The 72,089-nt window shown below is 39.8% G+C and overlaps 1 protein-coding gene across 1 annotated transcript; it reads left to right on the top strand.

Moving 5' to 3' along the window:
• Positions 1-42,659: 42,659 nt before the first annotated feature.
• On the top strand, positions 42,660-56,020 carry GPR26 (G protein-coupled receptor 26; the record flags this gene model as incomplete). The annotated part of the gene is made up of 3 exons (XM_082764270.1): positions 42,660-43,357; positions 48,923-49,036; positions 55,789-56,020. The coding sequence occupies exons 1-3, from the start codon at positions 42,690-42,692 to the stop codon at positions 56,018-56,020; spliced, it is 1,014 nt and encodes a 337-aa protein (XP_082620396.1). The 5' UTR covers positions 42,660-42,689.
• Positions 56,021-72,089: the final 16,069 nt, after the last annotated feature.

Genomic DNA, 72,089 nt, shown 5'->3' with positions numbered 1-72,089 from the left:
CCTTTGGGATCTCGCAGAGACCACCCTTACTCCCCTCTTGAGAGAGGCTTGTTCGTTCTTCCAGCGTTTGCCCCGGCCACCCCCCGTCTCCTTCCTTGCATCAGCACTGCCGGCCGGGTGCCGGTGCCCCGCTGCCGCCGCGCGGGGGGGCCGCCGAGCCGCCGCCGGGCCGGGGCCGCTCGCTGCCGGCTGCAGCCTCCTGCCGCGACCCCATCGGGACCTCCGGCCGCGCTCTTCCCCGCCTGGGAAGCGACTCCGGGGGCGTCTTCCAGATGCTTTGGGAAGGGCTCCGGTCCCCGAGGTGCTGGCAGAAAGGGAGGAGGGGGGCTGCAGCCCTCAAGCTCTGCAATTTCATCACTGCAGGCGGTGCTGGTGCTCTCTCTCCGTGCTGCAGGACGGTTTGCTTTCTGTCCTGACACTGCTCAAAATCCCCCACTCAGGAGACCTTGCTGCATGCTACTATATTATTAACTTCCAGACACATCAAAACCTTGGTCTGCCCGTGGTTATCCCAAAGGTATAAACACGATTCAGGGAAAACTTTCTTTTGCCTCTGAAAGGTGTTTTTTTTTTTTTTTTTTTTTTTTTTTTTTTTTTTTCCCCTGCTGCACCAGCGCCTTTGAAAGCCCAAAGGCTGCTTCCCGCTGGTGTTACAGGCTGCAGATTTTATGAGTTATATGCACTGCTGAGGCCAAGAGGCCATGTAGGAGATTAAAGGTAAAAAATGGTTGTCTACAGCCCAGCTGCTGGCTACCAGGGCGTATGGGGGGGTGAAAGGGGCAGGCACTGAGGTGCTACTACCAGGGTTAGGTGCATAGATCTGGGAAAGATTCATTATTTAATACATCCTGTTAAAGAAGATGTGAGGGTGTCGAGTGAGTGTCAACAATATCATCCCCCTAGGGGTCAGGGGCAGCACAACCCCACACCACCCACACCTTGCTTACAACATGCCCTGGCTTCAAACCAAGCAACTGTGAGGAAAACTATGAGCAATGTCAGCCACCCTGAAAAATGTGAAGGAAAATGTCCACAAAGGGATACAACAGCACCAGTCCTGCTGTGGAGTTTGCACCCTGGATATGGAGCTGGAAATGTTTTTCTCTAGGGGCTGGTAGGGACATCCTTAAAATCCTAGAACCTCTTACCCTTCCTCATTGAGGATGTGAAGGGTGCATCAGCACAGCCATGGCAGGGAAGGTCAGTGATGAAGTTTGTGGCAACATGAGCAAATTAGGATCAAGCTTCATCAGTGCTTGGCTGATGAGTCAATACAAAATGTTCTTCCTCAGTTCTTAAATACTGTGTCTCGGTCAAGCCCCTGTGTTAAGCTGCTATGATTCCTGGCTGAGCTTCAAACAGAGCTTTCCAAAAAATTCTCCAATTCCAGGTTTCACACAGGTCACACATACTCACTGTATAATGTGTTTGCAGAAGTTCCTGAATTGTGAATACTTTACAAAATGTATTTTAAATAAAATAGAACTTTAAAATTATCTCAGTTATATCTGTTTTCAATATCTTTTATATTTCACTTCACTGTGACTTTATAAAAAATCCTGACAACTGCTTTCATTTTGGAGATGATTTACAGCAATACACCCTGCAGCACCTGCTGTGTTCCTGGGGTTACAGTCTCTTACAATTTTTTGACTGGCTCTTTTTTGCTTCTGTGTGATTATTTCTTCTGTACAAGAGGATAACTGAGTGAGATATAACCATATGAATGTTCCTCTGATTACTTGTGATGGCTGAAATACACTAAGGAGGATTTCTCAGCATTAGGAAACTCTCCAACAACATGCACCAGAAATGAAGACCAGAGAATTTAGATTTCTAAGAAATGAGTGGCCAAGGTCATTAATACCATCTATAGATTCAAGCAGCTGGGAAATAGCAGGGATGTAAAACTAAAACCACCCAGATACCACATTTAGTGCAGACTTGGGAACCTGCCTAGAGACTTTTCTTGGAAATTCAGTATCAGAGGCAGCTGGTGGTGGCATATGCAAGGGCTGTAGGACGAGGAGTAGACACACACACTCTGGTTGTACAGTCTCAGCTGGCAACTGCACCATGAACCCACAGAACATAAACAAAACTAACACAATAGATCAACTTATGCCTCTCAGATACAGTGCAACTTCATAATAGTGTATTCCTTGAACTTTACCTCATTACTTTCCAGAGTTGTTTATGAACACCATTTTTTAATTTCTTCATCATCCAAACTTGCTGATTCGCTTTATTTATTTATTTATTTTTTTTCCCAGCAAATATTCAGAACCTCCTCCTGTATACTCATGAAAGTCAAGTCATACCTTACTTGTTTGTTTTCTCTTTCATTATCCTTATGAGAAACACTTGGGCTGAGAATTTCCAAATGAAAAAAAAAAAAAAATAAAATCCATCCTGGTAAAACAAATGCAAACCAGGGCTTTCTTAGAATAGTAACATGTTCCTCTTTCTTTTCCTTCCATCCTTATCTCATTCTCTTTCTCTCTTTTATTTCTCCCCTCTCCCCATTCTTTTTCTTCTTTTTTCCCCAGCAAGAGCTGACCAAAGCAAATGAGCACCCTTTTCTATTACCCGCACAAGCTTTCAGTCAAATCACTCGTAGCATATGGTGCAATGTAACATGAGTAGAAGCAGCAGAATCTTTCCCTTAAGCGATTATTTGTACCAAATAGCTTCCTGATTAAAAAGTTTACCATGGCTTTGTATTTTTATAGTTTTCTTAATTAGTTCAGCTGTTAAACTTAACAATGTGCTGTCAAGATCAGTTGGAAGATTTAAGCCTTGATTTAGACACACCTTGGCCTCTGGCTATACAAATATCTCTCAAGTAGCAGCAAATAAAACAGCAGTGGCTTCAGTGAGTTTCCGGAGGGCTGAAAAAGAGAACACCCAGAACAGAATTGTCAGAATTTCAGAAATGTCTGAAACATCAATTAAAGTCTCCCTTTGGGGGCAGCCTGTGAGAAATGATTGTTACAAACAACTGGCTTTTGAGCTCCAGCAATGGTATACTCGGCATGAGCTGAGAAGAGAAACTGCTACAAAACAAAAGTAACAGGCAAGAGTTCTGATGTCTTGTTTCTGCACAAATGCTGAGAGCTTGTTTCCAAACTGGACTGCCCCTTCCCTTCTCCTGCACAATGTTTGCCATGGGCACATGAAAACCATTAAACAAGCTAGATGCCATCATGTATAAACCTCCTGTGCTTTTCCCCACTTAACAATAGGTAGCTGTTAGACTGGCTTTACAGCTCCACAAGTGATGTGCTGAGAAGAAAGCTTTGCCAGCCACTGTAGCTTATAGGTTTTATTGCTGGTGGCAAGATTTATTTGCTCAGATATATCCTTGATTTTATGTTTGCCAAAAGGCAAGTAATCAGAGCGATGAGTGCTGGCATTTCTGTTGTTCAAAGGAATGTCAATTAATACAGATAGTCATAGGCTGATCATTATCACTGTTATTAATTATTATTCTGTATCCTTTCTAAATCTCCTTGGACATTTGCAAGCATGCTCTACTCTTGTGGCTGTTAACCAGCATCGGGATAGATGCTGGGGATGGCGCAAGGGCCTTTTGACATGTGATTATGATCAATTCTCATGCTTATATTGGCCAATTTCAAGGGCTGGAAAGCTCTCCAAGGAGTTAAGCTGCCTGGATGTCCTGTGTGTGCTTATAGGTCACATTTCTCTGCAGAGTGGATACCAAGCAGCATGTGTGCTATGTAAAATATGACTTGCCTTGCTCTCTACAGCAGAATCACTGGGCAGGTAGGAATTAACTCCTGCAGTAGAAAACCTGTTATTGCAAACATCTGTGGGTGAAGAACTTCACACCAGTGGAGACCTGAGCTCAACAATAAAACTAATATTAAATCCTGCAGAGAGAATATCTTTGTGTTTATTCTGCTTCAAGGCCATTAAACAGTGCCACTCCTTTTCTCCCCAGTTGTCCTTATGATTTTCAAATGCTTTTGGGTAGGCCAATAGGTATATTATTTGTACTCTTTAGATGAAAGATGCTGTAAAGTGTATACAACTATTTTGTCAAATCAGATTGACCATTAAACTGTGCTTCTTCTGAAGCCTATTAAGTTACCTCAATTTAGAGTGCACAGTAAATCACGAAAAACAGAAATTACACAGTGGTTATGCATCCTGTGAAAAATGTGAGTGGGAAATCATGCCTTTGATTATAAAAGATGAAATGTAAACTGCATACAGTCCGGTGCAGCCTGGCTCATTTATATTGCCTCGCATCCTGGTATGTTGCTTATGAAGTGGCAACATACGGAGCTGAGTGCTGACAGAGATGACAAACTGCATTTCCAGAAGCAGCACGGGCTGCCTTTATGGGCATTAATCAACAAACTGAAAGGCCTGAAATGAAGGGGAAATAAATTAGAAAAAACAACAAAGAGGACTTGGGAGATTAAAAGCAAGGAGGCTCCTCTGGATGTGGCTCAAAGCCTGAAGAAAGGCAGACCAACACCTCTGCATGGCATCAGGAGGAAGTCTGTGTGCTGTAGGCATCTCTTTCTTGTGTGCTCTTGTGCTCTTCAAGCATCTGAAGTCCTTAGTTAAATCTGTGAGAGACAGCAAAGGAAAAAATAAGATATATATGTAGAACATAATTTGTTTTGCTCAAAACTACCCCTAAGCAGGTGATAGTAAAAAATTTAGCTTAATATTTTCAGTTGCAGAATGGCAGGCTTTAATAAGCAAGTCAGAAAAGTCAGACAGAGGAACTCGGGAACTTTAATGAGCCTTTAAATCAAAAGTGCACCAGCTACCTGCAGCTGAATTCCTCTTCAAAAAAAGTTGCATAGCATGCCATATGAAGCTCCAGGCCTAACCAGAAGAATAATTATGTTAGAAATCAGTGCGGAGAAGAAGCATAGTTTATAAGGAATAGAAAAACAAAAGAGTAATCAGAAAAGGTCCTGTATGTGAGATGTCATTCAGTAAGGGAACAAAATAAGAATTTAAAAAGTCAATTTTATTTTGGAAAGGCTTTGGAGAGGATTTTAATACAAAATAGCAAAGGCTTGTTTAGACAGGTAACTATCAAAAGAAAAGAGGCCAGATTATCATGTGGAAAGGATATTTTAGAGGTAGGAGTTAATCCATATAAAGCCCAAACTTAATGGAAGTTCTGCTTCGTTTTTTATTTATTTATTTATTTATTTATTTATTTATTTATTTATTTATTTATTTATTTCCAGAGTTCTTAAGGCAACAAGATCTGGATGGAACTGCTTCATAGATATACATTTTATAAAACAATTTACATCAGAGGAAGCCAGAGAAACTGACCCCATGAAATGACATCTGACACCAATCATTTCTAAGAAATGTATCAAATTACAGGCAGACAAGGCAGATGGGAAAATAGCAAGTAATGAAGAACAAGGAAAGGGGAAGAATTAGTGAGCTTAGTAGAGAAGAACAATTTTACTCTGACAATTTGACTCCTTACACAGTCTGAAATCTCAAATATTCACAATTTTTATTGATGTCCAGGTATGAAGCAAATGTGGAGTCCAACAGCACTCTCTCGTGTACAGCAGAAGTCCTCTCCTGGAATGGAGCACACATTACAAATCCAGCTTAGAGCACAAGTACAAGAAAAGCTTGGTGGAGGTGATAAGGTCCTTTGAGTGAGCTTGCTGGTAGTGTGGCTGAGCAAAATACAAATGCTGCATGAGACTTAATAAAAATGACAAAACTAGCACTGCTTCCTGCCAGTACAAACAAAACAGTTTTAAGCTGTTCTTTCTCACACTTGTTGTAACTGTAGGGGAAGATGGAAGTCAACAGAGTCATGGAGTGAGATATTACTCATCGTGGCCATTGTAAATGATTTCCCCAGAGGCTGTAATTTCTTTAAGAAACTTGTTCATTCTAAGTCATTTTGCACACTAATCATGCCCATAATTTATTCTGCAGATATCTGCACTTCTGTGGTTTGCATTTGGTCCTAACTAACAGTCCTCTGGGGTGGCATGTCTCACTGCATGTCCCTCTAGGGACCTGCTGCCTGCCCACGCCTCAGCACTTCATAAGGCTGTGCTTGGGGATATCATCTTCTCCAAGAGGGAAATCTGACAGAGGCAAGATGCTGGAGTCTGGATTTTGGATTTAGCATTGAAGGATCAGCTATCCCAAACAAGTCTCTCCAGGATGAATACTTACGTACCTTTTTCATATTTTCCAGGAAGCCAGTGGAGAACTGATGATTCGTGAAGGAACTGGTTGAGTAGAAGAGAGGCTTTTGGGAACCCATCCTTTTATTTGAGATGAGGCCAACATTGAGTCATTTCAACTTAAGTTCCTGAAATGCAGACAGTGAACATGCAGCTGTCTGTGCTTCCCAGCACCGTGCTGCAGTTGCGCTTGTTGCCTGCTGGGCATGACTGCATTTCAAATGGTGGAGCAATCTTTCCCTCAAATCCACAATGTGACCCAATGCTACAGCAGGGTGTCCAGTGTGCTCTGGGGCCCTATGGCACAGGAACACTTTCTGAGTTTCAGCAGAAAAATAGATGCTGGGAAGCCAGGGACTTTGCACTCTCATACCAGCCCCAGAAACCTTCTCGGTCACACAAGGAGATGCTCCAAGAGCAGAGGGTTTTCAGCTTGCAGTTGTACATTTAGGCACTAAATTCCACCTAAACAATTCTTTAGGTAACTTAATTCTTTATTGATTTTTGTCCTCTGCTTCCCTCTGCCTTACTTCACTGCAAAACATTGTTGTCCTGAGTCTGGAAGGCTTTTGGAAAGGAGTGCCAGTTGTCTTTGTTTTGCAGAGATGATATAGCAAAGCCATGAGATGGTTTCACAACTTTTTGGTACAAACTAATCCAGCAAAATGGGGTCAGAGCCACTGATGGGCTTCATTTGTGCAGTATGAGTATAAAATGTTATCAAATCAGGACATGACAAATGTTGTGGAGGATTACTTTGCAAACAGTGGCTTGTGAACAATGCAAAAATGCCCTTCTGTTGCTCTGTTAATTATTTTCTGTTGGAATATTTGACGGTTGAGGAATTTTGCTTAAGAATCTCCCACCCAAGCAGGAAACATAAAAAAGGGAAACAGGTAAGAGTGAGCATTCAGGACAGACCTGTGTCAGGAGACAGGCTTGTTTAAAAGAATTAAAATCACAGTTTGCTCAATGTAACCAGACAGTGAGTATGCAGTCCTTGGCTATTTATAACTCACAAATAAGGCAAGCAGACAGCTAATATAGCCAGGGGCCAGCAGTAACAGAGCAATGGAGTTTTATTAGCAAGCCTAGGTGGACATGTCATTTGATATATCCATGTGTGAAAGTATTTGTATCATCTATATGTTGAAAAAGGTCATGGAAGCTTTAAATACGAAATTAAATAAAATTAAACCTACCGAAGATAGCAGTATCCCTCAGGCACCTGGAGTCTGTCAGTGGCTTAAACAATAGTTGTAGAGGTAAGTGGACTAATCTTTGGGGACTTCAGTCTATGTGAAAAAAAAAAAAAAAAAAAAAAGAAGAAGAAGAAAAGAAAACTAACAATGCCATCTTTGCAATAGTTAGTAAAAGAAACATTGTTTAGAAACATAAGGCAATTATCAAGCAATGGAGAATAATAGCTACCTAATTATAAACTTCTGCATGTAGACTCTTTGGCATATGAATTGAAAACAATTCGGTTCAATTAAAATAATTAAATTGGATCATGATAACTCAGTTCCATTGACCTGTTGATGCCATCAGCTGGCTAATTAGCCAGTGTGAATCATATAAGCTCCAGCAGATGTGTTAGCTGGTTTAATATACCTGCATAGATATCTTGGAGAGATAGCTTTGTGTTGTAAAAAGGAAATAAAATAATAAGCCATACATTGTAACATTTTTGGTATTTCAATTTACTCCTTTCTTGGAGTGTTTGGTTTCTTGTTTGGAAATATTTGCCATGATGTGCCATGGTCTGCTTGTTTGCTGAAGCCCCAGAGAGCCTGTGACGATCCCTGGGGGAAAGCTGCCCTATGCAGGGGAGCTGTGTGTCCCACAAGGGACCCATCAGCATTAGCACACTCATCTTGAATTTTCTAAATGGAAAATATACATTCTTTTTCTATTTTGGCATGTTAGCTTTCATTTTTTATATCTTTTTTTTTTTTTTTTTTTTTTTTTTTTGATAAAAAATAGTTTCTGAAGGAAGACCATGGTTTTTTGTATCTTTTTTATATATCTTCATTAAAAATTTATTTGAAAATAGGATTTAACCAGTGCCATTTATTTATTTATTTATTTATTTATTTATTTATTTATTTAAAGAAAGGAAATCAGTGTCTTCCCTTAAATGCTTACAGCCTAAGGTTTTCCAGAAATACAAAACAAGGGGAAAAAGAGAGAGATGTAGTAACTTAGCGTTTTCTTTAAAGGCTCAGCAGCAACCACAATCATGACTCATGTAATTCTGCCTGTGCTATGATTGTGAGCCGGTGGTCAATTGGACTGTCTGGGATGGACCTTGTGGGCATCCTTAAAGGATCATTTCAGACATTTCTCATTGTTTACTCTTCCACAGAAAAGACATTTATTAATCACTCTTTTAAATACAGGACAAATTATGACCCCTCCGTAAGTTTTTCCTGATTTTTAAGATCTCAAGTACTGTTTACTACAATTTGCTTTATTTTCTTTGTAGGCATCAGTGAAAAGACAGTTTCCTCAACAACCAAGTGAATATTAACCAATCTGTTACATTATTTTAAAATAACTGGAATGACTTAAATGTTCTGTATGTAAATTTGTATTCAAGTTGCAATGAGTTCTTGATGGGGTTAATTCAATTAATAGCATTTTATTTCCTCACTAGTAATGTTCAAATGTCCTCCACCTCTACATGGGGAAAGGGGAAGACAAGAATTATGGAAAAGTGATGCTGTCAAGCATATCACCATAATGGGCTATTTTGCTGTGTGAATTTTGTGTTTGAATGTGCTGAAATTGGGTAGACGTAGTACAGGAGAGTCATGAATCGTCTCATCCTGGACTCCCTCACACCATCCCCTAACTGCACCTAACACGTGTCCTTAGGAGAAGTCCCAATTTACAGTTGGTAACGTTTGAAGTTTGAACTAAAACATCTTTAGTAAAGATAATAAAATACAGTGTGGGGGGAATATCGCTGCAGCCTGTTACATTGTTCAACAAAAATCCAAGAAGGTGAAGAAGCTGAGAAGGAGAGAAGAAGGACATTGATTGGTATGGAGAAGTTAAACAGTTACAAGTCATTGCAACATGATGGATCATAGAAAAGCCACAAAAGAAAGTGTTCTGTGTCTCAATATAAATTCACTTTTCTTGTATTTTCAAAGGCAAGTCAATGATTTGCTTCTCATTACTGTATTTATATTTCTGTATCAATGTCTGCTCACCACTGCTCTTTTACAGACCCTGATCTCAAAAGCTTACAGTTTTGTTATATATTAAGAGTCTGGATTTGTAGTTTCCATGACAAAAGTCAGTTTTGCAAGGAAATTACTACCTTTCAGAAAGAATCTTAAGTTAAAAAAAAAAAAAAAAAGTCAACAAAACTTCACCTTGCTTAGTGTTTTCTTTTTCCCATTCATTTTTAATCTTTTCATCTATGCCCCTTTTTGATTTTTATCTTGCTGTTGGGAAGGACTTTAGCAGGGCTGAGCTCTGATAAAATCAGAAGTGAGTGTTTGTGTGAGCATTTGAACATATCTTCCACTTCAAATACAGGACAACAAGAATCCAACCTGATATACCTACAGACAATGCTAAAAGAAGCAACAGAAAACATCAGTATGGAAGGCAAAGATTTTATGTTGCTTTCATTTCCCCTTGTTCTGGAAAGGAACAATCCTTAACACAGACTACTGCCAAGAGTCATCCAGCTTGTGGCACCAGATATTTTCTTATTGATCTCTTCTCATATTCTTCTACAGCAACATGAAATGAAACTACTTTCATGTCATGAATATTTGGCAAAATGTCATGATTATAAGATTGGCAAAACATTAATTTCAGCCATAGGTGCATAACCTTTCCCTGTGCCTTTCTTACAGAAGAACCTAAAAGAGTACAAAGCCCAGCGAAGAATATGGCAATTCTTATTTCTATTGCAGCTTTTGATCTGAAATTTGCTGGGGATCGTCCCAGGCTTTTTCACATTTCCAATTCCTCCTAGGAAATATGTTTTCTAAAAGTCCATTTAATTAACAAAATAGCTTGTTATTTAACCGATGCAGCTTAACAACTTAATTGGGAGAACTTCCTGTCTTTTGATGAAAAAAAAAAAAAAAAGCAGCTTTATCATCTTGAAACAAAGCATTTCAGCCTGCATAGATTTTGCAATACTTCCAAATATATGAGGATGCTAGTCTTGAAATGTAGACAACAATACAGAAAGTGTATATTAAATATTTTGGATAAAAGAATATACTGAATATCATGCAACAAGTAGTACTTTGAAGGAGTACTACTTAGAGTCATTCTTGCTTGTCAATTTTCTCCTTAAAAGCAGGAGTAAAACCAGGACACATTCTTAAAGTCACAACAATTTTCTGAATTGTTGCATTTTCAGTTTCTTTAGAGTAATGAAATTCCTTCAAATTTATTCAGTCTTTCTTTTTTGGAACAACTGATGCAGTCCTACTGGAAAATATTCATTCCCTTGGCTAAGGACAGTGTTGATACCTTCTTTAATTTACATTTCTATTTTGTCAATGGCCAACCATAATGTTTCCAACATATAAGGAGCGGTTGCTATACACTGTTTCATAAACAGACATGAAAATAAACCCATTCATTCAGAGGAAAAATAAGAGGTGGGGCTGGAAGAAAGTTTCCAGCACTCTCAGCCAAATATTCTTCTTCTTAGACCAAAAAAAGTGCCATCCTTCCCATCCCCTCCCCTTTCTACTCCCCACATAAGCAATCTCCTTTTGCATCGCCCACCAGTACTTGTCAAAATAAATTGTATATTGTGCATTCAGGAGAAGAGAATAACCAAGCAATAACAAACAGCTCAGGCTAATTTTAACTCTGTTAAACAGAATTAATTAATCTACCTCAGAAAAATACAAGTCATCAGCTTATTTTATTTTTTTCCCAAAGCTTTTTATAACTTTGCAAGGAAAAAAAATCCAGAAAAGCAATCCACTGCAGCAGATGCAACTGCCTAAAACACAAAGAAAACAATGTATTTCTATGTGTCTTTGACATTTTTCTTGGGTGAAAAAGATAGATATTTAAGCTTCACATCACAAATATCAAAGCTATGCAGGATCTACATACTTCTGTGCTAGACTCATCATGTGTTTCACTCTGTGAGATGAAGCAGAAGAACCAGGACAGTCTTTTTGGCCCATCTTTTATGTATCCTGGATAATTTTTTCAAGAGCGATAGTTTGTCTGCTTTCAAGGCTAAAAATTCCCCTGCACGTACTGTCAAGAGATTTTTTTGCTGCTTTGCACCACTGATTTGAGAGATATGAGAAATCCAGGTACTTGTATAGCAGAACTCTCTGATGTAAGAAAGATTAAAAAACAGGCTGAAGAAAGGCACCTAATCCTCTTTTTTATATTGGGCACCTTTTGACTGGCTACAGACTTACTGGAAACTTATGTACAGATTGTGCTGTACAGCATAGGAAAGCAGAAAAATCGTAACGTTATGGAAGTTTGAAGGGACCAACAAGGATCATCTAGTCCAACTCCTGAGTCCACACAGGCCTACCCAAAAATCAAACTCAATGCCTGAGAGCATTGTCCAAACACTCCTTGAACTCCGGAAGCTTGGTGCTCTGCCCACTGCCCTGGGCAGCCTGTCCCAGTGCCCGACCACCTCTGGGTGCAGACCCTTTCCCTAACCCCCAGCCTGACCCTCCCCTGTCCCAGCTCCATGCCATTCCCTCAGGTCCTGTCACTGTCCCCAGAGAGCAGAGCTCAGCGCCTGCCCCTCCGCTCCCCTCGTGAGGGAGCTGCAGGCTGCCATGAGGCCTCCCCATGGCTTGCTCTGCTCTGGGCTGAACAAACCAAGGGACCTGGTATGTCTCCCCCTCCAGACCTCTCCGCATTGCAAACTGAGCACCAGACTTCTCAGCAGCCTGGATCTACCTGTGGGTTTCCACCACAGAGAACATTTATCAGCTCACAGGCTGCAGCATCCCGGGGTATGACCCAGGTAGCTTCTTGAGAAAGGAAAGAGAGTATTAATTTTGTACAATATCTAACAGCTCCAGAAGAGTATGTTTTAAAGTCTGCACTGCAGGCTATGCCACGTCACTGGACTGATGGCCTGTGTGCACCTCGAGTCCTCTGGAGATGAAGAAAAAGGGCTAGAAATGTGGCAAGTTGTGCTTGTTACTGTTCCAGGCTCAAAATTAGGAGGATTGTGAGGACACTGCTTGTTCCCCAGAAGTTTGCATGCCGTATGGCCAAGCTGGGCTCTCTTCCAGAAGGGCCGAAAGAGGGGACTGCAGCCAAAAGAAAGCTGGAGGACATCAGCTCCTCTGAATAGTAAACTGCACAAAAGCGTGACATGGACCATGTTACATAGTGTGGAGCATCACTTACCACACAGTGCCCATTCCTGCTGTGGGGACAGGCATGGGACAGAAGATGAGTCCTCTGGGGACAACTAACAATAATTTCTTACTACAATGCACAATTACACACAGAGACCATGTTATTAATTTTTTTTTTTTTTTTAATTTTTCTCCTCTCTTCCACCCTTGCTTCCAATGAGCCATCAGAAACAAACTCTGGGGAGATAATAATGAAAATACATAGTCATACAAGTGTTTATTTTCTAAAAACACTCTTGTAAACAAAAAGACCACAGACACTCACAGACACTCACAGAGACCATACAGGAGGAATTCCAAAGGCAGCCTAGGAGAACACAATGGCTTTATTCAGGTAAGTCAGTCCAGATATTTTCACGATCAGTGCCTATCATGGGCATCTAGGGTGGACTGTCTGCTGCCAAGCTCTGTTTTTGATGTTGATCTTTGTAGAGCATTACACGAGAGCTTAGTGTACCTTTGGTGAGCCCCCAAGGTATGGGGTTTGGGTGTGGAGCTGCAGCCTGAAAAGAGCCTGGGGTGCAACATTTTTCAGCTTGGCACAGAGATATTTTCATGTTAATTGTTCTTCTAATATCCACATGAAAAGACACAAGACCTCAGAACTGAACAAGGAGCGCATTAGTATGTATACCTATAGAGAAATAACATAAAATATGCTAGTACTAGCTCTCAAGCACACTGAAGGCCATTGTGTCAAAAACGTCCTCATGAAATTGAAGCAAGGCTGGCAAGAAGCAACAGTAATAGCTCTTGGTGGAGTTCCCAAGTACAGAACCAAGGGTTTGGTGTCTATTTCTAGCACTGCTTTGGCTAAGGGCTGTTGGTTATTTTTGGCCAGGGTTTCCTCAAAAATCTTTGTCTATGCCCCTAAATGGATTGAAAACTCTTCTGAGCCAGGAATGTCTCAAAATTGGCAGTACCTAATATGATGAGGATTTGATTTCAGTTATTCCTACTCTAGAACCAGTACCTCCTGAGTTGGTGTCTTATGTCCCACAGATTCCTCAGAATCCAAGACAATTCCCCATTTGTCCTGGGGATATTTCTAAGATATTTCTTAGTTAGGAAAGGGTTATTGGGCTGAAGCTATGAGTAATAATAACTCCAGTAGTACTGCTTCTGTTTTCACAGTTATGTTGATGAAAAAGTTTAGTTCTAATGAGAAACAAAACAGCTCAACTTCCCCCACCATGTCTGCCAGCACATACACCCCAGGGATACGTGATTTGTTGCAGGCAGAAGGAGAAAATCTGGAGGAGCTTCTGAGAAAGTGTTTGTAACACCTCCTTGAAGAGCCCGCGGGAACACCTTCTGAGACACTGCACACCACCGCTGGCAGTGGGCATCTCCTGGACTCACACATACGTGTGATGGCCTGGGGGGGCCTCCAGCTTCCCAGGGACCAACTGAGTATTTAGCACTTTCCAGGGACATGGACTGTCATTTTACTCAAGAAATACGCAAGAAATAAAGACACTTGATAAAAATAAAAATAAAAAACTTGATAATTTACAACAGAATTGAAAATATATATATGATAAAAGCCCATTCCAAATCCAAACCAATCTACAAAACTGAAGACCAACCACAGACAAAACTAATAACTGGAAGCAATTTTTAAGGAACTGAAAACATCATGAGAATAAGGGAAGAAAATATATTTCAGATAGAACAATATAATGCTATTGGCAACACAATGGCATACAAGCCTCTGGAGGTGTCATGCTGTCTTCTTTGATTAAAAGCTTACTCAGAAATTGAGTATTAATTTAGAAAGACTGTTTATACTTCCATCTCTCTAGATTATTATTAATTGGAATATGCAAAATTAGGTCTCCAGAGCTCCTGCAAAATATTGTAAGTACAAAGCCTTTCTGCAGAAGGAAATAGAAAAGATTTCAGAGGTTTTGGGAGATGTAATTAAATTCTATTACTTCCAAGTGCCTTCTTTTACAGGAAGAGCTTTACCACAGAAGTGGACATAGTTATATTTGTTTTCCTCTGACAAATATTTCCTGAGGGAAGAATAGCAAGATGCTCCAACTAACCTTAAGGAATAAACCATCTCACTGCTGTTACCAACATGAAAATTTGTCTTGGATCTTTAAGCTATATGACTTTAACATCCACCGTGAGATAAGCATCTTCTGAGGAGGTGTCACCACATCTGAAGGGAGCTGAAAAAAATTTCATCTAGCACAATTTACTTCTTTCAGCTGTCTGTAGATGTAAATTATGCTTTTAAACAAATGCAGGTAGGACAGGAACATGCTTATTATTATCTTTCCTTGAATTATGGCACAGGAACCATGATGTACTTTATTCTAGTCTAGTTAGCTTTGGTGATGTAGGAATGGATATTAAGTTTGAAGTTGAGTTTTACATTAATCTGTCTTTTTATGTCTTGAAATCAACATCCACCATTGCTTCTCTACCTTCTTAAACTTTAATCCAAAACAATCCTCCATGTATATTTTGTTACTTTAAAGCAATGCATATCTGGGGTTCAAGGACAGAAAGAAATAAAGACAAGTATTATATGGTTTATACCACTGAGCTTACTCTTTATAAAGTCATTTAGCCTGCCCAGGGCATCACAATCTGGCCTGTAAGTTGTTAAAGGAGGAAGAGTAGGAGTCATTAGACAAATTAGTGGAGTTAATAAGTGCATCACCTCTGCCAAACAGCAGGTGAGCACAGTTGGCATCTGCTAGATTTATGACTGCCTAAATTACGCAATTACCCCTTTTTTGGCTGCAAAAGTGACAGAACAAGCCCAGGAAAGAGGAAAACAATGAAACAGGGAACTTCAGAGATGCAGTTACTAACCCAGTTTTCCTAGAGTTTACATCTGAGAGAGACTCGCCCCAGGCAGACAAGAACTTCTGCTGATCATGGCAATTCCTTAATTGCCATTAAAATGAGTTTTTGCATAGCAAGACTTGATGAAAAATAATTTTTTTTTTTTTTTCCTGCTTGGATAAACAACAGTAATATTTTAACACCAACTTTTTAAAAAGTTTGTGTATTTCTTAAATGAATGGCCTCTCAGTTGAACTCACAGAGACAATTGGGTATCATCTTGTAATTTTACTTTCAGGAAGAAACTTTTAATCCTTTTTCTCCAGAAGGGAGAAGCTGTCTCTGTACAAGAGATTGTAGGGATCCCCTTTAACCCTGATGTCTACCATCCATACTGCCAGCAAAGAGAGAAGATGGATGGGATGCAGTCCCCTCTCCTCGTCCTCGTCCTCATCCTCCTCCTCCTCCCTAAGCACTACTTCAAGTCTTAACAAAAGCTTCTTCAATGTTAAGATTGTTAAACTGTCTGCCTAACAACCCAAGAATCATGCCACTGAAACTGGGGTGTTTTAAAAAGAAATTTGGGTCAGCTTGTGGTATGTGCACAATTAAATTATGCCTTAATTTTCACAGCAATCTCTTAATAGAAGCTTAAACTGTCGTCTCTCTTTGTCAAGCTCTACAAGTCAACCAGAGTGATGATATTTTCCCATTGTCAGGTACTATTCAGTGTGGATAAGGGTTAAAAGACTTAGACCCTAAACGTGCAGCTGATCTTGAACAGAAAAGCAATAGATGGAAGCATGATGTATGCTCAACTTCTAGCTAAAGTCATTACACTGAAAGTAAAGTAGCTCAGGGAGTGCCCATTGCCCAAATCCAATTTTCATACCAATGTGTTGCTGAGAGTACAAATTACTGAAAATTTGCCAATCCAAAGCTAATATTCAGAAAAGCCTTTCCAGTGAAAGTGAAAGCAGCCCTTCAGTTAGCAGCACTGTTCTTCCAATAAAGCATATGTGAAATAAAACTCACATATTTTCAATAAATAAAACAAAAACACAAAGGAAAGATGGTTGTAAGAATACTGGTGAGAGGAATTGTGTTGTAAAGCTAGCATACTGAAAGAGACCCTTTTGAGTGCTTACTCCCCAGCTGAGTGAGAGGTAAAATAAATCCCCAAGCATAGTCATGAAATTATGGGTTTCTTGGTGGGAAGAGAGTCAACTGGTTGAGTTTTAGCAGGAGAAAAGGGAAGGGTGGCAGTCTCCTGTGTTTTATGCATACCATGTGGAACCATAAGCCTTAGCAAATTCCAAAGTTTGTCTCTTAAGTTTCCTTTATCCCACCTAGCAGGTTCACTTCCCAGTGTATATGAGATGTTCCCCTGCCCCCTTTTCTTCTGGATTCACCTCCCTTTTTCCCATCTATTTCCATATGAGATGATTTGACTGCTCAGTTGTCAGGTACCTCATGCACGATCTGCATGGAAAGGCTGTGCTGCCAATGTCTCTGTAACTTGTCCTGCCTCTCCAAGTGGGAGTCTGCCTTGGAGGATAGCTTATCTGCTCTGGGGAGCAATGTGGTGAGCAGACTGGACACACCAGGAGGTGGCTGCTGGGCTGGAAAGCAGCCTAGAAAGGCTGCTGAAGATGCAGCACTCAGGCTGACTCTCTTGAATGCTTCTCATCCCTGTGGGCATCAGGAATGTTTTAGGGAATGACCCCAAAACCAATCTGAGAATGTCTTTCAGAGATGTTTTCTGTCAATCATGGAAAAGACAAGTGGGGAGAGACAAGGAGGGGCAGATTCTGGCTCTTGAGCTAGATTCTGGCAAGAGGAAAGAATTAGCTGAGAGAGGCAAGCTGGAAGTAATTTACTGTGAATCACCATGTATTGACAGATTCCATAGTCCCGGTGGCAAGAAAATAATAAAACAAATATAATCCATTTTAAAAAGGCAGATGGTTATAAACTCAGAGTAGATAAGCTATCCTCCAAGATCCTTCTAAAGGGGAAAAAAATGAATTAAAGAATCTGGTGGTACCTTAAACAGATGATATTAAGGGCATAAGTGCAAACTATCGCATTGCAGAGGGAAGATAGAAAAGAGCAATAAACGGCCAGGTTAGATGAATAATGAGCTCTTCATTCACTTTTAACATAAGAATGAAGCATAAGGAAGTGGAAGCTACATCACATTATTAGATACAATTGGTATAGTGTAAGTATATAAGATAACAATCAGCAAAGTGAGGACATAAGATACAGGATATAAAATGAAAAATGACAATAGGAATATGAAAAAAATAATAATCCACAAGTACATCACCAATATGAAAGACATCTCCAAAGGGATTTGTCTGCAGTTCCACTGCAAGATGGTATCAATAAATCATGCTGTGAAAATAGTGTTTAGTGCCTTTTTGCATTAATCCTCAAAAATGAGGTCAACTGTAATCAAGTGGCTAGCACAATTGATTCCAGTAACAAAATGGCAAGATCTCAGTGAATGGAAAAGAACAGGTTAGAGGGAATTTCGGTAAACTACATGTTTTCCAATTATCAGGTCTTATGACTTACTTGTTAGAGACTTAAAGAACAAACCAAAATTTCCTGAGGGGAAGATTGATGATGTTCTGGGGGTAGATTGGTGAGTGAAGATGTGGGACCTCTCTGGTCAGAGATTTAATTCTTGGGGTGGTGGGAAGGCAAGTATTTTAAAGGCAAAGCCATTAACATTCTGATTAAACCTAGTGGGGGTATATGCAAAAAAAAAATTGCTTTGATGTAATTTAAACCTATAAAAGTAAGTGAATGTTTTTGATTTTACATATTACATCTTTGGTCAATTCAGGTGGAAATTCGGAAAAGAGGAGTGGGTTCCACACAGGTGCTGCAGTACCAATGCAGCCTGACATTGCACAACATGCCATTTGACTGCGTTGTTGCTCTGTATGATACCTGTTATGGAGGAGTGTTTGTTTGGAATACTGCATTTGGAAGTCAAGGAGATAGATGTGAAAGGAGATTTTATTTCTACCCATACAGATAGATGTCTGGGAGTGAATTTGGTGCCTTATGAAATAGGAAAAATACATTTCTGCCTCAAGAAATATGCATGCTAAAAAAGTAATACTTTAAAAAGTATTTAAAAATATGTTATTTTGATTATGTTAATATTCTGGCTGACACATTTGATCCAAGCAGCTACTTCTGCTTTCTAACTTCTCTTTAGTCTAGTGGCTGATAATCTGACTATTGGTAATTTGCAGCTGATGGAGGAAGACTGAAACATATTGTTTCAGAGGAAGATTGATTTAAATCACGATTTAAAGGGCACCTAGGGATTTATAATTCCCCAGTGGTCTCAGTTTAAATGCTTTTGTTTTCCAAGCAAATTGTTGTCGAATGTCAAGCCTTGCGTGCTGACACTGGCTTTGGGGTGGGGGGACTGGATGCTTTTCTTCCTGTGTTAGCAAGAAAAATAAAATCTCTGCAGGCCACTACTGTCCCTCTGTGCACATGTGCTGCCACCAGATTTACACAGATGTGATTGTCTGCAATTTGGTAAACATTTCTTTTGATGATGCCCCAGAAAGAGAATCTAGTTCACTCCCTCCAGGCTATGCAGAGCTAACTGGGATGGAAAAGAGTAAGCAAATAAGTGGAAAACAGCCAGCAGAGGCAAAAGAGCGGATGGCATCCCCAGACCACTGGGAAAGTAAAGCACAAGGCACAGCAAGAAGGTTTTCCTGAAGCTGCCAGAGCAGAGGGCAGCCAGCTGATCTTGTTAAACACACATTTTCTGATGAATAAATGTTGTGCCTCTTGTTTGCAGAGGTTATTTTTCCAAGGGGATGCTGTCTTCCCCAAACAGCCAGGCAAACAGACACAAAAATACCATTAAAACCCTGCTGCTTGGACAGGACGTACCAGGGATATGTGGCATTTGCTTACTTACCCAAGCTAATGTGAAGGGACGTGATTTCAGTGTCTGTAGGACCGTGTATTCCTCTGCAGTGTGCACTCAAGTGTTCAGCCTTTCAGTTACAGTTTGAGTCATTTTATCATACCTCTATTACTAGCAATACCTGAGCAGAGCAAATAGAGCACATCCTTTTAGTGCAATTGTTTTTGCACTTAACCTATTGGTTTATTTATTTGCGCATACCCGGCTGGAGGAACTTATTAAATAATAATGCTGGGATATGGTCCTGAAACAGCTGGCATAGCGTAGTCTTAAAAATCTGACAGCAGTGTCACATTGCCATAAATTCAACTTTGCAATGGATTTATAAAACATGTGTGCTTTTATATGGGTTGTATTCCCACTTTGGTTGGTTTCAGTTTCTTCTTCTCGGTTTTATTTATGGCCTTGCTCAGCACAGTAGACCTGACTCATTTGATTGCTGCTCAAAGAAATTAAAATAACCCTGGATTTCTGAGGCCTCCCTGAGCAGCCAGAGAGCGTGGGAGGGGGGCAAGGCATGGCGGCTGGGTGCCAAGGCTGGTGCTATTTTCTTTCCTGCACATTGCACATTGGCAGGGGCTGTTCCTTCCCCAGTGGAAGGACTAGGCAGTGTCATGCTGCCACAGTGATTTCCAGGGGGTTGGCATTTCCTTGGAAACTCAGCAAAAGGCTGCTCCTTAAAAAAAAAAAAAAAAAAAAAAAAAAAAAGATCACCATGTTTAATTTTTTCCAACTAAGGCAGCAAATCAGGTGTCCAAAATGAAGTGCCTGTGCTGCTGCAAAGCTGTCTTACAGGGGGGACGCAGCCCTTCTGTGTGCCCCACAGCAACCCCACCAGCTCCAGGGGAGGTCTTGGACACCTGGAGGTGTTAGAATGGCACTGGGTGCCTATGGCTGAGGTCCTTAAATATTCTCTGGCAACCTCATTTGCATGGAAAAATAGTGGGAATTGAGTAAGAGTATAAGCAAGGCAGGGGAACATTGAGACCTTAATGTATGCAGGAAGTCTATATCTTTCCCCATTCTGGTATAAGGGCCATTGTGCTGAGACACCTCCTGCAAATAGCAAGCTTTTCTCTTTGAAGTTCTGGCAGATGGTTGATATGAGATCTGCTCTGCTCTGGGTGGTTTCCTTGCTTACAGCTTTTTGTCCAGCTCTGTCTTTGACAGTTCAGCCCTCAGAGTGCTTCTCCTTAATAATCTTGGTGGTATTAATTTCCCCACCTTAGACAGAGGTAAGGGGCATGGAGAATCAAGGCAATCTATCTTCAATATTAAATTAATTTCTTCCAGTTGGTTACTGGGTTGCACTTGTACCAAGTCCTCTTGCACTGGGCAATGACCACCAGTGCTGGCACAGCAAAAACTCGTTGCTTTCCCACCCAGCTTCTCCAACCCATAGCATTTGATGCCTTTTTCAAGGACTGGCTTGAAATACCTGTGCTTAGGTAACATGCTGTACCTTTCCACTCAGAAGTAGTCTCTCTGCACAAAGGGAGGCTGAGGGCTGCCCAGGGCATTTTTGTTGCAGTAAAACCCTTCCCTCCATCAGCATCACCGTGCTCCAGCAGCAATGCCTGCAGAGGTCACTCCTGTGGGGTTTCTCAACACACCTGCTGTGGGACCAACCTCTGATTGTAAGCACATTTCACTTGTAAAAATCTCTCATCACTCTTGTCACTCTCTTTATTTAGGTTGGGAATTTTGCTGGAGCTTAAGATACCCCAAATCCATTTCAGTGGGATTTGTGTCTGATTCCCCTAGCTCCTCACAGCAGCCAGCTCTCAGTAGCAGTAAGCTTTTCATCCAACTCAGCAGTTGCCTCACTATTAGTGTGATTTCCCAAAAGATCTCATCCCGGATCAAGCTCCTGACAGAAACCAGCATTATAATACTTTATAACTTTATATAGACTTTATAATGCTTGCTGCCGAGACAAAATGATTCACCACATCTTTGGACCATCTCGCTCTTCTGTAGCACATATAATGAAGTTATTATGGAAGCCTTTAAAATAGGAGCATGTCTGTTTAAAATGTTTGCAAATAAGAAGAACTTGGGAACAAAATCAGCCTTGTGCAGAAGTTTCTAGCCTGGCAGATTTAAAGCAACGCAGCCCTGCCATGGAGCTGACTCACGTACCAGTCCAAAATCTCTGCTTCTTTTCCTCAACTTTACCAGAGCCCCCCCCCACAGTGGACCAGGAGATTTAGGGTGTTTTGCCTTAAGGTTTTGGGGTTTTGTACTCCAGGAGTGGTGCCCAGAGATAACAGGGCTAAGCCCTAGCTGGGGTATTGCTAACGAAGCTCTGAGCTCAGGGTGTGAACCCACCGGGAGGCTGGTACATCTAGTTAAACATATCTATTTCCAGTCATTTTAGCAGACAGTAGCCCACTGAAATCACGTAGCAGCCAGAGCAGTTCTTATGGCTTTTGCTGGGTCATTATCTGGGTTTCATAATCAAAAGAGCCAGACATAGCTGGTCGCACTCGCTAAAATCTGTGGCTCAGCACAGATATGAGCAGAACACCCAGGTCTGTTTCGCTGTTGTTTCTGTGTGCATTCCTGAAGGAGTGAGAACAAGAAGAGGGCTCTGCAGGACACCTCTGTGATCTGAAGCCAAAAAGGACTCTTCCATGCCTGTGTGTCAGCAGCTGAATTCAGGGCTTGGATCTCTGTGGCTGGGCTGGAGACTTGATCTGCCCTTGGGCTTATCCATGCAAAACATTCAAGAAACATTAGTTAAGAGGTTTTCTATTCTTGCCCTGCTTGCCCCACCAGTGATTAGCACTCCTCCTGCCCAGAGAAGGGTTAAAAACTCCCTAGCACTGGCTGACATTTTCCCATTTCCAGAAGTTGCTCCCCACAGGCAGAATGCCAGCAATAGTTAGATCTCCTCCCTAAACTGACTTGTCACCTGAAGAGCAACCGGGGCAGCAGGCAGTCAAGAGATTTTCCACTTGTAATTACCATGTCTTCCCTCCTATTTCTGTATCTAAACCAGTCTGGATCAATCTAGGTCTCTCAGACTTTCTCCCCAGGTTTCCCATGATAGCCATCACCCTTGCCCTGTGAGTGTTTTCAGCCACAGGTAGCAAATAATAACTGAACAAAGTGATTCCTACTCAGTACATCATATATTTATACAACATACACATGACATATTTTTCTTGTGCCAATTGAACTTACTTGATGGCACATATCACTTGTTCTTTGCTGTGCTAAGCTGTTGCTATAGTGTATTGTATTATATGAAATGCTGATTGCATTGAAAGGTTTTCCTAGCACTGTCCCACTTCTTGGAAATACCCACAGGTGGTTAGAAAGATGTTGACCTCAGAACTGTTTCATACATGTACTTTTAATTTCACCAGAGTTTCTCATGATTTATGTTGTTGTAGCTGGTGTCAAAAAGAGGCTTTTGCTTTTCAGAGTGTGGAAGGAGACTCCTGAAATTGCACCTGGGGGTGTGCCCAGCAAGGAGCCAGCAGGACATCAGGAGGAACCAGCCCACTGCCTCCACTGAGCAGCAGGTCCAGCTTTGGATATCTTTGCTGTGCTTTCTGTACAGCCTAGTCAGCTGAAAATCCCACCACTTCTCCAGGAGACCAGAGGGAGAACACCATTTATCCCAGAAGCACCAATTTCTGCAGTTTGGGCCACCTGGTGCTTACCTTTGGGAGGAACATGAGGAACACAAGAGGTTCCATGGAAACACCAGGAAGCTGTGTGGTGTGTGGGTGATGAAGCTTTGGCACAGGCTGCCCAGAGAGGCTGTGAAGCCTCCTCCTTGGAGATCTCCCCAAACCACCTGGATGTGGCCCTGGGCACCCTGCTCAGAGTGGTCCTGCTGGGGCAGAGGGGGGACCAGAGGGGCCCTGAGGTCCCTGCCCACCTCAGCCAGTCTGGGATTTCTCTGCTCCCCTGGCATCATGCAGCTTCAGCTCTGCTTTGCTTGCTGCATTGACACCTCCCTGAGCCTCTGACTAATCACGGAAAGGGAAGTCCATGCCCACTGCCTGGGCACATCACTTGACCTTTTTAGGCAGAGAAATTTTTGAATTCTGCTGAGGTCATTTTCTGAGTCAGTTCTGGGTTTACTGGGTGGTAGTGCAGTCCTGAAGCCTTTGAAAAGCATCACATTTGTGACTCATGTAATCTATATATTTGTTTTTATAGCAACAGTAGATTGAGTGGACTGTTGCTGTTATTCCAGCCATATACTTTCTTACCTTGCTTTAATACCTGTTCCCAGTTGCTACATCCCATCTGATGTTACACCAGGTTCTTTAATGTCATTATTCTTAAGCTTTGTATCCTTAGCACTTTTTAGGAGACTATAGAAAAAATATTATAATAAAAAAGTGTAGATAGAAGATGAGGCAGGTTTTAAATACAGCTGATCACAGGAAACAAATCTTTCACAGACTTTTATTCTAGTTCATTTTATAAGCAGGGAAAGTAACTACTTTTGTTTAGTACACAGTGTTGGTGTTGACTGGATTTCTTCATATAGACATTCATTCAGTTCCACTTATTAAATGTGTTAAATGGCCTTCTAAAAGTGCTCTGTGATGTCATGTAGAATATCAGAAACATTTTAGAACAGCACCAATGCATGTTCTTCTTCTTTGTTATTTTCACTATATGCTGAAAAAAATTGCATGAATTTTTTATTCTAACAGTCCATCAGATCAGCTACAATAACAGTTTTAAAAGAGCAGATAATAACCTTCAGTCCCTCCAAACAATTTCAAGTATTAGAAGAAATAAGGGACTGGCTGAGAACTGATCTATAATTTCATTTATTTGCCTAAAATTTTCGCATACTTAACTGAAATGACCTAGATATTAGTCCTAAATTCTTCTACAATTTGCTTGTAGAGCTGACAAATACCTGGAGAGTGTATACAGAACAGCAAACCCTGAGGGTGTTTAAGATGAGTTGCATTAGATGTAAAAGCTTTAACATAATAATCTTTCAGAAGCCTAGATAAGCATAGCAGAGAAGAGATAGATAGGCAAAATAAAGAAAAATAAATAAATGACACCAGGCAGTGCCTCAGGGTGCTGGCTGAGTGTTTTTGCATTCCTTTTGAATTTTTTTCCTTTTTAAGTAAAAGGCTTTTTTTTTTTTTTTTTTTGGTCCTAAATCCAAACAGAACAGTGTTCTTTATAGCAGTTCATTTAAAGGAAAGGGAAAAAGCTGAGAATGGGAAGTCTTCACTGAGAGAGGCTGAGACAAAACTCCAGGCCAGGACTGTGAAATCCAATCATTCCTGAGAGCCCCACAAAATCATCGTTACTTGCAGCTGCTCACGCCACCGCTGATTCTTGCTGTTGCTTTTTCAGCACGTAACGGGGGAGCAAGTACACCTAATCTGGGACTCTGCTTTGCAGTGAGCTCTGTGGTAAATGCAGTATTATGGGGATTTGCTAGTTCTGTGCTACAAGTTGAAAGCTCGAATATGAATAAGTATGTGTATGGGGATGAGGAATGTGCAAAGTGCTAGGGGAGACCCAAGCAAGGGAATGACAGGGCAATAAGCAGACTGAGTGTCTCTTGAGGGATGGGGAAAGTGTGGGGCTGGTGTTTGTGTGAATGCAAAGACACCCACCAGATGCTACAGAATACTTTATACCACATTTGGGACTATCTAAATAATGAGCATCAGGTTTAACCCAATACCCATCAGGGTACAGATTAAGGGCTCAAAGCCTCGAGGGCAGGTGGAGTAGACTCATCATCCTAATAAGTACAGTGCTGTACAGTAGTGTGCATCATGCTTTGCAGTAAGTTGAAAGTCTCTTTCTTCCATCCACTACTGTTACGTAGTGAAAAACTATTGTAATACTTCAGACATAATTGCACATTTCAAGAAATTCTTTATTGTATATTATAGATTATAATAGTATGTAATTGTGTATCCACAGAAGAGGGAAACACAAATAATCTTCAATATCTATAAAAGCCTAGAGCATTTGAAGCTTATATACTCATCTGTGCTGATGAATCCTTCAATACAATTTGGTGGGTAACACTGACAATTAGTTAGTTCTACTCTGTTTAATTTCTTTCAGTTTAGACAGTTAAATACAGATACAAAGTTAGATAATTATACTCCAGTTGGGAGATATACTATAAACAAATGAGATACAGTGTCTAAATTGATTAGTAAATCTGCATAAAGCTTTCTTAAATGCAAGATATTTTTTTCATTACTGTGTAATTATTCATTGAAAGCCATCTGTTAAAAGTCAAGTTAATAAAATGTGAAAAAGTGTAGGAGAACAACAGAAGTCAACTTATTTCAAAATAATTTTCTTGAAAGGGTTCTCTGGAAATCGATATATTCTATTAGAACAAGTGAAAGTTGTCACACAAAACTGAGGGGAAGAGAGGATTATATTTGCAGAGGCTTTGGTTATGAAAACAAACACATTTCCATTTCCAAATACCATTTTCATGTTGGTTTTTGAGAATCAAATAGAACATTTTAGCCAAACTCCCCCAGAGCACTGTGATATTTAAGCTCCTAGCAAGCTTTTAGCAAGTTTATGGAAAAACAAAAGTCACCACTTCTTTTCCACATGAAAAATTCCCCAGACTTTCAATGTTAATTATTTCTCACTGTAATTTTAAAAGCCGACTTAATTGCTTTCAATACGTTTGATTGCTTTTTCCTTACAGAATAGGATCACAGTGAGACTCAACGGACCATAGAGATGCTCTGATTAGAAATCCTCTCATTAACCAAAGAGGTAGGAAAATGCTGCACTGAGATGCTCATAGATAAATCAATATCTGTAGATTTGAATGAACTTTAAATAGCATCAGACTCCCAGCTCCTTCTCAATGTCCTGCAGTCACCTCCCTGCTGCTGCCCTGGCATCTGTGCCAGCCGGTGCCACTTCTGTCAGGAAAGCCAGGAGCCTGGGACATGTTTAATCCAGATGCATTTTTTAATCTGCCTGTCAGCTAAGCAGCAAGGGTTGCCATACATAAACATTTTTTCAGAAATCTGATATTATTCCCTAGTGCCAATTAGGTTTAGCATAAGCATTTTTTTTCCCAACTCTTTTTCCACTCTGTGGAAAAGCCTGATGTTTTTCTTCCTAAGCTGGGCTGAAAAGTCAGTGAGCTGAGTGATGTGCAGAATGGAAAGTTTAAAAAAAACATGGATATGGCAAAATATTTGGTTTTGACTTTTCAAATAGAAGGAAAAGTTTTGGACATGTCCAAGTCAAAGTGTCTGGCTGCTACTCCCCTGGACTCGTCGTAATTCAGACACCAAGCTGATTTCACTGTGGTTTCTCCTCTTCAGTTCCAGGAAATAAATCAAATTAAAACTCAGAGCAAGTTTTGCTTGCACCTTCCATGCAAGTTATGGTGGCCACGTGGAAAGAATGAACTCATGGGAAAGAGATGAGTTGCTCTGTGCTGTGGGTAAAACTACTGTATTTTAAACCAGTTTGTCTGCTAAGCCCGTATTATACTGTAACATTGAGGACTTCCAACCCATTTTGAACCATTTGCCATGTCTTTCTATTCTACTTTATTCTTCAGAACTGGAAAACATTCCTTGCACATACATATTGCACAAGCCACTTTGGTGTGTATCAACCCTTATCCAAATTCTCTTTGAAATACTGTTTTTATTGAATTCTAATGGCAGTCTATGCCTACACACTTTAAATACTGCATGATTACCTTGCTATGGAGTATCTTGAGGCTGACAAATTTCAGATAAGGAGCTGAAAAAAATACATATTTATAATTAAAATAATTAATAAACTGTAAAGCTTGTAACATATCTTAGCTGGTACAGTCTTTGTATGGCATTTAAAATCATGACAAAAAGAGCCACACAAATATACGGCTCTTCCTGTTAAAGAAATAACTGCATTTTAGGAAGAACAGTGATCATGCTTATCACACAGATCATATGCCATGCACTGTTGGTGCGTTAAAGAGAACATCACACAGAGAAATAAATCTGAAATATAAGCATCGCCTTTGTTGTCATCATCAATCATGTCTTTTTACCCTTTCTTTCACGAATGATTCGACTGGTTGGGAACTAACTGTTGGGTTTATTATTTCACTTTAATTCACTTCACTATAAATATACTTAATGGTCATGCATATGTGTTTCATGACTTGATATGTGCTCTCCCAGTCGCAGAAGTTCTCTCAAGTAGCCTTTCCCAACTAATAGAGGAAAGCAACTGAACCCATTCATTTTTCCTCGTTTGGGAAGATTTTCCTATTTGGTGAAAAGCTTAAGAGTTAACTAAAGCCCCTCAGATTCTTTCCACTAGTCTTTCCATAAGTCTTTCTGCTAACTTCAGCAACCTTAGGATCAGGCCTTAAGTACTGTATGCCATGGGGATTGAAGTCTAAAACAAATAATGAAACGAGGATAGAAGTGAGAAATAATACTGATTGCTAAAGAACTATCTAAAATATTGAAACTCTGGTAGACTTCAGTCTCAACACCTCATGCCTGTGAAAATAACAAATAACAGCAAGGCAAGGCACATAAGTATTATCTATCTATTCTAGCTTGAATTGCTCAAGATTATTATTATTATTATTATTATTATTAGGATTAACTGTTCCTCTGTTCCTGAATGTTTTCTTTAGTGTATTTGTCAGGAAAGCCTTTTTTCTTGTCATGTCTTTCTCACCTATGAGATTTTTCTCTGTAAAAAAAAAAGAAAACCGTAACCCAGAAGCTGCAGTTTTTCAGATCATCTTGGAAAACAACATACTCTGTTTGTCCCTTTTATCTTGCTATATTGAAGAAACAAATAATTCACAGGTCTAACAGCCTCAACAAACTAGAACGGAGTAGCTCTGAGGAAACAATATGGATATGGTTCTTGTTAAAAAAATAAATAAAAAAATCTGCCCAAACACTTCCAACTTAATTTCAGTAAATCACTGAAGGGGAACTTAATAATGAGGGCTATATTTTCAAACATCTTCCTCTGACAGAGCTAGCAGCAAATAAACAGGGCGATTTCTAAAGCTACAGAGCCTGGTTGCAGTCAGGGTAGATCCCAAGTGATTCAGACATGTAACTATAACATATTTTCTTAGCGTGGCTGGAAGTCTGAACAGGCTGTTTCTGTAAGGTATGCCACTGTTCTCAGTTCATGCTTTTTCAAAGCCCATACCCCTCTATTTCTACATGTGCTCACATAAATGGCCTTTCTCAAAATTCATGCTCCTTCAATGCACATATAGTCAAAATGTTTTTCTTCATTTGTCTTGGGGATAAAGCAATAGGAGGTATTGAAAATTTACATTCTGTGCTATTCTGATAATGCATATTTTGCTTTCTACATGCAAAGTGTAACAGCTTGCGATGGGCAATAAGGAAATTGAGGAAATATGACACACCCTTTGTTACCGAAATCTCTTAGAGCATTTAAAGTTCAGTTTGGGTAATGCATTACCTCTTAAATTTTTTATTGTAGGCCCTGTGTTTTTTTCATCCACAGTATAATACAGCTTCCCATGGTGAAAGTTACCTAACATCATGTTTAATTAAAGTCTCACAGCAAGCAATCCTATCCATTACTGCATAAAAGTAATATCCTGGAATATTCCTGGCTATTATCTCTATCTGTGTCTGTGATGACCTATCTATCTATCTATCTATCTGTCTTTCTATCTGCTTATCTATCTAGAGTAATTTACCAAGAAAGACCCAAGAAGCAAGCGTTATCATCATGCTTAGCAAAGAGAAATATTTCTATCAGGAAATAGAGGAGTTTAAGAATGAACAAGAATACAAATTTCTAGATCTGCAGATCCAGATCAGCAGTGGTGGGGAGAGTCTATTTTTCTGCCTTCCCCATTACAGGATCTCTGTGAAGAAGGCTCTCATGAGTCTCCAGTTCTTTCTGGTCAGGCAGCAGGAAAGGGCTGTGCACAGCATTGCCTCTATACCTGTGATCTCTGACTGAGGAAAATGTAGTAAGTGTTTGCTGCTATAGCTAGGGACACCATCCACACCACAGCATCTTCAGGGGGAAGGTTTACTCACTGCTACATCCCCTTCACCGCCACAGATTTAGGCCATTTTATCTAATGCCTGAAAAACATAAAACCCCCTTGCTCAAATCTGTTATGGGTTAGCTCTCATTGGATCTCACTAAGGCAAAACAACTTTTGATTTTGCATGTAAAAATCAGAGTATTACTCTGAGTTACTGTCATTGCAGTTTTGTGTTTGCAGTGCTATAAAGTTGTGCCATCACTTTCATTATAGACCCATATTTTCAGTGATGCATGTTGTGTCAGGAAAAATTATTTTAAAGCTGAAATTTAGCAGTGCAGTCCTCAGCTTATGAGCTTTATAAAGAAAAAATCCCAAACCATACTTCAAATAAAAATATTGATTTTAACTGATTCAAGACTCAGTGGATAAATATGAGCTTTTATCCTGCTTTGGGAACCCTGAGAACACATGGCTTGGATGTCCCTGCTCTAGAATTACACTTCCAGTTTATTAGACCAAGCAAGCTGTTGGTAACACACCTGAGTTTGGTTTAACAGTGCTTTATCATCTCCTCTTGAAAAGCCCATTAAGTCTTCTTAGGGCAGCTTTTTCTTGCTCCTAAAATGGGCAAATTCTTACAAGATTTCTCCTGGAAATCAACCGGGGACTACATGGAATTGATGAGCAGAAATTTTCCGTCCTTTGGGAATCTAAGAGCTAGATTTCCCATCATTTCAATCCCCTTGTTACCTTTGAGTAATGTATAGGGAAATAATTCATGCAGATGGGAATAGAAATTGGTACCAGACTCTCCATCTGACATACATTCAATGCAATGGAGGAGGCAGGCTGAGTGCCTGTAATACGGCAGCAGACAGCCAGCTGTAACATTTAGGATGGCTTCAGGCAGCTCTAGAGTATGATAGGGTTATGACCAGAAGAAGAGGAGATAGCTACGATACTAATATTTCAGGAATTTTTGAGTGTTGTAATGGTGTCCTTGAAACCATAAATGAGGCCTTCAGTTTTTCTTGATAGCAGGCCCTCCAGTACCAGAAGCCAGAGGACAGAATTACTTATACATCCTATAGCCCACATTCCTCTTTTACCTAAGATGTTCCCCTTCTGGGCCAAGGTACCTTGAAATCCAGAGAGCATGCACCCACGTTCCACTTTTATGGAGCACTTGAGCTTTCTTGGTTGACTCTACCTGAGGTGTTTCCAAATACCAGCATCCATTGACCACCTCTGACAAGTCCCTCCAGGGAAAAAGCAGAGACAGCAAGGCAGCTCTTATTCCAGGCCTTTCAGACAAAACACCTTTCTGTGAAAGTGCAGGCAAAACTGAAGACAGACATCCTCTGGTCTAAGAGGCTTAGCATGCAATTCAGTAGCTAGATGTGAAATGCCATATTGAAAGGTCATTTATCTGAGAGGAGTCACTGACACTTGAATCTCTGCCCTGACAATGTATGTTAGAGGTTTTCCTAAGGAGCCAACATGTAGTTTATACTAATTGGATTGAATTTCTTATTCTCTGCATGTGCTGTCCAATGTAACTCATTGTAATGCTTTTTCCTTCCCTTGAGATAACACTGAAGAAGAGACAGATTGTCAGATGCTGAAAAGGTCTGTTGAGAATTAAAAAAAAAAAATAACAAGGAAAGTATCAGACTTTCGAGTTTTGTTTGTTTCTCTTCACTAATTTGCAAGAAAGGTTAGAGTAAACAAATTCAAAATCCACTGTGACCTTAAATGGCTGGTATCAAAAGAGGGAGAAGGCTATGTAGAGAGGGGAGAATTTATGATAGCTGGAAATCCAAAACAACAACACTGCTTGCAAGTGAGGAAACATTGCAGAGCATAAGTTTTAAGACATAATTTCTCTGCATTTAAAGCATTTTTATGAACATTTTTTCAGTTTAAAGAAAATGTATATAGAAGAAACCAAAGGTCACTTCAGCATCCTCTGGCTGTAGGACTCCAGGGTCTCTGCCTGTGTCTCCAGGCGTGGAGATACTCTTCACTGCAGCTCCTCACCTCTTGGGCTCAGAGGCAGAGGACTAAAAGAGTCCTTGAAGCTAATGGAATTATACTAATTTAAAATGAAAAGAGTATGAATCTTTTGTTAGCAATAATGAGATTTTTTTTTTCTTTTACACAAGGGAAAACATCACCATTTTGTCAGGAAAGTGCAAACGCATTTGGAGGTTTCTGTCCAAATCCTTAGAGATATTCGTCTCTTCAACAAAAAAAAAAAAAAGTGGACATTTTCTGTGAAAATATAATTTGTCTAAAAGTGGTGACAACAAGTAGAAGATCCTCAGCAGTGCAAAAAGAAATCAGTCAGTAACTCCTTTAATTTTTCTTCCTTTATAGTTACCAGATCAATGAGATACTCATGAATGCAGAGGAAATTCTTACATGAATACTGCTAAAGCATTATCATTTCCAGAGCTTGCCAAGAAAACGCAGGTGTTCCTTGAGCCCCAAGTAATAACAGCTCAGGGCTCTTGGGTCTGCATGACAGGTATTCATGACAAAAGGAAATAATCTTTCTGCGTGGGAGATAATTGCAGGCAATGTTTATTATGCCTGGAGTTGATAAAAATCAAATAGTGATTAAGGACATAGACGAAACTTCATCACTTTCTTCTTTTCTGCCATATAATTAGGTTTTATAGCTAGACTCTCAACTATCAGGTGAAATTTAATATAAGAAAAGTCAAAGGTGTTCTAGAATATTATGATATAAAGGATATAACTGATCACTTCAGGGTCTTTGTCCTCACTTGCTCCTTCCACAAATCTTAAATTTTCTGGAGGGTCTAAATTTTTTCGTCTCCCATGGCTCTGCTTAGTCCTTATCTGAACAGTATATTAAAAGGACAAATGTATTTGTAGCAGACATGGAAATAACCTATATGAATGTGGATTATATTCACCTTTGCTATTGTACAAAGGAATTCTCTTGAGACTGCTTGAGAAAAGTATTTGTTAAAAATAAACAGAATCTGTCCCTGTTTGTTTACAGCTGATAATTTCACAGTACTCCAGTGAACCTTTGCAAATGTTCCATCAGTGTCTTGCTGAGTTTGGACACCAGTTTTGGTTTGAAAACTTACTTATTTGAAAACTTACTTTCAAATAAGTTTTCTTTCACTATCAGTAACCAAGATGGTGTATGCTGACAGACATGAACACAGAAGGAGGTATGCAATACTTGTTATTTCATTGTTTGGGTTTATTTTAAATATTTATTGCATTAAAAATAAATAAATAAAGTAGATGACAAAGCAGAGTAGTAGTTGACTGAAATGTTATGACTTAGAGGAGTTTTACCTACACATTTTACACTAGTGGAGACTTGAAAGACACTGGCAATCTACTGAACACAGGCTGCAATGGCAGCTAAGTGTTTTGGAAAAATATGAAGCTCAGCAACAAAAACAGACCTCAGTACTCTTCTTAAGAAAAGGAAAACTGATCTTGGTGGATTTTTCCCCAAGTCAGTAGAAGAGTGGTACTTTGTCTATGCATACTCTGTTACAGAAGAGATTTTTTTTTTCTTTTTTTTTTTTTTTTTTTCTAATTTGGGTCACATATTACACTTGTAAAAGGTCCAGGGAGATGGGTGTGATGCCCCATGTTCACTTAAGACCATCAGGAAAATAACATCTTATTAAATATACATATAGTTTGTTACTGGTGTCACGAAGAATAGATAATTTTCTTCATTCTTCATTTTCCTGGCTGAGGCCTAACCTACAAAGGCAATGTGGATAGACCAGCCATCCTCTGTCTTTGGGTCATGATGAGGCACTGAGAAAAAAGAAAAGGATTTTAAGGTCTTCATCAAGTGATTGACTATTTCCTGAAGAACACAATAGTCCTTCCAAAAAATGCTAATACATTAAAAGCTTTTTTCATCATTATGCAATTTTGAAGAGCTCTTTTAAAAAGTCTGAGATATTATTAATCAATCAATAACAGTATTTTTTATTGACTATGCACATAAACATCTTATAAGATAAATGAAATTCAAAAAGATGTAATTAAAGAAATTAGCCTGATATAGTTGCCCTATTTCTCAGTAGATATTAATCTCCCAGAAATTTAAATTAATGCTTGGTTTGTAGCTTTCTGACCCATACATCTCAATCCTGTACATTGCAGCATGTGTTTGCCCAGAAGAACTCCAAAAGATATTTGCCTAACTTTTCAACTGTATCTCCATTCAGCCCGCTATGTTGTCAGCACCTTTACTGACCCACATTTTCATTTTGCTTAAATTCACTGTCAGTCCTACAGAGCCTTCTGACTTCTCCCCTCTGGTGCCTCTGTGAAGTCTTGTAGGTCAGCAACGTCTCCTGCCCCCTCAGTCGGGCTGCAGCACATGCACAGATCAGCTAGAGCAACTCAGATGCTTGCCAATTAGTTTTGCATTTGTATTTTTTCTGGAGCGTGCACTGCTCTAGGCCTGAGGAGAGCCACAGCACAGATTTGCAGTGAAATTAAAGCTGTGTCTGCTCTCAGCTGTAGAAAGCAACTGGTGAAACTACAAATGGGATATCATGGAGATAATGTGCTATTTGCTGTCAATAAAGTATTAGTGAATCAGCACTTACAGTTTATTGAGACCTTAAAATTTTGATACAAGAAAGCAAAAATCTTTTTTCAGACAGGGACCTCTGCTCCATCTTTCTTGATTGCAAAGCAAAATGTCAGCAGAGCTACAGGTGTGGCAATTTCATGTGAGACAGTCCAAGAAACTCCTGATTGTGGCTGGTGGTCAAATGATGGTTGGAATTAATATAGAAAACAAGAATGTTTAATATTCAGCACCCCCCCGAACACACACTCCTCCCATATCTCCCCCCTTTTGACTGTAAAAGTTGACTTAGATTTACACATTCTAACTAAACACTTTTAAGCTAACAACATTTTACAATGAAAAGGCTGAATTGATAACAAGAGCATGCCATATCTCGTTAATATTGCTTCCCAGACTACAGGCCTGGAAATAACTTTAATTATAAATTTTAAAAAGGCTGCCTGGGCTTATAGAAGAGATTGCATAATTCCTTCATTACCATGGCAAAACAGTTAAAACAATAATTAAAATTAAAATTTGAGAGTCCTCAAAGATAGTGGACCTGTAGAAAAGCTTCCGGTAGTAAGAAGCTTTATAAAACATTATCAATATATCACAAATCCAAGGGGATCACAAACCCAAAAAGAGCTGTTACGGGGAAATAAGTTAAGCCTTTAACTGACTGCTTCACAGAGTCTTAGTCTCTTAAAGACCTAGGAATTGAATGTTACATTCCCTGAATTGAAATGGCATTTATATACTTTCCATTATAGTAAAATACTTAAGGAATCAGGTGGAGAATTTGCAGGTGATACACAATTATATTACCTCTGAAATCCAGTTACATCAAAATGAGGGGTCTAAAGAAAGCTATGAAAAAATCCATAGGATCATGTAAATTACAAATATTTTGAACCCAAACTCTTCTGCTCAGCCTCAGGCAGAGATCCAAATATATTTCCTTAATAAAGCAGATGAATTTGGTTAGACAATCTCCATACTGACTTTCTCCCATTCAGAACAACAAGATGTAAAAATCATTTATTTCAATCAGAAGGTAACACTTGTCATAATGGCCATTTCATGCAAAGAAGTGAATAGATTTGAAAATCCAAGTAAAAATGAAAAAAAAATATAAACATACAAACAACAGCAAAAAAAATGAAAATACCAAGATAATGGATAAGTTTCTGAGAGTGGGTGCTCGTGGATGACTTTGTATATAGAAACAGGCACTGCCATCTACATATCATTTTTAGAGCCTTCTGTTACCAGCCTCTATTTTTGTCTTTGCTGAGTGAGAAGAGAAGGAGCTGGCCCAGTTTAAAACAAGAGGAAATGAAATACTGCACATATAAAAAGAGCAAGTGTGACAAAAGTGATTTCTGCTCTGACATTTTGAAGAACTACAGGGTAAAGAGAACCAATTCTGTCTAGAAAAGCATGGATATGACAAATACCACTTACTTATCAGAACATAGTACTGATGTAAAAGGTAATATCTAGCAAATTCATTCCTTCAATAAAATTAGGAATGAATTTATTTTAATCTGTCCTCAGACACCCAAGAACTTTTTGCATCTTCCAATTCGCAACTGTCTTTCTTCCTTCTCTAAATTGTGTTCCCTCCGTTTCAAATATATAATGCTTTTCTCATGACAGTTTAAATCCCACGGCTACTGTCACGTCATAGGTAGTCTTATGAACACTGCACCAGAGAACACTCATAAGTTTAATTACTTTCCCTGAATTAGCCCTCTCCAGCTACATTGCTTATTCAGTTGGACATGGGTTTCTAAATCTTCTCAGACACTTCTGAACTCATTTGCACATCCACAAACTTCTCAGGGCAAAGCTTTCCTCCTACACATCTATAGATAGAGCTAAGATGAGGTGCCTTTGGGTTTGGTGGCATTCCAATTAATTACTCACATAATAAGATGAGCACAAGTCTTTAAAGTTAGCGATCAAAGACAAAGAAAGGCATGGCTTGTGCCTTAAACAGTCACGATAACAAAATCATGCTTGTTAAACAAGCCCAGCATAAACCCAGTGATGGCTCCAAATCTCTGATCTCACATTGCTGCATCAGTTCATGAGCCAGTTTTGAGGGACAGTGCCACATCCTTGTGGCAAGGCTGGAAAAGGAAAGGACATTGTCACCAGCTGTGACAGCAGAGCTACAGTGTTGATATAGATAGTTTCAATATTTGATATAGTCCTCATTACCTCTCCTCATGGGAGTACTCATGGAGACTCATGGATCCCTGCTTACTCATAATCAGTTTGCTCTCATCCTTATGACAACATGGACAGAAAGACATGAGAGTAACTCATAGTAATAATAACTTTTTTTATTTTTATTTTTTAATTCAGGTGATATTTGATTGACATGTTTTTATGCGAATACCATCTGAATAGCTGTGCAGCTTGAGAATAATGATGGTATCATCTAAGTAGACTTTCAAAGGCATGAAGTCCTTTTCCCAATTTTCCAAAGGCAATTCTCAGTCACTTGGTGCATGTAGCATCTTGGATCATGTTTCAAAAGTTTCCAGGGGCTAGAAATCAGCCTTTCTAGAAATATATTCTGAGGTTTGGGCTGCAGATATGAATTTAAAATAATGAGTGGTAAAAGATCTGATTGATAGAAAAAAATAATTCCCTTCCCTGAAAACCCTGACATTATTCTAAAGGTTGCAGTATTATGGAGTATATTGGAGTATTATGGAGTATATATGGAGTATATGGAGTATTATGGAGTATTATGCAGTATATTCATTTAATTATATTTTAAATATTTTTCTTAATTTGTTTAATGTAGTTTTTCAAAACATCTCAAAGAAAAATATGTTAATTTTCACTTGTTGTTCTTTTATTTCATTTGCATGTAAGAAAGGGCAATAAACATGAAATAAAAAGGGTTTAAGAGTAAAAAAAAAAACAAAAAAAAAACAGAAAACAAAACCAAAAGACCTGTTAGTTGCTTAAATATATATATAATATATATACACTCTTTGCTATTAAGTGTTTTTTTTTGTCAGAAATACAAAGTTCACTTAAATGCTGTTGACCAAGTTTTTCTTTGAGTCCTTATTGTCTTTATAGGTAAGACAAATATAGCAAGTTTATCTATGAATTAGCTCCTTTAGGTGAACGCCATTTCCTCTGAAGCTATATGCAGTTCCATCAGGACAAATATAGCTTCATATGAAGGTGAAGTGTGACTCAAGATGTGCATCATTGATAATATTGTCATTGAGTGATTCCAAAATATAAATAGTGAAAATGTGCTGGAACATGTCACCTAACGTTTCGCATTTGCAGAAATAACACAGACAGACTAAGTTGTGCTCTGACTTGCACGAGGGGACTAATGTTGCTCATCCACTAATTGGTCCCCAGGAAGAAAGCTCTCACCTTGTTGAGAAGCAGCCCAGAGAAAGGGAGAGCAGTGCCTTCCACCCGTATGCACATCCACCCACTGAAGTCCCTGACTCAAAGGCTCACATGGCTTGCTGCTGCTGCTGAGCTGATTTGATTTCCTTAGCTGCCCTAACAGCCCTTAAAAATCCATCCAGCAGGCAGAAGTGCCAGAAGCATCAGCCATCTGCCTGAGGACCTGACGTTTCTTTAATTTCATGAAGCAAACTAACAGTGACAACCTGGGTATGAATAATTCACTAGGAGGGCTTTAGTGAGCAGTGCTGTCGTAGCTGTCATGGCACTCACAGCCACACAGCGAGGAAAATGAAGGTTTCTTTCACTGGTTCCCCAGAGTGGTGGTCTATGGAAAACCATCTGGCTGGCCAGGAACCCCCAGGTAGCCCCAGCATGCTGTGCAGTGTTCTCTGCATGTGACACATGGACCAACCAGAGGGCAAGGAAATAGGCAAGAAGCCATCCTACATGATGCTTTTTTTAGTAGCTGGGATGGATATGTGTTGAAGATAAGGAAACATTGGTCAGTGAAGTTGATGGAGAATGTGTAACTGTTAAGTCTGCACTGCTTCTCTTTCTGCCAACAAGAAAACTGGCCAAGGATTTGCAAGGAGCTTTGCTGAAGACAAACCAAAATCTGTCCACACACGTACTTAAAGTATTTCCTTGTGCCTTCCCTTTTGGCACCTCTATCCTGCCATGGATACCAGAGGTTTAGATCGCTTTCTGCATGCTGATTCAAAAGTTATGATTTTGCAGACAGAGAGATGAAAGTGTTTTCTGCAGCTTTTGACATTTTCAATGGAGCAATGAACTACCAGTGCCAGCTGCCCCATTAAGTCTGTCTACTGTCCTGACAAAGTATGTAGACGTTACACAAGTCATTACTCACATTATATGTGCTATGCATACATGCTGAAATTCTGGCTGTTGAAGTCAGACTGTTACCATCGATCCAGCAGAACAATGATTTTATGAGCCATTATCTTACTCGTATAAAAACCGGTAAGACTTTGCCTCTTACAACGTGACACTTGACCCTCAAATAATCAGAGTAAAGATACTGCTTTTATTCAAGTTCAGGTTAACTGACAATAAAGTGAAAAAAAGTCCACTCTACAGTTTATGAGCAAAGTCTCCAAACAGCCAAGAAACAAAAACTAAAGGCTGATGGAGGCAAGAGGAAATACCCATAGGCTGTCTGCAGGCATGCTGGCTTCCCAGAGGAAATTGGCTGTCTTTGAGCTGGCTATGATACAGATAAAGGAGAAAAAATCTCTCCCATATGTCAATATTCCCATTATTAAAGTCCTGAGAAGTTTGTACACTGTAGATCAAAAGAGGAAGGTGAGACTGTAGAGCAAAGAAAGTGCAGTGAAAGCATGAAACCGAGATGCCAAAATATGATAGAGGAAAGTTGGCAAGCTGCAACCTTCAGTCCAAAGAAAACGTATCACTTCTCAAATACATTTTCAGGTTAGATTTTCAAGTAGTTTTCTGAGCAGTGTGAAGCCCTAAACACTAGTTTCCTATGAAATGAGTGACCTAGATGTTTTAGCTAGGTCATCAACATGGCCTCCTATATAGTATATATAAGAGATAACCTCAAAAATGTTGCGTATCCCAAGTAAGTATTTCATAGTCTCAAGAGGGACAGAATGCTGAGAAAACATTTCTGCTCCTTGAACTTCCCAGCAGAGACAAACTTTCCATCCATGTGTTGTAGAATTTTTGAAACTGAAAGGTCAGCCCTAAATATTGAAGATCTTGTCAGCTGTATGATTTGTCCATGGCCAAATATAGACAAAAATGTAATACAAATTACTGAATTGAGAGTGATAAATTAACCTCTTATCTAGAGAAGTTTCCTATTGTTGCAATATCCCTCCTGTTTGGTACAATACTAGTGCAAATCTTTTCTCAGTCAGGGTAGACTGGTATGCACACGGTATGTAGGCTGCAAATCCACTAGCTATAGGCTGTTGTAAAAAAATAGCAAGAGATTTGTGCAGTCCTTCTAGAACAAGACACTTGTGGATAAAATTAATAATTTGATTAAGATAAGGCTTTGGGGCTCCCTCAAAGATCAGGTCCTCATTGTGTATGTTCTCCTTGCCTTTGTCCCCATGAGTTTACAATCTATGTGGACAAACAAAAGGCAGAAGAGATTTGGTGAACTGCCGCAGGTCATGCAGGACACAAGTCTTCTGGTTATCAGCCCAATACTCTGTCTGCTTGGCTATGCTGCTTCAGAGAGCCACCTCTGCTTTTAATATATAAAATCACAGTAAATGTTCTGTGGTTTTTGTGCTTGACAATGGGGCAAATGTCAAAGGAGTACTGAGCTTATATGTCGAGACCCAATACTGTCAGAGTTCACTGGTGGTAATTGATATTTATTAGCAGTGCTTATTGTTAATTCATAATGCAGCCTGTCATTGAAATATTACAAACAAAGCATTCAGTCCCTGCCGTTAGGAGCTCACAGGCAAGCTGTGCAAAACATTCATCTCCTCTACCATGATAAAATATGCACAACATATTCTTTCCTCCTGATTTGTATAAAATGAAGCTATTTGATGGATCCATCATGCTCGCTTAGCTATGCATGATAAATAAATCCAGAAACATTCAGTAAATATCCTCAGCTGCAGGGATTACCAACAAGGGAATCAATTATGTAAAGTATGTGGGTCTTAGAGTTAGACATACACACCGAGACTCACATCAGTCATCAAGAGAAAACTTCAGCTTTCTCCTGAAATCTAGAGAGCTTTTTTTCACTGGATTGCAGACTTAAGCCCTTTTTAGCTGGTACATTTTTTCCTGTAAGTAGATGGAGTTTAGCTTTTTCTATACCCAAAAAACTTGCACAACAAAGAATAGCTTGATAGGAAAAAGTTAAGCAATTAGTAAACTGTGAAACATAGAATTAGGAATGTTTCATCTATTTAGGCTTATAATTACTGAAGCATGAGCCAGACTTGCTGCTTGAATTTAGCGTTCCCACACCAATAATGAGTGTTACCTGCACCCTCCCAAACTCTGGGCAAAAAGGGGCTGGGTTGAGGGAGGTGGGATTTCAGGTTTCGGAACAAGGAGCCAAGTCACCATGCAGGGATAGGGGCTCTCCTCCTGCCAGCCCTGCAGCTATCTGCTCCTGCATGCTTCTGCAGTGCCTCAGAGACAAGATCCAACAGAACCAGCCCACGGTTCTGCCGACCTCTCCTGGGGAGATAAACTGAGATTTTCTTACATCAGCACCTCCCAGCTCATGTGGCCCTTTCCTGAGGACCCACAGCTGCCTTTCACAGCTGAGCCTGAGGCTGAATTTTGTGCCAGGACACCCTGCTCAGGCCATTGATGCTAGGGCACCTTTTTCAGCCAAGGCTTTTCCTTCCTACCCAGCAAAGAAACTCCTATTTTCTGGGGCCGCACTGCAGTGAGATCTGCACGTTCTCTCTGATCTCCTTAGCATACCTCTCCTAAGAGGGTACAGAGCCCTCTTATCTGAAGAAGCAGACACCTATAGAGTTTTCTGATGTGGGTTTTGATCAATGTCTCAGGACCAGACACTTTATTTGATGTCTCTAATGACAGTCTTCTGACTTACAAAGTGAATCCCTTTCACTCTCAGCCTTTTAAAGCCTCATTTAAGAAGAAATGACCACGACAGAAACAGCTGAGTGGAAGCAAAGGGGCCTTCCTGTAAGGTGCAGAGCACTGACACCGTGCACAGTGACAGCTCCACTACCGAGCCCAAGTGTCTGCAAGGCATAGCTGCTGTACATCGAGCGTGCACAGCGCTGGCAAGTGCTGCAAGCACAGGGGAAGAATCTGCCTAGGCATCTAGTTCTCGCACACGTGCCGAGGCACTTACTGAGCCACAATAACTGTGCTGCGGGGTATCTTTTCCCTCCTCATTGTACAGGGATTAAGGCTTGGCTGCCTTGATGAGAAAGCTGTCCCAGTTGCTTGCAACCTTTTAGCATTCCTGGTTAGAACTCTTTTAAAGCGACAGCAAAGGCAATCAGAGAACCATTCCCACTCCTTCCTTTAAAACAGACTTAATTTTAAAATGTAATTAAATGCAGTGCAGACGTAGCCCTGTTTGCTTTTGTCAAATCCCTTTGTGGCTGCAGCGCTCACTCTGCAGGAGGGAGGCTTTGACTGGGGGAAACCCAGGCTGGGCAAGGGGGGAAAGCCAGGCTGAGGGGTGAGACTAGCATCACCTTGCTGTCTCTGCACCATGACCTCAGGCAAGTCACCGTAGCATTTGGGGTTTCAGTTGCCTTGCTTTCCAAGGAGGAGGGAAGGCAATCATTTTCCTCCTACGCATCGTGGTTGGAGACAGAGGATGGCAAAGTGCTAAACTGGAGCTGTAAAACTGTTCCGGTAGCCTAATGACAGCTCCAGAGGAGTAGCAGAGTACATCCATTTTCCCATCTTTTTGGACCCAGCTAATGAAGGGAAAAGAAAACCCCTGCCCTAGCAGAGAGCAGGCAGCAACTGTGAAAGTGATGCACTGAAATGCAGGAAACACAGCAGAGTGCAGGAATTCAGTTACATGGCTGTTTGCAAATTAATGGCTAAATCAATTAAATGAAAGCATGGGATTTCTCTTGAGGAAAGTCTAGTCACAATTGCAAGGAGAAGGGGAGGGGTTGTGGAGTGGGGATGACATAATCACGTTTGCGAATCACCAGCAGTGTGCATGCTTTAATCCATTAATGGGGTTTTTATCTGTGATCATAAAAAGCAGGTTACATTCAGCCTGGAAGGGAGTGAGGGTTGGAGGAGAGGGGAGGGCAGAGCAAGAGCAAGAGAGAGAGAGAAAGCAAGGGAGAAAGAGAGCACAATTCACTCGGTGAATTGCTTGCAAGCTTTGGGCTGATAATTAGGGATCTCAGGAGAGCAGTTTCTCAGAATAACCTGCTCGCCTTCAAATGGACCGAGTGGAGACAGTGGTTCAGTCCTGCTGATATTTTTTAAGCCCTCCTCACAGTTTGATGGGCATTCCCAGCGCTTTTGTGCACGTCTCGGAGAGCGTTGACGTGGAAAGGAGCAGCGAGGAGGGGGAGGTTGGAGAAAAAAACTGCAGCTCTTCTAAAAATACGGAGGGCATGCAAGAGTGCGAGCAGGCTGGGGAGGAGGGCGAGGTGAGAGTGCCTCGCGCCATGGTCCCCGGGTGCCGGCGCGGCGCAGTTTTGGAGATGTCCCTCCTGTGACTGGACGCACCATGAGCATCTGGGAGGTGATCCTGGCTTTCGTGGTGGTGGTGCTGATGCTCGTGGCCCTGCTGGCCAACGTGCTGGTGCTGATGTGCTTCCTGTACAGCGCTGACATCCGCAAGCAGGTCCCGGGATTGTTCATCCTCAACCTCACCTTCTGCAACCTGTTGATGACCGTTTCGAACATGCCCCTGACCTTGGCTGGGATCATTTACAAGAGTCAACCAGGAGGAGATCAGATCTGCCACATTGTGGGCTTCCTGGAGACTTTCCTCACCACGAACTCCATGCTGAGCATGGCAGCTTTGAGCATTGACAGGTGGATTGCTGTGGTCTTCCCTCTAAGTTATCACTCCAAAATGAGGTACAGAGATGCTGCTCTCATACTGAGCTACACGTGGCTGCACTCGGTGTCGTTCCCGATAGTGGCAGCTTCTCTCTCCTGGGTGGGTTTCCATCACCTCTATGCCTCCTGCACCCTGTACAATAAGAGACCAGAGGATAGGACACAGTTTGTGATTTTCACTGGGGTCTTTCACACCCTCAGCTTCCTCCTCTCCCTTATAGTCCTGTGTTTCACATATCTAAAAGTGCTGAAGGTGGCACGGTTTCACTGTAAGCGGATTGACGTGATCACTATGCAGACCCTGGTGCTGCTTGTGGACATCCATCCCAGGTAAGGTGCCTGTGAGAGCAGCAGGTGAGACTTTGTTGCAGAGGAAGCAAGGACTGGGTTCGGTGTTATGTTAAGTACAGTCTGATCGGTATCACAGCGGGGGATCGGGAGGGGAAGAAAACAAGCATCCCTGCTGGTTTCTGTTCTGCATGCTTCTTTGTACTTGTGTTCATTTTTGGGGTTGCAAAAACAACTCTTCTTTGTTATTTTTAGGAGCTTGTTTTGAGAGGGAGAGCAAAGAAACAGGCTGTTTTACCTGGGCATGCATTTCCCTTCGAGGCAATGGTCAGATCACTGCCCCTTGTCTCAGAAGGTGGATTTAGTGACTGATTTGTGGGTTTGGGCACTGTCAGCCCCAAATGCTGCTGAATCTCACTGAGAGGGGGCACATGTCCCTCCACTTGGAGCTGGAAGGGAAGGGAGTCTGGGGCACTGTGTGCTGCTCCTCTGCCCAGCTCTGTCTGTATTGCTGTGCCCTCTGTAACCTTATATTTTCTGAAGGCAGAATTGTAAGAGAATAGCATCTGCAAAATGCATATGCTTGAATGCCTGTATTTAAATCCAGCTGAGAGAGACTTCAGTAGCAATGTTAATATGACAAGCGAGGGATGTATAAAGTTCATTGCTAATGAGAGTCCGTAAGCAAGGAAATTGTTAGGAGAAAAGTCTCCAGGGGCTGGGAGAATAATGGGCTTACAGGCAAGCACCAAACAGACATGAAAATGTGTTGGAAAGCTGTGCAAGAGTCACATCAGAGATTATACACAAACTGTAAATCCTGTACGAATAGGATGTGCCTGGATCTGGAAGGGAAGCAGATTTCACTGGAGAAGGGAGGGTGGGAGCTCGTTACGAGCTCCCTGGCTCGTTAAGGAGAACTGAGCTGTAAAGCTGAAAGAGAGAAATCCTTGCTGGATGGAAGCCCCAGGGCGGTGCTGGGCAGGAAGAGGTCCTGGCGAGGAGCCGGGTAGGTGCCTGGTGCACAGGAGTTGGTGTGCAGTGTGTTTGTGCCATCATTCTGCTCACGGGAATCAGAGAGGGTAAAACAGAGAGGGTTGAAGCAGGCATGGCTGGAAGGACGTGGGATTGGACTGCTGAGAACGGACCAGCCAGAGTGACCCACCTGGTGATTTGAGAAATGAACCCACGGAGCTGGGGTAGGGTGGAGAGGGATGGGGGCTGATGGATCAGAATAACCGGGTTAGGGCTGAGAGGCTCCCAGGGGCTGGGGCAGATGGGTTAAGAACCATCTCTGACTGGGACAAGGTGGCAAAGCCAGTGGATGAGCTCTGGGCAGGGGAAAGCGGGGGCACTGGTCACAGTGTGGAGAGAAATGGGCCTGGTTTGCTCAGAGTTTGGTTTTGGGGAGGAGCGTGTCTGGAGGGGGTGATTGGAAAGGAAAGGGTTTGATGGATTTGCCTGGAAAAGAAGGGAGAAATTGGTTTGGCTACACAGAGTGACAGAGTGGCTGTGAGGGATGCATGCGCTACTTGGGAGACAGTCAGAGACCGAATCTTAAAAGTTCAGACTGTCTCTGTCACAGGCTGAAGGGAAGAGAAATGTGTTTCAGCGAAGTGCTAGCAGCTGCCAGCACAGTGAGGTGTCTGATACGGGGGAAGAAATCTGGCTGGAAGCGAGGAAGACAAGAGCAGATAAAGAGGGCAGCCCCACGGCAGACATCCCTCCTGCCCCCCCTCTGCTTTGTCCTTTGCTCTGCAGGCTGGAGGCAAACACCAGCTCCCTCCATCCTCAGCCAGCTGGGAGCTGAGCTGCAGGACTGAGAGCACATGTGGCTGTCCTCAGAATAAGGTCACAGTTTGGGGATTCCTAAGCCCAAGGCAAATAAGTCTGAAAGGATCAGTGCAGGCCAGCGCTGTGCCAGAGGAACAGAAACACTTGCTGAAAGTTCTCCAGGGAAGCTGTCTGATCTGTCTCTTGACCAAGAATGTGGAACAGGACTTTGGGTGAGTCCTGGTCCTGCTTTTGAGAAACACATATATAAATCTTCCCTTATCCACCAAGTCACGCAGAGGAAAAACCACCCTTCTACCCCACGTGCTGTCTGGTTGCTAAACCATACCTCAATTGATCTTGATTTCTGCACAGGCTTTGAGTGGCCTCTCCCAGGGCAGAGCTGCGAACGCACCAGGGCTGTTTGAAATAGCAATCGTTACACCTAATGCTTCAAGTATGGCTGGATTGCACAGAAAAGAGGCAAAAATCTCAATGGTATTTCTCCTCCTCTGCATTTTCTCTGGTCTGAGTTAACTTGAGGGTGTTCCTGCATTTTGTAATCACATCACTGAAGGGCAGGTTCAGTGGGGCTGTGGACGTTAGACCTTTCTTTGGAGGAGACAGAGTTATACAGGCACTTTGCTGTGAGTAACCTCTATTTACTAACTGCTATTTAGCTCTTACACCAGGCTATTCTCTAAGAAAAGGGAGTTTTAAGTTAATCCTTAGACCGCAGGGATGATGGCTGATTTTAACCCATGGTGGTGTTGTTGCCTGAGGAGGTGACAGCTGCTGCAGCTGACAGAGTCAAACCTTGGATTGCCTTCCCAAGCGTGAGAGCTACACAAAGGCTTTTCACAAAGTGATGTTCCTAAAACTCTAACAAAGGCATAATTTGAGTTATATAAGTGGTATATATAAAGGGATGATTAATATTTGCTATGGTACCTAACAGTATAGACATGGGTGCTGTGAGGTTGAACATGAGGGAACAAAGTTTGTAATCCCAGTTTCACCTACCCTGACGTTTCTGGCTTTTTGCATGATCTAGTTTCACTGCTGAGAAATGTGTATGGACAATTCTCTGCTCCCTGTGACTCAGAATCCACCCGCAAGGGGGTCTAGCGACAGGCATCGTGACAGATGGCTTTACTACCTGTGATTTGGAAAGACACAAGTGATCTTCTGAAGACCATTTGAGAAGAGTACAAAGGAATCCTCTAAATACCACATAAAATCGTGTGAATGTTTAGGGCACATGTCCTTTCAAGTTAGCTCAGGCATTTTTACTGGGTACTGCTTTCTCTTGACTTTGTTCCTAAAACTGATTTATCTGAGTTATAGTGAGTGGCTTGGGCAAGAATCCACTTAATTGCTTAACTTATGTATTTCTTAACCCAAATTATCTATACTAACTTTTTGGTGTATTCAGCTCTTAAAGATACTAGATCTTAAGGTCCAGTGTCTCATAAAGTTTGTTTAGAATACCAAACCTTTGAAGGGATATATCTCAGATTTTCCAGGATATTAAAATCTTTAAATAAAAGCTAAGTCAACTACCCAGTTCTGTTACCAGTGTCACTACTGGAACCTGTGTATATATTTTTATCTTACTGCACACAACAGCATACAAAAGCAAAATATCCATTTGAACACATTCTCTGTTTGAAGGATTGAGATAAAATACCACATCACAAAGGTAGGTATTTATTAGCTACATCTGGAAAGGCTGATCAAAAGCAATTGGTTGAAGTCTTCAGGACTTTTCACATCATGCATGAGCACCAGAAATCAAAGACAGCTTTGCATGTGTCAAATAAAATGTGAAGAAATATAACTGGTAAAACTTCTAGAAACAAAAATTATAATGCCCTCCTCCCCAGTACAGCACCCTAATTGAACCAACTTTGGAGTTTTCTTTTTCTATACCAGCATGTTCCTGGGATAACATGAATTTAATAACACCGGTCTTAAGTGAAGCTATTGAACCTCTCAGATTGGCTGTTTGCACCTAAAAATATTCCAGCTCTTGCAGAACTCAAAGCATATCATAGGTTCCCTTGAAAAGGTAGGTTTTTTTTTTCTTCTCAGCTGTCACTTCGAGCTGCAAATAACTCAGACATAGAACATGTAACACTTTTAGATGTGTTTTAATTCTACTTAGGCATATTCTTCGTAAGGAAATTCATTATTTCAAGGAGAACGAACTTTTTCCCCAGTATTTTGTTCACTTTGCCAGTTACCATGCTGCTCTGAGGGCTTGATAAGACCAGAAATAAAATGGATATATAAAAAAAAAAAAAATATATATTTTTTTCTTTAGCCCAATAGAAAGGTAACATAGCAACTACCTGCCACAGAGAGCAGCAAAGCACACTGAGATTCTCAGGACACAACGCATACTTAGATGATTAAACATTTAATTACAACAAATAATGTAAGGGTATGGTCATAAACCCCACAGCTATTAAAATACGCGTGTGGAACCGGGCACTGAGTCACCGATTACAAATTTACAATAAAAGCAGAGGGAGACCAACCCCACGCAATTACAATGTGCAGCACGTGGGCCAGATCGCTCACTTCTCCCAAGACATGTGGTTGCTTTGCCCCAAGACCTGCACAATAAACCACCACATAGTGCTGTTATATGCCTAGAGAGGGATTTTGGCATGCAGCCTGGCTTTATTTTTGTCCTTCTCCAAAGGAAGTGTGCTGGCTGATGCACTAGTTCAGGTAGGGGGGGTTCTGGCAGATACAACCAGTGCCTCCCATTCTCACCTGGTCAACTATTTCCTTGTTCCCATCCCTGGGATTCATGCAGCCAGCACAGAAGTTGCCCAAACAGGTAGAGGAGGATGGACTTTCATGTTATCAGTCTCAGGAAGCCAATGTACTAATCTCAGAGTGGTGTTCTTGCAGTGGAAGGGTGGGCTCAGATCGTGGGTACCCCATGATCCTATTGCCCTGCCTGCACCCTGAGGGGCTTTGCAGCTCTCTGGCACCCTGTTGTGACCACCATCAGGAAGCTCAAATGAGAAAACTCATGTCCTAAAATGCCACAGGTAGGAAAGAGCAGGGCATGACTAATTTGTACATTTGATCTGAAACAAGGCAGGTAGTTTGATCTGTGGAGTCAGAACATCACAGTTCTTCAGATTTGTTGCATAATTCCCAGCTTTGCAAAGCACTTAGTCCGTGCAGGATCTGTCATAAGATTTATGGCCACACAGTTCACAGTTATGGGATGTAATGATTTCTCTAATGTTGGGCTGAATGTTTAGAGGGTGTTTTTCCTGTTACAATTTTATTATGTTTTGCTGCTTATCTCACTGGGCAGTTCCTCCTATCTGTGATATTGTCATTTGAATTGCTATTTCTAGGAAAGCAGCATGTTGCCTACCCCACTCTGGATATCTTCCAAATCTCTGAATATCATGAGGCAAACTCCAGCCTGCATACACAGCTTACAGTAATTCAGAAAGGAGTTGCAGCTGAATTCAAGGCTGAATTCCACCAACTTGTCTATATATGAATAGATATAAGGGGTGTGTGTAAATGTTTATATATATATATAAATATATATATATATATATATATATAAAAGTATATACCTGCATTTCCCCATAATTATTTTTGAAGGGTAAAATCATATAAAGGATTGATACTCAGTTTTGTCCTATAGAAACATGCTATTGTATATATGTGAATACAGCACTTGCTGGAAAGCACTTAGTGGAAAGATTGATTTCAATCATTCCAGAAGTATAGCCATTAAAGTCTGCTACCTGATATTATGATTCATGTTCTTGTTTGTGTTGAATGTCACAGTGTAAGAGAGCGTTGTCTGGAAGAACAAAAGAGACGGAGGCAACGAGCAACAAAGAAAATAAGTACCTTTATCGGTACTTTTATACTCTGTTTTGCACCTTATGTTATCACAAGGTAAGTGGGAACCTATGCAGTGAAAAATACTGTGGAGATGAACTCAAGTTGGAAAAGCAGTGCACTCTGAACTAGAAATTGATTCTAGTCTCCTGTGAAAATTCTGTGCAGAATTTCAACTCCTATGACAGAGGCTGTATTTACTGAGCTAACAAAACTATATAGAATATTATAGCACTTACCTGATATAATCCTGCTACAACCTGTGGGCCAAGCCCTGTTTGGTCAGCCAAGTCAATGTATTGGTTGCATGGGAGTGATTTAGGAGTTCAGTCCACAGAGGCCCATAGATGTTGTAGTTATTTTGAGACCAACTCTGCTACTCTTCAGATTACCTCATTAGCCCAACGGGGTGATCCACAAGATAAGGCACTTGTCTGAATAGGTCGGGATGTAAAAGCCTGCTCAAACAAGATCCAGCTGAGGTGACAACACAGTCCACAGACAACCCATAGGTTTTTGTTTGGACCAAGTTCTTGATCATATACATTAAATATCAAAGCTGTCCTGGATTACAGCTAAAAAAGTTCTTGTGATTTATGGTCAGGTGTCCTTATTTATCTACTAGTTTATCATTGGAAATGGCTCCTGTGGGAAACACTCTTATGAAACAAAAATATGAAAGAGGGTGTATATCTGAAGAAGTGTTATGAAGTTATTAGAAATAAATTTACAACTTGTGCTTATTAAGACTCTGGAAAAACTGAAATATTGCTATGCAGAACAGAAAAAAAGTATTTCTGAAACATCACCTATTTAGATATTATCGGACAGAAATTTTGGGGGATGACTTCAGTCAAATTCAGATTGACCAAAAAAAAGTAAAACAACACAATCCTTGAAAAAGCTGAATTAAGACTCAGTATAAGCAATTATACTAATTATATTACACAGCAAAACCAATTTTTCCACCTCAATATAATATCATGATTTTCTATGTCTAACCAAACAATTCACAAAAGGTCTTGTAGTCTCTGTAGAAAGGCAAACCAGCACACCACAGTCATTTTATGTTTATGATAATAATAGCTAATTTATTTGTGCTAATAATTTGTAAAAATGTTTCAAATACATTTATAGCAGTGTTATCATATATTTCTTCACTTCTACTTAGCAGGGGCAAGAAGACACTCCATGCTCTGTGCACTAAAATTGCATGAAAATATTTATAATAATAATAGGCACTTAGCCTTAATTCTCAGGCTATAAGATATTAGAGTATTTGTCATTGCAAGTAGTTAAGTTTAATTTTATATTGGGTCTCTGAACTTAATGAGAATCATCGCAATCATCGAATAGCTCACAGCTCAGTCCTGAGTGGCAGCGAGTGCTTGAGCCAGGGCTGTCAGAAGTATTTCTGTGCTCTTCACATCTCAGCCCAGTATTCAGGCACCATCTGCCCCCTTACTCTTAGTTCTGAGTCATCCTAATTTGTGTCGTCATAGTCCTGAAGTGCAGAAGAGGGATTAAAAAAAATCCCCAAACTATCTGTTTTAATCTTTACAAGGCTCACTTAAATGTTCACCCAAGTCTTCATTCCATTAAAGACTAATAGCTTTTCCACGGGCAGTAACTACAAGACTTAAGACATAAGGTCCAAAATGCACAAAGATGTTTTTCAACAAAGGAAAAGACTTGTGCAATGGTCAGACATAAGAAGTAAGGGCTATCACTTTATTGGCCTTTTCATCTCTAACTGATCTAAAGGAATTACTGCATGACAGGCTAAATGGAATTCCCTGTTTAGCTACCTGAATCTTCCTGGGACCATGCTGCATGGATGGGTATTCCAGGATGCATGTTACTGTGCCTCCCTGCGCCTCCTGTGTATGGCTGAAATGCAGAAGTCAGGGGAAGAATAGGTTTAATTATGCAAGCAAGTATTATTTTTTGGACTATGTCCAGAGCGTTTTGCACTTCACAAGACAGAGGCAATCAGTCACTTTTCAAGGCAGTAAACAGAAGGTAACTGATGAAGTGTATTGTTCAGCACTGCTTGTAGACAGCAGACTCTAATTGGCAGAACACTTTAAACATGCTCTGAAGTACTTTATGAATTAAGGCCTCAAAGCAGCTAATCACCAGGTTTCGCTATAATATTTCTGCTTCCCCACTAAAAACCACCAGCTGTCTGCTGCAGTCCCACAAGCCAACAAGGAAGCCATGCCTATGGCCCCAGTCAGACAAATTCTTCTCTGGGTCAGAGTCTTTCAGATTACATTAAGGTAAAAATCAGATTAGCTACCCCTTTTATCAGGAAAACACCCTTTTAATTACTTCAGTAGCTGACCTTAAGTAGTATATCTATACAACCTCATTCTTCTTGATTCCATGTTCCAAAGTAGCAGTATGACATATACAATACAGGGTAGTACATCTTTATAGGCATAGCTTGTTGCTTGGTTTGGAAAAATGCTATTAGTACACATCTCTCTTTTTTTTTTTTTTTTTTTTTGCTATATTTATCATTACGTGATTGAACAATATTGTTCAAAACCTGTTTTCGCTAAGGAGCTTTTTCATAAGAAAGATTAAAATAAGTCATACCAATTTCTAATATTCATGTCCAACTCCAGGCATTTCAGACAAATACAGAACTTTGCTCATGTAATTTAATAAGTGCTGTCTATGTGTGAGGAAATTGGCCCTAAATTAAAAATCCTGAAGTAATATCAGAAAGAAGTTTGCAATCCCAAACCCTCAGGTTAAGGAGGAGGATTGAATTTCTCTTGTATAATCTCTGGGGATCAGGGGATAAACAAACCATGTTTTTTTTTTACACTGGTTGACTGCCCTCTGCATACAAATCCTGCTTGGACAGACAAACAAGCAAACCCACAGAGGAGTTCTGAGTTATGTTCTTGTTCATGTATATTAAATGCATGCTTTTCCTATACAATCTTAGGCTGACATATTTGAAGACAGTGGCCTTAAAGGCTCCCTCAAGAGCTACAGCTGACATGAGGTAAAGAGATTTTCCTTCTGCATGAGAAATCTGCTGGCACAAGCTGGCCAGCGCTGCTCCCTATCATCACATCTCTGCTGCCAGCTGGTTCCCACAGCTCTGGAGAGCAGCAATGACTAAGAGCAACAGTTTACAAGAGCTGAAGGTCCACAAGTTACACTACTTCCTTAACAGAAGCTGTCTGGTTGTAATATATGTTCCACTTATGAGGCAAAACTGGCTAGGCTTTTTCCACTAGCAAGACAGGATACATAAGATTCAGTCTACTAAACAATAAAGTAAAATAAGCATAAAAGTCAAACTAAAACTGATGTTTGGCTTATTCATACCATTAACACAAAATAAATGACTAAGGTTAAATTCTGTTACTATGAGACTTCTATGAAAAACAAAAACCAGAATTAGTAACAAATATAAGTGTTAGAAGTATACGCTTAAAGAGTTGATCTAACTTCCACAATTTGGGCCAAGAGAATAAATTTCTTGTAAGAAGATCAGTTCATCTACCAGCTCCAAAATGAAGTGCGACTTGTTTTACTCCAAAACAACCAGACATTTTAGCTTGTTTGAGGCTCTCTGGCCTATTCAGACTTTTCTTTGTAATTCAGTTTTTTTCAAGTTTAGGCAATGCACAAGAGAGATGCTGCCATTATTATACTAGCCAGCTGGACCTATACACATTCAGTAAAATATTTTACTAAAATGATTAACTGCACATGTTGATAAAACATTTGCATTGTGTATTCCACTGCATAAGAGATCAAGGTCTTACACATCAAGGTAACATTCTTGTTTGTTTACTGAAAGTGAAATAAAATAATTGGATAGCCACTTGACACCAAGTGCTCTACAGAAATATATTTCTAAAATATTGACAAAGTATCACAGCAAAATGGTTTATAGCTTTGAAGTACAGGTATTATCAGACAGTAAAAGCGTGGCTTATGAAAGCAAGTAGGGGAATTATGTAGACAATACTGTAGAATTTAATTTACAGGTTGATCTGAAATATTAATGCTCCTTCACTGAAAATATCTTCCTGGCTGAGATGTTTCATGAAACCCTTTCAAAGGCAATAAGTTATATGATAGTCTTTACAAGAATGACATTTAATTGTTTCTACATGAAATGAAATTGCATATCTTGGGGGTAGTCTGCATTTGTTGCTAGATATCATAGAATAGCTTGGGTTAAAAGGGACCTGAGAAACCACCCAATTCCAATTCCCCTGCCATGGGCAGGGATGCTACCCACTAGACCAGGTTGCTCAAAGTCCCATCCAGCCTGGCCTTGAAGCTCTAGGGATGGGGCATCCACAGCTTCTCTGGACAACCTGTGCCAGTGCCTCATCACCATCATAGTAAAGGATTTCTTCCTAACATCTAATCTAACTCTCCCCCTCTTTTAGTTTAAAAACATTCTCCCTTGTCATATCATTATCTGCTCAAGTACATCTGCAAATATACTATGAAAAATAACACACAGAAAATGCAAAATATAAAAATATCAAGGACACTTAAGGAAATAATTTGAGGAAATATTAAAGATTCTATTGATAAAAGTGTAGCCTTTTAATTGATCAGTCACTGAAAGCAGAATTAGTAGGTCTAGGCTTACAACCATCAGGTGCCTATTTGATATATTTACATGGAGATTGCTAACGACTCGTAGAACTGAGTGACAGAAGCTCAGATACAAATTTATCATACATTGGTCATTCGAGGCATCCACTGAATTTAATTAAGCTTAATCAAATTTACATTCGTAAAACATTTGACAAAGTAAATCAACAGGATTTAATTCAACACAGTAAAATTCAAAATGCAAGGAAGAAGCCATCAGATATGTGAGGAACAGAAAGAATAAGAATGGCTCAATGTAAATTACAAAGTAAATATGAACTAGATTAATTTCCAAACAGTCAAATCTCATTTTAGAGCATACTAACATGGGTGTCATAGCTACATTTTGTTAAACAGGTGAATATACACCAGAAGAGACCCCCAGGAGCTTGAGTAGAAGAAAATTTTGTCTGAATTTGGATCCTACTTTGTATGAAGGACATCAGCCAGTAATTACAAGGAGAGGCTGAAGGATCAGCATTTAGGTAGTCAAGACAAAAGGAGAGAAATGGTACAGGTGGCAGTTTGGTATCTCAGAGCAGCTTACAGTGATAAGCTGTGCCAAACAACACCAGTGGAAGGGCAAGAGCAGTTCTCAAGTATTTTCATATCATATAGTCTAGTCACCTCAAATGTCTCATGTGGCTGTAAGCCCATAACTTGATAGTTATTTGAGTTCCTCTTTTCACATACATAATACTTTCAGCCTTTGTGTCCACTGAAGTTTGTACGATCTCCCTGGAGAATAGCACAAGACCAGCTGCAGCACATTTCTGGAATGGCCATTCATCTCAGTAAAATGTATAAAGAATCCCAAAATAATTTGTTCTTTGATAATAGGACACATCGATGTAAAGATGCTATTTGTGACAGGATGATACTTCTGTTTAAAACCTGTTATCAGTGACTGATGTTTAATTATTGGACAGTGAAATCAAGAGAGTATAAAATGAATTGTCAAACCTTGACTTCAGTAAACATCCTTATGTCATGTTTCCATCAAATTATTCATTTAATATAGCTTAGGCTTCCATGGCATGTCATTGAAATGTATGCAAATGGATACTAAAGAGGTTCTCAGAAATCATTTCAAAATGAAAAAGAAGAGGTCCTTATAGGTAAGAATTTGCAAGAGCAGAAGTACTTATAACAGTATCTAACTAAGAACCCCTGAGTATTGGGATGTTTTGAGCACTACTGACATACTGAAGTGGAAGGTTTGTTTTACAAAGTTCACTTAAATCATAAATTGCTTTGCCTGACTTTCTATCCCAGAGTGCATTGGATGCTATTTTTATACATATTGTTTTTCTACAACAAAACACACAGGTTATATTGGGTAATGTCACCACCCCTAAAAGCATCTCTGAACAAATGGACCCCACTTCTAATCGAAGCGAAGTACAAAATGATCAAATTGCTAGCATGCAGCACACACAACTGTTCTCAGAATTAGAATTATTAATACCATATCACTGACTAAAGCCCCATCACTGGCAGCAGACCCATAGTGCTAAGCCTAGCACAAATACTTGAGAAGAAACAGTATTTTAGCCAGGGAATTTGCAGTGTAGGCAAACCAGAATGGAGAGAGAAGACAGAAGCTCCTAGTCAGTGATGCAACAAATTCAAGCTCTTTAGTCCCACTTTCATGCTCAAACAACTGGACCACACCATCTGCCAGTGCTATTTTAAATAACAAAATGTATGGAAAGTTCATGGAATGCAAATAAAATGAGTGAGGGGGAAAAAATCCTCATCTCTAAACTGCTTGAAATACACTGTTGGCATTTCTGCTGCAAGAATCACACTTCAGAATGTTCCTTGGAAATGGTCCTTTGTCTGAAGAAACATTAGCAAGTGTTTTCCAGGCAGGTTTAAGAACACCTGCTGCTGAAGATAGTTTTCAGCAAAGATCTTATTTTCCATTGCATAATGGGGCTGTCCAGCAGCACATGTACCCTTTAGAATTGTCGTCCCCTAGAAAAGTCAATAGTTTCTCATCAGCCCTCCCTTTAAATAGGCTGTTTTGAAGTCTGCCTCATACCCTGCTGGGTGGGAGAGGAATGCAAGGGTGAGGGGTAGGTGTCATTAGTTTATAGCTGTGCTGTTACCTCATCCATTTAATATGAATATTCACTCTTTCAACCTTCCTGTTTCCACAGACTTGTTGAATTGTCCTCTGTGGTCCCCATCAATTCCCACTGGGGAATCATTTCCAAGTGCTTAGCTTACAGCAAAGTTGTTTCAGACCCTTTTGTGTACTCTTTGCTACGTAACCAGTACAAGAAGACATGGAAGGACATCATAAACAAGATCCTCAAAAGAAGCTCCATCAACTCCTCTGCCCTCACGAGTGAGTCGCACAACCGGAATATATTGCAACTGAACGAATGAGGAGCCTGGTATGGGATCTTCAAGAACCATAAAGTGATATATGGAAAACAAAAGTAACTGGCCTAACCCTAGTAGCTATCCTCAGCTGTCAAGGTTTTGGGAGGCAGCCACAGAGGCTGGTTGAAGCCCATGTCCCTCCCGCAGCCCCTGTAACACCTATGGGAGGCAGGCTGCTTGGTGCCTCCTGCCCACAACTACAAGCGTGCTATTGATAAGTGGTCCTGCAGGCTTTGCGGGTACAAATCTCCCATTGATTTTCATCAGCAGTTACACCTACATACAGGGTGAAAAGCTTGTCCTTCGTGGAAGGGCTCATGAGAGTAAAGGAAGCAGACTGGTGCGATCAAGAGATTATTTCAGAAAAGCCACACAGGGATACGTGTGTGGTGTTTTTCATGGGCTGCAGGTAAGGCTCACTCCAATCGAGCTGCCAATCTGGCTTTACTAAAACAACCCCAGTCTAGTTGCTCTTAAAAAGCTTAATAGCAAAATCTTTACCTGGATACTCATACAGTGCCCAGCATAGTTTTCAACCTCTTTTTAAACATATTATTTGAACAATTCTGTAGAACTGAATGGAGAGAAAGCCACTTTTGTAGTACACTGCAGGCTGGATTCGGCCATGTCTTCTAAGTAACTTTCACAGAAACCCATTATTTTCCTCCCCATTAAATTTCAGAACAGTAAAAAAGGTAGATAGGATGAAAAAATCAGGATGATTCCTGCCTACCTTCAAACCACTTTCTAGTATATCTGAGCTACACGGAGATTGATTTTGCCCCAAAGCTGCAAAATTGGTCTGCCTGCCCCATATATTAATAAATTAATAAATAAGTTAATGATGGTTTATATATATATATATCAGGAAAAATGAGCCCACAGCTGAGTTTAAAAGTATCATTTCCAAAGCAAGTAGAGCAAAAATAATAGACCTCCTCCCCACCATGAAAGTGCAGACAGTAATATTATTCCATATCTGAACAAGTGCAAATCTCAGAGGTTTCAATTTGGATCTCTGTAACACTGGAATGTTGCTCTGCTTATTAATGTTATTAATATTTACCATGCATTCAGCTCAGCCTGCAGCTAACACAGACCCATATACCACTAAAATTTTCAAGATCAAGAAAATCCTATGTGACACTTCCTCAGAAACTATCACAGTATCTTAATTTTTGTAAACAATATTTAGTTCATTGTAAGTAAAACTGAAGTGTATAGATGGCCTCATAACCGTCATGTAGCCACAACATTGAATCCATCCTCCAGTGACTAACAACAAATTACTTTCTTTGGTAATTTTCAGTGATTTCTCTCTCAATTCAGGGAAAACACTATGAAATGATACAGTTTAAGTGTTTTCTTATTAACTAAGATGTAGAAAATAAAAAGCAATAATTAATCAGTTGTCAGCACTACGATTTTAGGAATAATCAGTTTATAAAACAACTTGCCTCCAAAAAAAAAATGTAACTTAAAATTATTTTCAGGTAAAGAACTATTGGTTTCAAATGCTTCACATTTATACTTTGATTGGCAAAAGACTTGCTACCAATCCTGACCTTAATTCTTCACACATTTGTCTCCAGCAAGTGACTTAAATTCCATAAGACAAAGGCAAATTAACATGAGAAATGAAATTAGGTTTTGCTCAGTAGGTCAAGAAAGCTTCTCTCTAGTGGCCATAAATTAGATTTTATTTATTTATATCTATTTTTTTTGACGAGGGTAAAACAGCCAATGCATGCCCAGATTATGAACATTCTCAGTTAAACAGGCTTCATGCATGCAATGGCAACTTAAATAACAGCTGATATAGCTGGCTATATTAACATCAATCCTTGCATATTCCAACTGTAAATACAGAAGACATATTGATAAAATAGGGCCCCAAGTACTAAAAATGTTGAATTAATTTTAGTTGCCACCTCTTGTGTTCTCTAAACAAAGGGCACTGTATGGCATCTATCTGCATCTGCAGAAGCCCTGGCAGAAAAGGTTAATGAGCTAAATTAGTATATTTTGGTTTATTTGTGAGAAATCATTAATATCAGTTATTCTGCAAACGTCAGCATACTCCATTTTGCAAATTTCACCATGAACACCTGCCTTTGATAAAACGGATATTACAACAATATTTTTCCTTCATACCTTGCAAAAACACCCACTGCTATAATTTTTGACTGTTGATTAAGAACCCAGATAGGTAACTCAGTGAGAGGTTTCACCTCAAAGTTTCACCTCAAATTTGGGGTCACTAGTGTGAAGAACCTTGCCTTAGCCCTCTGGCATGATAGCACAGGTGCAATCTATAAACTCTCATTGTCATCTGCTTTATAAGTGTAAAAAAAAAAAAAAAAAATCAGAAAGAAGATCATTATCTAACTACCATGTAAGTAAAAGTCTTCATCTCAGCTATTCAGTTTAGTTATAAAACTACAGCATATATATATAAAAAAAATACACAACTATAGTCATGGAATCCAAGTAGGTTTTTCCAACACTCTGTGGTACCCATTAGTCACATTACATTCTCTACCTCATCTTAATCATTTGACTTGTTAGTCTTAACATAATTTTCTCAGGTACAATAGGTAAAAACACCCAGTTCAATATTTGTTTCTTACAAAATTCAAGTCATTTTGATGGCTTGACTGTATTCTGAAAGGATAGTAGAAAGCTGATTATCAGCTTAAAAAGATAAAATGCTTTGTATCAGGATGTTATATGTTTTACTAAGACCACTTTTAGTTAAGAAATTAAAACAGGCTGATTGTTAAAGTCCACAACTGTTGTCAATTTAGACATGGGGCTGCTGCCAAAGTCAATGGGAGGTTTGTTGATAAACCTAGCCCCAGAGGGATTTTGCATTCAATCCATTATTCAAATAGAGCAAAATAATTTCCCAGAAGAAAAACTATAGTACTGTTAGGATGGCAAGTAAAAGGTAGAGAAGAATATAACATTGGACTTGTCTCATTAAGCCTGTGTATCACCATCAGTCACTGGTTGATTTATGTGTCACCATGAGCAATAAATCTCTCCCCTTGTATATGTTTAAAAATTTGTCTTTCTTTCATGGTGCCTTTCTTCTAGGATTAATCTTATAGCAGAGAATAAATATAATTTCCCCTTACTTACATCAGATCTCTGACACATTGTCATATTTCTACCATCTGAAGCAAGCAAGAGTTGTACATGCTGGTGCTTGATAAACTGACTCAATATACAAAATAAAAGTAATACCCTAACATTTTCTGATGACATTTCATAAGATATTAGAAATATGATACTGTGGCTTGTTAAGTGCTAGATATTCATCTGAATTCTTATAGGCAACTGGCAAATTTTTCTAAAATGTGTGTCTAAGTGATGAATGTAGATATGACTATGTGTCTGCTGAGTATTATGTGTACTATACAACACTTTCACTCGAGTGAGTTAGAATAATGATGGCAAATGTAATGCACAATACTTTATTATCTCTGGTCATGAGGTGGAACTGTTTTCTTCTCAACGCAAATGTGAGTGTGTGTGCGAGGGGTGGATTTTCCATTTGTTGTTTAAATATTTTTGAAAAAGTTTGTAAAGTACAGCTACGATGTGTGCCCAAAATATGGAACTGCATGTGCAAAACTTGTGCAGCTGCTTAGGCAATATGCAGTTTTCTGTTTGTTGGTATCTGCATTCCATATGCAATATCTATTTCTCACATGCATGTTCAATTAACATTTCCTTCATATCTTGTAAGTTTGGCAGGCAGAACATTGGCAGACAATTAAGAGAATTTAGTTCACTATGTCATATTGCAGATTCCCTCTGCTCATTTTACAGTTACTTGTACAATTTCAGAGCCATAACTATGAACTAGGACCCCATATTATGTTACGTTTTTGAACTAGTTTTGATGTGAAGATTTGGTAATTGCACATGGCAAAAACTGTGAGAGAATGATATGTTTATTACTGACATAAATCAACATAATATTTTGTTGCTTCAACTGACAATCTAGTCCCATTAGATAATTATATCCAGATTTTATAGATCTGTCTTCTAAATGTTTAGGGCTGTGTTTTCAAAGGTATTTGCACAACGCAAGATGTAAACAGGGTTTGTTGAGTTCCTCATGAGTGCAAGTACCCACTTTCAATGCTAGGCAACTACATGATCCATCTCTAACTAAGGTCTATCCCCGTTGTTACCCCTCAAGTAAAAGGCCCACAAAACTATGTTGTCAGTGGCTCTGAACCATGCTTTTTATAACCTCTGAGGTTTTATTTATGAAATAATCAAGTTATAATAATCAAGTCAATAACAATTAATCAAGTCAAATAATCAATATATAAAAACTCCCAGACAAATCTTTATGAAGCCTGACTGCTGCAGCAGTAGCCTCGTGCATCACAGCATTGCAGAGCAGCTAATGGGTGGAAGGGACCTCTGGAGGTCATCTTATTCACCTCCCAAGAGGCACATCACTGCTTTTTGCTGTAGCTTACCATCTCAGTTTTACCAATGCATGTCTGCTCTGCAGTAGTGCTGGGAAATGATCCTAGTCCACATCAACAATAAAGGCATCCTGAAAATTATTTTTTCTGAAATCATTCTGGACAGCCAGCTTAGACTTGACTTCAAAAACAGCTGCATCAGCACAATTTAGAGGCTACAAAACTGGGTCAGAAATAGATGTGAATGGTAGGCTGAGGACCAGAAAGTTTGGGAAACCTAATCCTTACTTTACTGCTGTTGCAATGATATGTGTTGCTCTGGCTGCACTGGGCTTTTCCTGTTGACCTGCTTCCACACCAGGAACTCTCCAGGACTCTCAGCCATTCACTTATCCCAAAGACAAAGTGAAAACTTCTCTCAAAGCCCAGTAGCACAAACAGCACAGCCTCTATAGGAGGGTCCCTGTTGGTTTAGGAAGGCTTAAATGATTTTCAGTTGGGCTATATGGATACCCGTCACATACTTTGGATGGCCAGAAACCATCTACACCTGGATGAGCCTTGCTTTAAGAGACAGACTAATTCTTAAAGCTCAGAAAGTTTATGTAGTTTGCAGATAGAAAATTTTTCTGGGCTTACTTGCCAAACTTTTCATAGTTTCTCCATTCCTTTTACTACTGAATAAAGAAGGTTCTGAGGTCTCAGAATATCTTGTCCTGTTCATTTTTACATGTGCAGTGAATGCCACTGAAACAACTCTGGAAATTCCTTGCTTTTCACTACTATCAGAACTATCTTCTCCCTACACTAAATGTTTTTATGATTAAATGAACCTTATAAGCAAAACCAGAGACTTCACACTAATGTCAGATCATTTTTATTTAGCCCAAAAAATCTCTGTATATTACTGCACATCACATTCAGCACAGAAAACTCGGATTCATGGATCCTATGGTGTTTGCTTTACCAGGTGACACTGGATAGTTAGTGCTAAGCATAAGCTTCTGTGTTGGTAGAATCAGGGACTATATCTTCATAAGCTACCCAAGCCTGAATAGGTGAGACAATAACATTTTAGCCTTAAATCTATTATTTTTCAATTTGCTTTTTATGCTTTAACTCAGAGCACTAAGTATACCTTGTAATCTTTGATGAATAAGGTTTCATTATAAAAACCATCCCACTTTAAAAGACAGCTGTCCTTGTTGGGAGGTATAAAAGTTTACATGGAGAAAAGAGCTGCTGCAGTGTCTATAAAATGTCTACTTCTTATATGTATTTCTGGTGTGTATCATGTAAATATGTATTTAGAATTGTTGATTTTTAAGCAACTAATGCTGATCTAATGAACTAGAGAGGATACTGTCATATATGTCTATATTTATAACAAAGATGGTTAGCTCTATAGACTGTAAGTGCACTTCAGAAATGTGTGTTGAGAAGCAAATGTATCAGGTGGATGAAAGCATGCATGTGTGGTAATTGTGTTGTAAAATATGATTTTTTTCTTGAAGAAATACTATTGCACATGGTTTCAATATACCCAAAGGCATGAGTCCAGTCAACTGATTAATAGTCTTCAAAAATATATTAGGAAAAGGATCTCCATTTGGAGTTTACTGAATACTGAGAAAGAATTTTCTAGTCCCTGTAGTTATAAAATTACAGTTCTGAAGCAAACATTTTTTTGTTTTAAATAACAGAAATAGCAAAAAGGAAATTGAGAGCCTCCATTCTACCGGGATTTGATCCAGCAAGAGTTTCTAAGGAAGAAGAAAACAAGTGCTTTCAAATGAAATGCCAGTGCATCCTAGTGAGACACTAAAGGAAATGCAACGTGGCCTAGTGTGCAAACTTGGCTATATCCTTCCATATGGTTGACCACCATAGATAGTCCTATTTAGTCATTTTGCACTTATGCTGTCTTGAGTCCTTGAACAAAATTAACAAATAAAAAGCTGTTGGATTTCAAAGTGATTTACGCTGCAAACCTGACCATGAAGTCCTTATGCAAAGACAGCTAATTTCTACTCCTCCTGATTTGTTAATGTGATCCACAAGCTACAGAGAAAAAAATATATATATATCCCGTGAGCTGAATGACATTTGACTTTTTCTGACTTTTGTTAGGAAAACAATGTCAGTAAAATATGTGGTGTCCTCAAGGTCATACAGCAAATGTGACAAGGTGGGGGACAACTTATCCATACTGTACCATCTGGTCCAACCAACTCAAGTAAAATAAAGCTATCTGCATCAGCCACAGTATGTGATGGGTCATTTATAGCAGAAACCATAGGGCTTCCCTCATAACATGTTTGAAAAATCATTATCACAAAATGCCTTGGAAAATAGAAATAGATAACTAAAAGGTGCCTTGATTTAGCTTTATTTATACACATTTTTCTAAACCTTAGATTTTTTTCATGTTGTTTTTATTTACTTAAGATCATTAAATAAACAACACACATATATTTGACAATCATTTCCCTTCTGAATTCTTGCAGGTATGTGATATATTACCAGATAGATGCAATTGAATATAAAACTTTTCCTCTAGATTAGATTATTAGATGATTACTTGCTTAAAAAAAAAAAAAAAAAAAAAAAAAAAAAAAAGTTAAAAGGAAAAAGTTAGGGGCTGCTAACTGCTTGCTATAAGGACAGTGGTGTTTCTTGGATCAGTAAGGAACCTCATATAAGAGGTTCAAAAATGTATGGCCTGTGTATTTAAACTTCATTTTGTTTTGTTTTGAAATAACAAAAATAGATTGTAAGCACCTAGTCAGTCTAAAGAAAGGTAGTTCTGAAATAGCACTAAAAATAGCTGCTGTAGATAGGGCATGTTTTGACTATATTATAAGTATAAAATTATAATTTATTGCATTTTACTTTAATTTGTATAACAATGGGTTGTAATTGTAGGGGCTATTTATATGGGGGAAAAAAGGCAATATTAATAAATGGATAGAGTGATGCACAGACTAACTTGTAATGACAAAATACTCAAGAGTGCCATGGGTTAAAATGGACCATGGGACTTTCGTGTCCCTGGTAAGCTAAACTCCTGTAGTCTCTTAATATACATATTCATTCATGTAAAGACAGATATATAAAATTCTGTTGTACTAACACTTCTAGTTTAAAGGAATACAAGACAGTAAATTTTAATCCTTCAGTTTTTTGAATAAGGGGCCTGTGCTGCCTATTCTGTTTACAATGGCTTGTGCTTTGTGAATACATATCAAATGTTGTAATATATTTTTATTACATAGAGTTAATGGTTAATAAAAAGTAACATATAAATAAATACATACTATATATGTATATTGTGATTTTGTTTATTGACTGTTAATGAAATGTGATTATGATTAAATGACTTCGCGTGAGCTATTTTTTTTTAATATAAAAGTTTACACTTTATAAAGTCTGTTGCATTTCATTGTTGCAAAAGTCATACCTGCAAAGTGATGACTGCAATGATGTGACCTGATAATTCTGTTGACTTTTGGAAAAAAAAACTACAAAGTCAACTGTAACAGAAGATTGCATCAATGTGTTTATGAGCAACATACCTGAAATTATTGGAGAACCTTAATACATAATGCATTGGTCTAAACTTAATATATATGATCCAACTTAAACTTTCCTTGATACCTTGAGCCGGTTCCACGGTTGCTGTGAAAAAAAAGGAGGTGGGGGTCTCTGGTAGTATAGGGTTCCTCTTCCTGCTCTACAAGGCTCCAGACCCACCATGAGCTCCCACAGAAGGTCTCTGAAGGTTTCAGACCCATCCTGAAACCAACCAAGAGCCAGACCTTGCAGGCAGTCCTGTCAGAGCAGAGGTCTTTTATTGTCTACAAGAAGTCCAAGTGCTTTATCCCCAAATATATTCTTCTGCTGAGTCACAGGGTTTAACTGTTAATTGTGCTTTAATAACAGTATTACAACTTCAGTTCCCAGATGTGGATAAGCACTCATTGAAATCAACGCAAATATCCCCAGTCTTCTTCCTCTGCTCTCTAGACAGAGATTTGAGCTGGAGATTAAATTCCACTCCAGTGCACAGATTAGGCCTCTTAAGGACTCTTTTGCTTCTCTTGCAGGTGTTAAATCTGTGCTGTAGAAAAGCAGAAGAGACCCCCAGATGAGCTCAAAATTCTCAGACATTGAATAATTTCTAAATTAACCAACATGACATCATTTGTTCCCATATCTCCCCTTTCTTTTAAACAGTTCAGCAAGCAAGTTTCTGTTGTCCATCTTTCTGTGTGCACACCGTCCCTTCTCACTCACACACAGACGGTTTTGTGAGGATGTTGTGTGTGGGTTTGTGAGCACTCAGCACTGGTGCTGAGATGCAATTATCTCAGAAAGACTGGCAGGGTAGGATGGGGAAAATAATTTATTCATATTCATCTCATAGCTGCTTTCAATTTATACTGAGGTCAATGCACAAAGCAAGCTTCAAATGCAAATTTAGAGCATGAAAACAGTGTGACTGGTCAACCCAGGCAATAGCTTTCACCATTATCTTTGGGAGCAGAAGCTGGAGATGTGCTGGCTCTGCAAACCTCAGTGCCATGATAATGTCCTCTCACAAGGAGAAGACATTTTCCAATGTCACTGATCCATCCTGGGCTCCAGGTTCAAGCAGACACCCAAGGGAAACCTACTAGCAGAGAGTGAGAAGTTTTCATTTGCTCTGCTCTCCATTGCAACTGCTTTTTTTTCATCACTTAGGAAGGACCTTTCATATTACAAAACCTGACGCAAAGGAACATTCATTTCAGGAAAGTTTTGCCTGGAGATTTAGCAGAGACAGAATAATTATCCTGAATCTCATTTCAAAGGGCTTGCCATCCACATGGTTATAAAACTTCTTTCTTTTGCCAGCATTATGTTAGAACTGACTTACAAGCTTTACATCAACTTCTGCCACCCAGAATTTTAAAGGAAAGCAACTCTAATGCCAGCAACACAGTGGACACGCATCCAGCATGGAAAAACATCTCCAAAAATATTAAAAGGAAAGGGCAAGCAGCAATTCCAACCACTCCTCCCCTGCCTGCACTCTGATAGTACATGCAGAGCACTGGGGACTACAGAGTTCAAGTGTCATCTAAAAATTAAACATATTAAAAATTATTTAAAGTTTAATCATTTAAAAAATAATAGTGCATCTTTGTTGCCTAGGTATCACATTTAATTCCTATTCTATTTACCCCAGCTATGTAGCATTTTCCCATATCTTCCTATACATGATGTCACTTTTGCTTTCATTAATTCTTTAAGCATCTTAAACTGCAAAGCAAAAGATTTTATACCTTTTCTATGCAGCAGCAATTTCTGTTGGTACACATTAAATATCCTGACTTTCACAAAATGTAGCAGGAAATAATGTTTGAATTCTGTTTATGAAGTTGTGTGCTCAAACCTAATACTCCCAAAACCTTAAAGTTACTATTTGTCAAAACTGACCATCACAAGATCCCATGAACATCTTGGGATAAAAGCCTCACTCTGACAGTGTTTGAGGAAAAGGCCCACAGGGAGAGGATCCAGATGAAAATATTTGTATTGTTACCTTATCATTCCTACTACTTTCTATCGTAAAACCTCCACTCCCCACAGGTGAACTGTCAAATTCATATTGTTTCATTTAAAAACAGATTTCTCTGCAATCCATACAACATCATAAAGGTGTGATGTGAACAGCCAGCCCAACAATGTGATACCCTACGAATGTGCTCTAGCCTCACTAGTTCTAACCTTTTAGATAAACCATAGTTAACATGTGACATTTCGAAAGGGAATCCACATCCTCTCCCTCAGGGGCTGTCAGTCACCTCCAGTGCTCCTGTGCTCACCCCACACCAGGACCACTCATGTGGGGTCCCAGGGACTCTGCAGGGCACAGTGTCCATGCAGGCCAGGGTCTCCATTGGCAGCTCTTTTGCAAGGGACATCCCTTTTCATTATCACCTACATCACCAAGTCCTCGAGCTACCACTCCAAAGTTGTCATCATTCAGACAGACAAGATCAAAGTGTGTTAAATACATTGTCATTTTCTTGTTTCTTGTAAGAGTTGGTAATAATCATAAACATTTCACAGATACCTTTAGGATATCCAGTGCTTTTATAATTTAGGAAGACAATTTTCTTTATAACTTTAGGAAATTTAATACTCCTCAAGAAATTAATGTAATTGCTCTGCTGAGCATTCACTTGCATGAGAGCCTTCACTGCTGTTTAGGAGAGGCTAAATTGTAGGTTGCTTTTCAGCAGCAAGCTTTGCCTCTCTGCCAGTGGGGACGTGTCTCGCCTAGTCCCTGGGACTGCTTTTCCAATCAAAAGAGACATGCATTTCCAGACAGCAATTCAGAAACCCCATGCTGGACAGAGTAAGAGACCTATGTAAGTGATATGTGATGTTGAAATGTCTAGACCTTCTTCCAATAAATTCGCTGAAAATGTTTCAATAGCAAATGACAGCAGAATGTTCTTGAGAGAGAGCCTGAAGTGACCTGAGGGATGGGACATTGTAGTGACTTTCCACCAAGACCAGCGGTCTTGGAATAAAGTCTCAGGCCAGAAAGAGTTGGAATATTAAATTACCTATTTGCCCTCACAAAACATAGATTTACAATCATGGATGATCTGTCATGTGTACACTAACAGAATCACTTCCAGCTGCAGTGCTTTGGAGTGGAGATAATAAAATAATTGTTAAGAAAATGTTTTAGTGAATCAGACATTTGGGGCCACCTGCCCTCAGGTAGGGTCAGTTAAAACTACTCCAGCACCAGTATATGATAACCTCACCTGTTTGTAAAACTCTTGGTGATCACAGTTCCACAAATCTTCTATCCTCTCCAGATAATTTCAGAGTTTTATTATTCTTTTAGTTATCTTACTCTCTATAAAAGCTAACATTTCTGCAAACCATGATGCAAACTCTACAGATCTTTATCTATTTTATGCATGTATAGTTATGGGAGGGAACAATTAAACAGAAACTAAACAAGTAAAGAAAACTTTCAGAGTAAAAAAAATAATAATCGTTCCCCAGTTCTTTTCTGCTGCAAGAAACTCTTTGAAAGGGATAAACACTTGCACAATAAGACACGGCACATGTTGGCACAGTTTAGTTGCATTGTTTCCAAGCTGTTGATAAATCAAGAGAAAGACTGCCACATGATATTTTTGAGAAGACTTCAGGAGATGATGAAATTGAAAAAAATAAATTAACCCACATTTTCAAAACTTAATTTACAAAAACTTGGTTGAAATCCGAGATTCTCACTTTTCAACCTTCTATATCTGTAAACTTTAAATCATAGAATCACAGGATGGTTTGATTGAAAGGGGCCTTCAAGACAACGTCATTCCAATCCCCTTCCATGGCAGGAACACCTCCCACTAAATCAGGTTTCTCAAAGCCCCATCCAGCCTGGCCTTAAATTCTTTCAGGGATGGGGCATCCACACCTTCTCCAGGCAACCTGCTCCACTGCCTCACCACCCTTTGAGTGAAGAATTTCCTCGTATCTCACCTAAATCTACCCTCTTGTATTTTAAAGCCATTACTCCTTATCCTATCACTGCACCCCTGACAAAGAGTCCCTCCCCAGCTCTCCTGTAGGCCCTGCTTAGGCACTGGCAGGATGCTATAAGGCCTCCCTGGAATCTTCTCTTCTCCAGGCTCAACAACCCCAACTCCCTCAGCCTGGCTTCAGAGGAGAGGTTCTCCATCCCTCTGGTCATTCTTGTGTCCCTCCTTGTGCTGGAGGCCCTAGGGATGAAAGCAGCACTCCAGGTGGGGTCTCACAAGAGCAGAGTAGAGGGGGAGAACCACCTCCCTCGACCTGCTTGTCATGCAAGATGTTATTTTAGAAATTAAATATACATGACACACAACATTTATGTCACATGTAAACTTAGTTGAATCCCTGATAGACTACATTATTTTCAACACTGGTTTTCAAACGAGATTGGGAAAGAGTTAGTTACCTATGACGTTGGAGTATATGTTAGGCTGCCTTAATTTTCCATACTGGAGAGCTCACTATGTTTTCTTGGCCATAAGAAGGCTGCTGTGTGTGTGTTTGTGTGTGTGCGTGTGCATGTGCACCAACCCATTCTGTTAGATAAACCCTGATGAGATACAAACAAGGGCAGCACCAGCAGGGCCCTCCTAGCTTCAGCACATGCTACACAATTACCCGCTGCCAGTACAAGGTATACATGGAAAGTAGGAGCTGAATATCCCATATGAGCTGAAAGCTGAGAGCTCCTCTGTAGTTTCGGCAGACAGGACCAGGGTTTTACATCCTTTAAATGGTACCAGACACTAGGGCTGGCATGTGGGGCAGATGTATTTCTATTTGCTCCTGTAATACTTGTGTGTTTTTACAATCAATGTCCTTTTTAGTTCTCTGAATGTCATTATGAGAACTCCCACATTGCTTTTATGTGGATTCTTTTGTCTAAACAGAATAAACATACCCTGAAGTGATATCTGCTGCTCTTAGCATAGCACAACTCTCACACTGAATTTACTTGTCAGATCTGTGTCTCAGCAGCTTCAGATGCTAAAAATTCCAGGATTTTCCAGAGAACAAAGTAGGAATTATGAAAAACAGGTACTTAAAATGTTGAAAATTACTGCAACCATTATCAAAAGATGTTTTTCTATAAAAAGATCTTCCTGAACCACGTGCTTCCAGAGAAAAAGGATGCCACAAAAGTCAGCAGTCAACATTATAAAAATTGCAACAGCAGAAAACATCAGAAGCTAACAACAAACCTGACAGTTTTCTGAGGCTCAGGCTTGATGCAAGTATTTTCTGAACTCAGACAAAAGTGCAAGAGACAAGGCAGCACTTTGCTGTGTTAATTATTTACACAGGTACACACTTTCTCACTACTGAAACTTACTGTTTAATCAGTATGAGAAAACAACAACAACAACAAAACAGCAGTCTATTTAAAGTTTTTGATACACACAAAGTCATGATAAGTTCATTTTCACTAGACTTCCTTTTCCTTCCACTTTTCTGATAAAAAGATTGCTTTCAGTGCTTTGTCATCTGTCCTGGTTTAATCCATTAAAAAAATATCTGTACAGCATGAAACACTGCTGTTGATCTCATAAAGTGTCTTCTAATAATTACAGGTTTAAAGCAAGCTAAAGACAGAAACTGGTTGAAACAAAGCTTGTAGTGAAAAGGAACACGAAAAAAATGAGTAGGAGTATGGTAATTACATGCTTATGACTGTGACAGTAGGCAAAAGAAAACAGAACAGCAGATGGTATCTAAATCTAAAGGAAAATGTAAATGATGCTAAACTCAGACAGTTCTCTAAATAATGGTTTATTTAGCAGCAGGTAGATGTTCCACCTGCTAGATAATTCAAGGACATGCATCCTATATAGAAGGGACAGAATAGACTTCTTTGTTTGATATCCTACATTATCGTTATGTTATGTACTGCAAGGCCCGTACCTCACCTTTCTGGCCATCTCTATGATTTTGTTATTGATTAAGTTACATTAGATTTGATGTCACACAAAACATCACCTCTTCTGTGACCTTGGTAGACTTAGCATGGACATTTGCAATGTAGCCTAAGTAGTAGCTGGCCTCTAATTCAGTGAGGAAAATAAACATAACACTAAAAGCCAACAAAAATAGCCAGCATTTTAGGACTTGCCCCCAGGAATGTGGCTGAGTAGTCATAAAGGTATCATCTGAATGCATGCAATACAAGAAATCATGTCTCCCTGATTTTCCATGTCTGTGCCTGCAATTGAGCCCAAAAGGGCAAGAGGTGCTGGGAAGGGGCTCTGGCCAGCAAAGTGCATGAGAGAAAAAGTTTTTTCACAGAAAGGTAAAAAGTGGGACGCGGGTGCAGCCCAAATGTTTCACCAGCAAAAGCAACACATTGGGTCTTATAAACTACTGGTTGAAGCATGCCTGTTTCCAGCTATGAACTACGGGGTGTGTGTATAAACACAGTTAATAAGTTTCTTTGGCCTTGTTTTGCTCAAGTTGTTATAATTCTGGAACCAGCAAAGTATGAGACCAGTCTGTAGAGCCAGGATGTATTCACTGAAAGGTATTTTTAGTCATACTTTATTTCTCCATTCCAATGTAAGAGGTTGAAGAGGCAGTGAAAATATGTCTATGCATTCTTTAATATTTATATACTTATATATTTATATCACATATAAATATGTACATGTTTTATAAATGTATTTCTCCAGAAGATGCTAAAAATGCAATAAAATCTATTATCTGTTAAAAATAGCCTATTTTTATATATAAAAAGATAATAATATTTTAAAAGTATAATTATTTTCACTTTTCCTATGTCAACAGAACCTAACAAATATTGCTGCCAGCAAATATTGAATATATAGAGACAGCAAAATCATCATCTTGGAAGAACTTGTGATTACTTTAGATTGCTTGCTCCTCTAGTGTCTGGCCAATTTGCCCAGACTTTCTCCGGGGACTGAGGCATATTGTTGTCCATGGTAGAAGCGAGCAGTTAGTTGATGAGATTTTGAAGATGCTGCCTCTGTCTTTCTAATTTTACTTTCTCTTCCTCTGTACCCCGAGTTGCATGCATGTTCTAAAATCCCCAATTTTGAGGATTTTCCTGGAGAGAGCTAAGTGTTCAGCATGGCCCAAATGACTCCCCAGTCTCGCTCCTTGTGCTGATCATCCTCAGCACTCATGAGCCCCCACAGCAAACCTGCAACATCCTTTTCAGTTTTGCTTTAAGCTCAAGACTTTGAGTACATGGTCCCAAGCTGTCTAACAATGTGTTTTTTCCTTCTTTCTACCTCAGCTCCAACTGGCCCATGCTATGACCTGCAGATGTGCTGATGAGATACTGCTTGTTATTCCGTATATTTTTCTTCTTTCAATAGATGCAGGTGCACACACTGCTGAAATGGTTTCCCCAGGAGCCTGCAGCTCTTAATCATCCTATTAAAATGATTGTGTATTTGCCATAATCTTCACATTAAAATTATCTGCTTTGCATACACAGAGCTGTTCAAATTATTTGTTGTGAACAGCTGATTGAATTGAGTTCGGTTTGCTGTTTACAAATCATCCCCTGATAGTTCTCAGTTTTATGGAGATGTTGACTCACCGAAACTGAACATACTTCAGGTTTCTGTTGCTTTTGGGCACAAGCACTGTTCCTCACAGTGTGCTGATCTTGGCACCCACTTTCTGAAATGTGGTGGGGCACCTTCCACACTTCTTTGCATATGTTTAGCATCTATGCTGGTGCCATCCCTGGACTTCAGCAGGGTATCTGAGATTTCCTAATCCTGACTGCATGCTTGAGACAGGAAGAACTGGATGTCCCTAAAGCAGCAACATAACAGAAATAGCCTTGGTGACATCTTGGCAGCAGCAACCTCCGTGGATAGGGATAAGCCATCAAAATAGATATATGTGTTGCCTTCTGCTTGTGTGGAACCTGCACATTTTTGTCTTTCCACACTGCTCTTCAGCCTTCTGTTCCAACCGGCTGATGTGCATAAAACAAGGAAGCTTCCAGGCAGCTGTTAACGTCAGTTGATGTAATTGCTAGC

The sequence above is a fragment of the Aythya marila genome (assembly GCF_965140915.1).
Source record: "Aythya marila genome assembly, chromosome: 7".
NCBI lineage: Eukaryota > Metazoa > Chordata > Aves > Anseriformes > Anatidae > Aythya > Aythya marila.
Note: the sequence above shows the minus strand (reverse complement) of the source record. Positions and strands in the feature narration are given on the sequence as shown.